Source organism: Triturus cristatus, chromosome 5_2 (assembly GCF_964204655.1).
Source record: "Triturus cristatus chromosome 5_2, aTriCri1.1, whole genome shotgun sequence".
In the NCBI taxonomy this organism is placed as follows: domain Eukaryota; kingdom Metazoa; phylum Chordata; class Amphibia; order Caudata; family Salamandridae; genus Triturus; species Triturus cristatus.
In genome coordinates this window covers 115,483,431-115,555,519 of record NC_140588.1, presented here as the reverse complement: position 1 = coordinate 115,555,519, position 72,089 = coordinate 115,483,431, and the positions used below count along the sequence as shown (strand labels likewise).

The following is a 72,089-nucleotide window of genomic DNA, read 5'->3' as shown; positions in this document are numbered from 1 at the left end:
CTGAGGACAATGATCAGAATCTGGTGAACACAGCTCTCCTGGATGAGGATGAGGATGATGGCAACAATGTTCCCTCCTTTATTCCTCCAGGAAGAGTTGAAAGTAGGGCTAGAAGGGATAGATCTCTGTCAAGGGGATCTGTCCATTCTAACTCCTCTATAGGGACGTCTGTCTCCTCTCACAGAGGGAGGGAAACCTCCCAGGAGAGGAGAGAGAGACTGCTGAAGTATGAGCAAGACAAGTTCAACCTCAGAAAGCAGCAGACGGCCTTAGATAGGGTAACCCTAGAGCTCTACAGAGCTAGTAAAAACGAGGGACTCGAGTCCCTTGGTGGCAGCAATTTCCCTAGCGATAGGGAGAGGTCTTATGACCATAGAAACCTAAGTAAGATTGTCCCTCCCTACCAGAGTGGGGATGACATCCACAAATGGATAACTGCCTTGGAGAGGGCCTGTAAAGTACAGAAGGTCCCTCAAGGTCAGTGGGCAGCAATCTTATGGCTCTCCTTTGCACACAAAGGTAGAGATAAGCTCCTCGTTGTAAGAGAAGAGGATGCTGATGATTACCAGGTCTTGACAAGTGCACTGATAGATGGGTTTGGCCTAACCACTGAACATTACAAGTTAAAGTTCAGAGACACCCAAAAAGCACAAAATCAAGACTGGGTTGACTTTGTTGACTGTGCTGCTAAGGCTCTGGAAGGTTGGTTATTGGGCAGTAAAGTGTATGACTTCATAGGATTGTACAATGAGGGAGCAGATTCTTAATAACTGTCAAAATCAGCTGTTGCACCAGTACCTGGTGGACTCTGATCTGACCTCTCCCCAAGAATTGGGAAAGAAGGCAGACAAATGGGTCAGAACCAGGGTGAGGCAGAAGGTACAGATCAAGGTGGTGACCCAAAGAAGCAGAATTCTAAGAACTCTGACAAGGGTCGGGACAGGGGTAAAACCAGAAGTCTTCTCAAGGGCCCCAAAAATCTTCTTCTAATGGGGAGTCCCAGTCAAGTAAGGGAAAAGGCCAAAAGAAACCTTGGAGCAAAATCTGTAAGCAGAAAACTCACTGGACCAGTGACTGCACCAAGGCCAAAGAGAATACTCCAGCCCCCACCAATGCCCCAAGGCACCTGCTCCCCCTAGTGCTGTTACAATTGGTGGTGAGAATACACTGAATAAGGGTGTAGTAGGGTTGACCCTGGGTTCTGAGATTAATTCTGGCCTAGTCAGAGTTCCCACTCGGCTGTGCTTGTCTGTGATGGGGCATGGATATGTCCCCCTGTGTGAGTCCCAGTAATCTGGGCAAATACAGATAACAGCCTTTGATAAATGGAGTAGAATCTTGGGCATTCAGGAACACAGGAGCAAGTGTAACAATGGTGACAAAAGATCTTGTGGATCCTGGGCAGAGTATACCTGGTGAAATGTACCAAGTGACCAATGCTAGCAATGTCAGAACAGACCATTCTCTGGCAGTTGTTAACTTCTCCTGGGGAGGGGTAACTGGCCTTAAGAAGGTTGTGGTAAGTGCAGACCTACCAGTACAGTGCTTGCTTGGCAATGATTTAGAGACTTCAGCTTGGGCTGAAGTGGAGCTCAGGCCACATGCAGAAATGTTAGGGACCCCTGCTCACGTCTTTGCTGTGACAAGGTCACAGGCCAAAATGTCTAAAGCTGGACAGACCCTGGATTCTGGAATAATGGACCAGGTGCCTCACAAGAGAAGGAGCAGTAGGGTTACGGCAGGGCCTTCCCCAATGACTCAGAATACTGATCAGTCTCCTGTGGGAGAGGACCTTGAGCCTGAAGAAGGAACTGTCCCCGAGGAGCTTGAACCTGACCAGGTTGAGTTCTTGGGGACATGGGGCCATTCCAGGTCTGATCTGAGCCAGGAGCAGAAAACCTGCCCCTCTCTTGAACCCCTCAGAAAGCAAGCTGCTGATGCCCAAACGTGTATTTGTGCTATTACTGTTGATTGTTAACTTGTAAATTACGTACTTCATAAAGAGACTAGAGGGGTGTGTTCGGATGTATGACGTTACAACGCACACTTTTACAACGCATGCACTTACAACGCATTTTTTACAACGCATAATCCATTACAACGCATGACATTACAACGCATGACACTACAACGCATTTTTAAAAAATACCTTTACAACGCACTACCATTACAACGCATACTACCTTTACAACGCATACCATTACAACGCATAATATTAAATTACATTTAAGGTAAGTATTAGATAGTATAGGGGTAAAAATTACTATTCTAACTCCAGGGGGTGCAACAGTAGGGTAAGTGTTGGATAGTGTAGGGGTAAAAATTACTATTCTAACTCCAGGGGGTGCAACAGTAGGGTAAGTGTTGGATAGTGTAGGGGTAAAAATTACTATTCTAACTCCAGGGGGTGCAACAGTAGGGTAAGTGTTGGATAGTGTAGGGGTAAAAATTACTATTCTAACTCCAGGGGGTGCAACAGTAGGGAAAGTGTTGGATAGTATAGGGGTAAAAATTACTATTCTAACTCCAGGGGGTGCAACAGTAGGGTAAGTGTTGGATAGTATAGGGGTAAAAATTACTATTCTAACTCCAGGGGGTGCATCAGTAGGGTAAGTGTTGGATAGTATAGGGGTAAAAATTACTATTCTAACTCCAGGGGGTGCATCAGTAGGGTAAGTGTTGGATAGTATAGGGGTAAAAATTACTATTCTAACTCCAGGGGGTGCAACAGTAGGGAAAGTGTTGGATAGTATAGGGGTAAAAATTACTATTCTAACTCCAGGGGGTGCATCAGTAGGGTAAGTGTTGGATAGTATAGGGGTAAAAATTACTATTCTAACTCCAGGGGGTGCATCAGTAGGGTAAGTGTTGAATAGTATAGGGGTAAAAATTACTATTCTAACTCCAGGGGGTGCATCAGTAGGGTAAGTGTTGGATAGTATAGGGGTAAAAATTACTATTCTAACTCCAGGGGGTGCATCAGTAGGGTAAGTGTTGGATAGTATAGGGGTAAAAATTACTATTCTAACTCCAGGGGGTGCATCAGTAGGGTAAGTGTTGGATAGTATAGGGGTAAAAATTACTATTCTAACTCCAGGGGGTGCAACAGTAGGGTAAGTGTTGGATAGTGTAGGAGTAAAAATTACTATTCTAACTCCAGGGGGTGCATCAGTAGGGTAAGTGTTGGATAGTATAGGGGTAAAAATTACTATTCTAACTCCAGGGGGTGCATCAGTAGGGTAAGTGTTGGATAGTATAGTGTAATATTATGCGTTGTAATGGTATGCGTTGTAATGGTAGTATGCGTTGTAATGGAATGCGTTGTAAAGGTAGTTTTTAAAAATGCGTTGTAGTGTCATGCGTTGTAATATCATGCGTTGTAATGGATTATGCGTTGTAAAAAATGCGTTGTAATGGTAGTGCGTTGTAAAAGTTGCGTTGTAAAGGTTGTTCCCCGTGTGTTCTATCTTAAAAACATATATTTTGAATATATACCTGGTGTGGTTGTCCTTTCATTTGATCATTTAAGAGATTATAGACTGGTAAAACAAGCTGCTTTACATTCCTTCAAGACGTAGCCTGAAGGCTGCTCTCCATAGCTACCACTGGGATAGCTTTCAATAAAGGTTGTCTTTAGCCAATTTACCATAAGGGGTTGTTTGGACTGATACAGGGCGCCCACTGGAACTAGTGGACAGCATATATCAGGCCAACTTCTCACACCTATTAGGAAATCAGATATGCCAATCATGGAAACACCAATCGATATCACAATTTACAAATGGAGCACTTGCACTTTAACAATGAACAGCAGTGAATAAGTGCACAGAGATTTTAAGCCAGCAAAAACTGAGTCAAAACTGGGAGGCCAGAAAGCAAAAAGATAGGGGAAACATGCCAAAAGATGACAGGACTAACACTCATGTACCCAGTCACAGACCCACTTAGAGACTCAGACACCCACTCACAGAACTTCTCAGAAAGTCATGCACCCGATCAAACACCTACTCAGACACTATTGCGCCCATTCACAGACCCATTCTTACTCTCATTGAGTCACTCAGAGACGAATATAGCATATTACAACGCATGTTTTTACTTCGCGTTCCTTTACAATGCGGTCGTTACAACGACTGCATTGTTAGAACGCGATACCTTTACATTGCAAGTCATTAGATCGACTTGCTGTAGGGGGCGTGCCGGACTTAGGAACATTATAATTTACTATTCCAACTCCAACGTTTGCAACAGTAGGGAAGGTGTTGGAATAGTAAATTATACTATTCCTTAGGTTAGAGTACCACCTACAACAAGTCGATCTAATGACTTGCGATGTAAAAGTATTGCATTCTAACAATGTGGTCGTTGTAACGACTGCTTTGTAAGTGTATCGCAATGTAATGACAGCTTTGTAAATGCTGTTTCCCCTCAGGAACAAATACAGACATGTATTCACTCAGTCACAGAATATTTGATATTGTCACATAGTGACTGACCACCCCACTGAGACTGACATGTGTACACTCACAGATCAACTCACAGACTGATATAGCCATTGACAGTCCCACTCAGAAACCTAGTCACAGACCCAGTCAGACACTGATGCATTCACTGATATACTCATTCAGAGACTCAGACACCCACCAGCAGACCCACTCAGAGATTGACACACACACTCACAGATCCATTCAGAGACTGAGACACCCACTCATAGATGCATGCAGAAAATGACGCACCCAGTCCCAGAACCACTGAGAAGCTCAGACACCCACTCAGAGACCCACTCAGATAGTGATGCATGCACTCACAGACCCTGTCAGAGACTCAGACACCCACTCACAGACCCACTCAGAGACCCAGACACCGACTCACAGAACTACTCAGAGAGTCATGCACTCAATCAAACACCTACTCAAATACTAATGCACCTAGTCAAAGACCTACTCATATTCTTATTGAGCCACTCAGAGACACAAACAGAAACACAGGTTGTTGTTGTAGAGAGAGCTGAATGAGACAGTTTTTCAAATGAAAGTTAGTTAATATAGAGGTGTGCACCTAGTTTTCAATAACACATATTTGATTGGATATTGTGAACATGTAGGCGAATAAAATTAGGTAATGTGTTAAGAAGATTAGTACCTAGATCTGTGATTGGCTCTGGCAAAAACAAAATGTAACAGCCATGGATATGATTTGTAATGTGTACAGTATACCTCACCTGCAGTAGTTCATTTTGTAAAAGTATGATCCATCTAGAATGTGGTGTGATCTTCGTGACCTAATGGTTATATTGGGTTCATATGGAGAATGTGCTAAAAGTGCATTGGCGTAAGGGTGTTAAAGATACAGGCCACTTTTATAAATTGAGGTATTTAGACTAATTTCACTATAAAAAGGAGATTGTTTCCTAGTGATGGCTTGCTAAAAAAGTGTAGTATAAACTTAAAGTCATAAAACTGTGAAGGATTTTTTGGACTCCCAGTTTTGTTCGCAAATTCATTGAGATGATTGCGATGAAGTTGCTATTATGCACAAATAGGCATCCTTTTAATTTTAGTGGTCTTTGTTAAAGTGAGTGAAAAGGTTAGCACATACTAACCATTGAGAAGTACTGTTGCAACATTAAAAATGAAAGGAATGTTTTCATTTGCTGCCTTCTGCAGTATCAGACATTGCAAAGTTGAAAAGGTTGACATTTATGTTTACTGTGTATGAGAGTAGTGAGCAATTATTATGCTTAATTTGTAAAAGTCCTGAGACTATTGCATCTATCTTATAAGAGCAAAAAAAGCTATTTGATCAACTAACTCAATCTCCTGGTATGTGATTTACATTTGTTTTTATGCACAATAATTGGTTACAAAGGTATATGTGTATGTGAGAATGTAAAACAAGATTCTGAAATTTCTAATTTGAAGTATATGAAAGGGTTTATGACTGGTAGTATGAATCCTTTAATATATGTGTTCAGAGGAAACTAAGACACAGTGTGTCTCGGGTGCAACGTAGGTGTCTGTGTCACAATGTGTTGCCAGGGAGCTCCATATTCCATTGTGCTGCATTACTCTATTTTGTAAATGGTAGAAAAAACACTGTACTCTGAACATTTATATGTGTATACATGATGTTCTGGTCATAAAGAATGTTTTTCTTTGCATTCTGAGATTTGTAGTCCTATTTATTCCATTGTAAAAGAGGACAAGAGCACTCAAAAATGAAAGTGGAAAAAAGGATTGCAGCTGCATATGAATCATGAACCTGCGAATCGTGCCAGCTATATATATCAGATATTGTTTAGTGAAGCTTTTTCTAAATAAATTGTAAGAAAGGTTTGTATATGCTTAGATGGTGAGATATGTTGTTTAAGCTTGTACTAAGTCATATGTATCTTATGAGACTCCTAGGCATGGTTAAACATGCACGGCTTAAACATGGGTCTGGTTTACTAGTGGAGACTATACTCGTGCAGACTCACTGCCAGCTTGACTTTGCTTGTAACTGCCCTTTGTGAAGTGCTGAATGCTTGTTTTTCAACAGATAAATGACCTGGCAGATATGCTGTAAATATGCAATAAAGCGTGGTCTTTTGTGCTTAAACAAAATAAAAGTTGTTGTTTTGAGTTTTAGTAGCTTAGTTATGCATGCACACACTCTTATTGCAAGCACAACATACGCTATAACACCCATAATGCAGGTGAAAAAGATGTTTCCAAAGCATATATGGTCTCTCTCACCCACTGACAGACAACAGATGAAGGTATACATTTGCCAACGTACTTACAGACTAGTTATTTATTCAGGTGTCTGCAAGGCAGTTGTACAGATGCCTATATACCTTTGAACTTCCTAATACACACAACGAGATATTCATTGAGAAATATATGTACAGATTGAAAGCACAATAGAGGTTTCAAAAGATAGAGTCACATACTGGCATGTTTACTCTTGAGAGTGCTATCAGGCCATAGGGAGGATGATATGGGTTTAAAAGGTAACAGATGTACTCTAAAGATTGAGTGAGCTATATGCACTCCTAGAGAAACCCGTGCTCAATTATACATTCACTCTGCTACCCAGACTTCAATCTGAACTACCTAAGTAGAAACGCATTCACACACTAAAACACCCAGTTAGGTAGTAAATGAAGCACCTAAACATTCAGTCACACAGTTAGACAGAACTGATATCTATCCAGCGCTAAAGGAGCTAGTTGCACACACACTAAGATACCCCAATACTCACTAATACACTCAGGAGGCAATCCATTCAGCCCCTTACAGACATATTTAGAGAAGCATACCTGTCACAAAGAGGTACAGTGATTTACTAACAAACTTACATACACATACAATCACAGCCCCAGATAGGGACTGAGACACTCATTCAGATATCTCCTACAGAACTAACACTTTTATGTCTACCATGCAGAGAAGTAGCACTTGTATTATGTATCAGGCCTGGTATACTTGAGCTTGTGCTTGCAGTTTTACTGCTAGGGCTATCTCATCACTTAAAGCTCCTGTACAAGGTGTAAACTGCTCCTGTACCACATGTAACTGACCACTGAGGTAGGCTAAAGCTACACTACAGGGCAGGTTGCTATGTAGTTAAAAGGTAACACATTTACTCTGAAGATACAGTGACCTATATGCACTGCTAGAGACCCATTTGCCCAATTACACATTCACCCTGCCACCTAGACTTCAATCTGACACATCTAAGTAGAAAAACAGACAGACAGTAAAAAGCCCAGTGAGATAGTAAGAGAAGCACCTAAACATCCATTCACACAAACATACAGAACTGATATGTATCTAGCACAAATTGAGCCAATTGCACATATACTTAAATATTCCAGTACTCACTAATACACCCAGGAGAAAATCCATCCAGCCCCTATCAGTCTCATTTTGAGAAGCATACATGTCACAAATAAAGACAGTGATTTGCTAACAAACTTACATACACATGCAATCATAGCCCCAGATAGGGGCCGAGACACTCATTCAGACATCACCTAAAGAACTGACACTTTCAATTCTATGAACCAGAGAAAAAGCCCTTGTCTTGGGCCTGCTATACTTGAGCTTTTGCAGCAGTTTTACTGCTAGGGCTGTCTTGTCATTAAAAGTTCCTACACAATGTGTAAACTCCTCTTGTACCACATATACATGACCACTATGGCAGGTTGTAGCTAGACGAAATGGCAGATTGCTATGGAGCACATATGCTCTTAAGATTGAGCAAGCTATAATCACCCCTAGATACCTATGTGCCAAATTGTACATGAACCCTGCCACCCAGATGTCTATCTGACATACCTAACTAGAAAATCAGAGAGACACTAAAACACCCACTGAGATAGTAAGAGAAGCACCTAAACATTCACTCACACAGACAGGCAGAACTGATATGTATCTAGCGCTAATGGAGCCAATTGCACAAACACACTTAAATAACCCAGTACTCACTAATACACCGAGGAGGCAATCCATGCAGCCTTTTACACACATACATAGAGAAGCATACATGTCACAAAGAAAGGCAGTCATTTACTAACAAACTTACATACACATGCAATCACATCCCCAGATAGGCACTGAGTTACTCATTCAGATATCTGCTAAAGAACCAACACTTTCAAGTCTATGATCCAGAGAAGTAGCCCTTGCATTATGTCCTGGGCCTGCTACACTTAAGACTGTGCATGCACTTTTACTGCTAGGCCAATCTTCACATATAAACAAGTAGACAAGGCATAAGCTGCTCTTTTACCACATATAACTCATCACTCAGGTAGCCTGTAGTTTGGCCATAGGGCAGGTTGGTATGTGCTTAAAGGGTCACACATATACTGTTAAGATACAGTGACTTATGTGCAGTGATAAAAACCCATGTGCCCAATTATACATCCACCCTACCACTCAGACTTCATTCTGACGTACCTAACTAGAAAAGCAGACCAACACTAAAACACCTAGTGAGATGGTAAGATAATCATCTAAAAAGGAAACAGAAAAGGAGAGACTTTAAGCAGGAGGCAGAGGCAGTTAAAGGAAATCAGAGTTAGAATGTTCTCTAGTAGATTAATACAAAATATATTAATAACAATGGAGCAGTATCAAAGAAGAATAAAAGCAGTCAGGCAAAAGGAACGTGTTGAGGGTGTGGTTGAGAAGTCCTTTGCTCTCAAGAGAAAGCTATTTGTTTTGATACTAAACAGAATGAAGACACTAGACAAAATAGTGTTGATGAGGACACAAAGCCAAAGAAAAGACTTGTCAATAGAACTAATTTTTCCAAAGTTTTTACTGGTGAATGGATAGATACTCATAGTACTGAGCCTTTCTTTAACAAACAAGGCTACTTCCAAGATAACACAGTAGTGCATGCAATTGATGAATAGGCACGATGTTATGAGATGAAGAATGGTACTCCTATTCCAAAACAAGTGATGGTAGCTAGATATGTAGAGGATGTGATTGCTTAAGAGGTACAGGGAAGGAGTAGACACCCCCTGTATACACATGGAACTGTAGTAGTGTTTGCAGAATTCAGCAGCACTCATTTAATATACTGAGCAATTCCCTACGGGTTTTTCCATGCCAAAGTCTTAAACAAACAAATGCCATTTTGCAAAGTTTCGAACCATGTAAAGTAAGGAAACATAAAAGTTCAAAGGTCCATTCACTAGCATGTTTATCAAAGAAAGGGGAATATTTACAAAAAAAGGCGCAGCGCTGCAAGACATCTTGCAGTACAGTGCTGCAACGTTAGGAAAGTGCAGGGATGCATTTTATTTATAGCAATACTACGCATCCCTGTACTTTCCCCTGTGCTGCTGCTAAAAAAGCAGCCTACACCAATGGAGGCACCCTTGCACCGTGGTTCAAAGATGTCTGAGTTGCGGGGATGATTTTTAATGTGTTAGAGAAAGAGCAAAAAATGAGGAGAAATAAAAGTATTTCTCCACGTTGCGCCACTCTAACACCTTCATTTGAATGCTGTTAGTTCTGGGCGCTGCATCAGACTTGCATATCCTTGTAAATCTGTGGCACTGTCAAAAAGTAATGGATGTTGCGTGGGATGGGTAAAACTCAGACTATTGATTTGTTTTTAAAAAATGAAAAAGAGAACAATGATAAATGGCGTGTATTTGCTGTTTACTTATTTGTGGAGGAACGGTTTGACTTGTCCAGACAAGTTATACGAAATACTGCTACAATAAGTTAGAGGAAAACAAAATGCCTGCTGGAGCAGTACATAACAAGTTAGAAGCCGTGCCTATACTACAAGTACTTCAAAATTTGAATGTTTATGAATCTATACTTCTCCAATGTATACATCCAACCCAATCTAAGGTTTGTATATGGAGCCAAAAACAGGGAAGTTACCTCCAACTGAGCTCCAGAAAGGTCTTAAATGTAGAGTTGTATACTTGCCAATACATTACAAGCAGAAAATTAAAAATGTAGGGGTGCAGAGAGATGTGGAAGAAGGACTTATAATTCTAGTGAATGGTGTTCCTATCAAGAGTAAAAACATACGGCAAGAGTTAGTACAAGCTAGTAAAGTAAAAAAAAAATTATATATTGTGTATTATAATATTTACAATACAAATGTAGATGTTTTCCAAGATATGACACATACAGAGGAAGACACATTACCATCGAGAGGTCAGATTGAAAAGGTGGATCGATCCAGATAAAAAAAAATGTGTGAGTACTACAGTATTCACCCTTGACATTTTAAAAAGATCATTGGTGATGCTATTGATATCGTTCAAACGAAAGAAGCAAAAGGAGCTCCCTTAAGCGTGTGGGAGAAAAGTTCAGAAGCTTGATGTTTTCCGCATCCGTGTCCTAGTAGAGTAGGAGGGAGATATGATGACTGGCCAGCAGCCGAGTACAGATCAACTAGACTATATTCAGACTATCCTAGATTTCTCCACTATATTCCCTATATGTTTGATCTTATATTTGAGAGCGACTTTTCAAGCCTATCATATGCATTAAACTGCATTCTAAAGACAGGAGTGAATCTGCAAAATGTGACAGCATGATAATTTGTGGCGAAAGTTCACAGAAAAGATGCAAACCTGGAATACAACTTGATTCATTTGATAGCAAGCCAGCATGGCACAAATGAATATTGATATTGTCATCATGGGGAGATGAATTGCATGGTGAGAAGCCTAGGATCGCCGACTTGGATTCTAACACTCAGTTCTGCTGAGTATGCATGGGATGACCTGCTTGAATTCCTGTGAGAAGCAAACCCAAACATACAAGACATCAATCTAAAGACACAGGAGAACTTTGTCTGCTGGATCCATCAAACGTTTGAAGATATTTTAACAGCAGGTTTCACACAATGGTGGGTTTCATCTGCATCAAAACGAATCCTCCTCTCTGTGAAGTAACTGATTTATTTTGGTGCAAAGAGTACCAGGCTCGAGGTGCTCCTCATATTCACATGCTGTTATGGGTAAAAGATGCTGCGAAGTTTGGTAGAGACACTGATAAGTCTGTCGCGTCTTTCATGTATGTAAATGTACCATGCCAAAAGATACTGATGACAATACTTTGAGACAAATTTTACAATTTCAAAATTGTGTGTGCGGAAAATACTGTAGACAAAAATACAAATCGATAGGAAAATTTTACAGAAGATATAATGTTGGATTCCCACGACCTGTGATCTCAGAAGAAAGAGTGAGAAGCTTTTTGTCTGTAGTCAGACAACCTCACACAGAAATCACTGAAAAATACATATAACCTGTGAACAGTAGAGGTTTCAGAATGTATAATAATGTCTACAATCCTATTATTCTAGGTGGAATATAAATATGGATCTACAATTTGTTGCAGACAACTCTATCGCTGTTGCTTGCTATGTGACTTCATAGGTACCAAAGTCAGAGAAGACAGAGAAGGAAGAGATGTAGAATAGGATTTCTGCAGAAAAGGGTCTTACTATGAAATGATACAGTATTATCTTGAAAATGCTTCCCGCAGAACAATAGGTTTGTATGGATGCTCAGACAGCTTAAGCCTGGCTAATTTATTTTCCAACTCAAGAGGAATTATGTTGGTAAGCCTAGGCCATGCAAGTAATCGTAATATTAGTATTAAAGTATTTTTCAGAAATAAAATACCATGTATAATTTGAATCCTAGAGAAGAGACATTCTGTTGACTAACATGCTGGACACAAACTACCCAAGAAGGAGCCCTCATCTTGAAAACATATGTACTGCAGAGCTTTACATATGTAAATAGTTAACCAAAAATAAAGAACAAGGAAGACATACAGTCCTTCAATATGATGGGTACGTAGTGGGACACAACAAAGGAAATCTATTTAACCACAGAAAACCTTGTAGCCAAACTCCAGAGAAATAACAGATGTTCTGCTTGTCACTTTTGCAGTTGCCAATAACTCAAAATTAAACAGCAGTAGCTATGAATGAGGTAGAGAATGCAATGCAGCAAGCAAGAAAGGAAAATACAGATTTTGAAAAAGTTAGTAAAACAGTTCACTAAGGAACAGAAAGGAATTTTGTAACGAAATTAAAGATAAAATAGAGCATGAATTCCTGCCTGAGAAGGTACAGTGTGAAGTTGTTTTCATTTAAACCAGTTCCACTACAGATAAGTGGGCAAGCCAGCACTGGAAAAAAATTCTTAATTAAAATACTCACCAGTGATGTACAAAAGACTGCAGATTCAAGTTTGTCATCCATAGTTACTGCACCATCAGGATTAGCTGCACATAACATTAAAATTATGTATCTTCAGCGACGATTAATGCTACCTTTGGAACATGACAACATGACATTTTTTGCTGATGCTTGTCATGAAGTAGAGGGAGTATTGAAAAAACTGACGCTTCCAATTATTGATGAAGTGAATATGGCTTCAAACAAAATGCTTGCTTTAATACATTTAAAAATGCAACAGATTTTGTAAACAAACTATGATTCACAGTTTAGTAGGAAACATGTAATTGTATTTGGTGACCTTCTACAACTAACACCTTGAAAGGGACAGCCTATTTTCAAAACACTTCTACAAAATGAAACACGAATTTCTCTAGGAAGTATTGAGAATGTGAATAGTAGGCAAAACTTTGAATACAAAGAACAAGTGTGAACTATTCGTCAATCATCGGATGTGGAATATGGATATATACTGAAGGACATTAGAGTAGTAATTCTCACAAAAGAAGGGAAACATGCTTTGGAAACTCACCTCATCAAGAAAATATTTCCATCTAATATAACAGCAGCAGAACAAATGTATAATTCCATTAATAAGACTAGTCTATGGTGTGTTTAATGTCAGCCCTTCAAGAGTGTTCTAAATTCAATGAAGAAATATTACAACTGGAGAAAGAAGATATTTTGGAAATTACAGCTAATGATAAAATGGAACATCAGCGAGTGACAACAATACTACTCACATACATAATGCAAGCAGCATTGGATTATTTGGAGAAGTCTGTATCAAAAACTGAAGGGTTAAAGAAGCAGTTATTTTCAGCAAAAACTGTTGTATAATTTTGTGTTGGAATTTACATGTTGAAGAAGGGTTAGTAAATGGTGCAATGGGTAAAGTTATAAATGTCATTAAATACCCTAACAGAGATGAGGTGCAATAAATGGTCATAAAATTTGATGAGGTTGATGGTGTCAAGCTGATTGGTCGTTACGTTGTACATTTTTTGCTACTGAAAGATGTATATGTCCAGCAAAAGCATTTCCCACTGTCTCTAGCGTGTGCTGTAACCATCCATAAATCTCAAGGTTTAAGTATAGATGCAGTTTTTGTCAATATTGGAGCTACAATATTCAAAGAAGGAATGTCATATGTAGCATTGTCGCAAATAAGAACATTGTCCGATTTGTTTCTGATTGACTTTGATGAGGAGACGGTTAGTGATGATGCAAGCTGTGTAAGGAAATATAATTGGGTAAGAGGTCTATATGCTCCTCAGTTAGGCCAGTACCCTGTAATGCTAGGAAAGTTAGAGCAATAAGAAGTTAATATTAATGAATTATGTGGATCATGTTAAAAATGGAACCAAGAGTGCGAAGATTGTGAGTTCACTTCCAGCACTGTAATTAATTCTGAACGATTCCTCTACTTGACATTACCAGATTCTAAATCTGTGACCTTTGATAAACTGCTAAAAAAGGCCAACTAAAATGTGATCTGCCCAAACTGCAGATCAGATGTCATGCCTACGTTGTTTTTAGAGCCAAGTGGAAAATACCTTAAAGTAATGCTACAATGATGCAGAGCAGATGGTTCAAAATTGGCAACTGAAATTATACATTTTGTATCTGGACAAATATCTATTTCAGGAAGGACTTTTACTCCTTTGACTATCATCTTTTAAGAAGGAGTCAATACAAGCTCCAGAGGCTACACTGTCTATTTAGATCCCAATCTGGATGGAAAGAATACAAGGATATCTAAACTCCAATCGAGACTACCAAGGAGATAACCAAACTCATATCTCCTCTTTCTTTAACAAAAGTTCTGAGCACAATTTCTAAGTATAAAAGTGGTAACCAGTGTTTTTTATTATGTGGTTTAGCTGTTTATTAGACATTATTCAGCGTATAGGGGTAATGCCTTCAAAAAGTTGTTCCAAATGCAAGATTCCTTTTACCTTCAACAAAGGAGTTTGTATAACATATAAACACTACATTCTCTAAATACAGTTAAAAACTGAATGGATATACTCCAAATACAGCAGTCGTAAGTTGGAACAAAAGCAGTTTTCAGAAAACTAAAAAATTACCCCTTTTTTTTTCCAACAACAACTTCTAGATACTACTGTGTGGGATTATTCATCCTACTGAGGGTAATATTTTCAAAAACATTTTCGAGAACCACAATTCCTTATATATTGTAGAAAGGAGTTAACGTATCAACTAAATACAGCGCTCTTGTAAAAGGCTGAAGGTGCATGAACATACTCCAATTACTGCAGCCTTAAGATGAAAACAAACATTGCCTTTAACAGTAAAAAATGGTCTAGTTTTGTTTCCCAACTAAACTTCTACATCCTATTTCTGAGAAAAAAGTACTGTATGGGATTTTGTTTACATGGATCATCACGACTTTATACATCATTTGGCCTACCTGGGGTGATGTTTTTAAAAGGGTCTCCAAAATTGAAGACTACTTTACATTTATTTCTGATATTATACCAAATATAATAATAATATAAAAAACATTTTTAACATACAGATTGCTGTAGTAACTGTAGAAAAAGGCACTACTCAATGACCTGTAGTGTGGGAAATGCATAGTGCCCCCTATTTGTAGTGATCTACGGTGCAGCTTTGTTTTTCTTTTTACCAACCATTGATTGTTTTTCCCCGCTGTTCGAGGATGATGCTTCATACAAAACATTAGTTACCGTGAAGAAATATGAAAGCTGAGGACAAAAAAATAGGAAAATGGTATTTGTCCATATTGTGATATAGTCTAACAATATGAATAATGTGTATTGTTATACTTGGGTCATTTTGAAGATTAAATGCTAACATATTTTAATATTTTTTTAAAAAGTGGCTGCAGTTGAACATTCTCAGATGTCTCAAAAAGGTTCTTCTACCACACAGACATAGCTTACTGATATCCAAGGAGAGTATTTCAAACATAAAGTGTACTTACCATAAATGCCCATTCGTTTTTTTCTCAATTTCCTAATGGAAAGTTTCAGTGCAATACAGCACATTACTCACGCAACAACATACTGAATTATTCAGGTACTTATTTATGCAGGTACTAACACATCCAATCAGTTACCTACACATTATATCATAGAAGCATTGGCCCAGAGATGGAGGGAAAGATATACCATCATTCAGTCACCCATAAATAAATTATGCACTTATTCAATTACCTATATACTACTCATGCAGTCATTCAATCATCTATGTACCACTCATGCACTCATTCTATCATTCATGCACCGGTCATGCACTCATTCAATCATCCATGCACTACTCATGTACTCATTCAATCATCCACACTCCACTCATGCACTCAGTCAATCATACATGTCCCACTCATGTTCTCATTCAATCATCCATACACCACTCATGTACTCATTCAATCATCTGTGCACCACTCATGCGCTCATTCAAGAATCCATACAATACTAATGTACTAATTCAATCATCCATGTACCACTCAAGCACTCATTCTTACATCCTGTACCACTGATGCACTCATTTAATTATCCACGTAGTACTCATACACTCATTCTATCATCTATGTGCCACTCATGCACACATTCAATAATCCATTCATCATTCATGTGCACATTTAATCACCCATGCCCTCTCATGTATGTATTCAATCATTCATGCACCACTCATGTACCCATTCAATCATCCATGCACCACTCATGTACTCCTTCTAACATATGTGCACCATTAATGCACTCATTTTAATATCAATGTGCCACTCATGCACTCATTCAATCATACATGCAGCAATCGTGTACTCATTCAATTACCCATGTACCTCTCATGCACTCATTCAATGATCCATTGATCACTCATGCATTAATTAAATCACCCATACACCACTCATGCACTCATCCATTCACCCATGAACCAATTATGAACTCATTCACTCTCCCATATACCACTCATGCACTGATTCAAAGATCCATGTCCCACTTAAGCACTCATTCAATCATCCATGTCCTACTCGTGCACTCATTCAATCATTTATGCATCACTCATGCACTCATTCAATCATCCATGTACCACTCATGTATTCAATCCATCATCAAAGCACCACTCAATATTCCATACAGAACTCATATACTCATTCAGTCATCCATTTACCACTCATGCACTCATTCAATAATGCATTCACCACTCATGCACTCATTCAATCATCCATGCATGCTCATTTTCTTATTTAGTCATCTATGCACCACTCATGCACTCATTCAATCATCCATGTACACGTGTGTACTCATTTTAACATATATGAACCACTCATGCACTCAGTTTAACATCCATGCACCACTGATGCACTCATTCAATCATCTAGGCAGCAATCATGCACTCATTCAATCAGCTGTGTATCTCTCATGCATTCATTCAATAATCCATTGATCACTCATACATTCATTCAATCACCCATATACTACTTATGCATTCATTCAATCACCCATGCATCACATGCTCTCATTCAATCATCAATTTCCCACTCATGCATTCATTCAATCGCCATGTCCCACTTGTGCACCCATTCAGTCATTTATGCACCAGTTATGCATTCACTCTATCAACCATGCACCACTCATGCACTAATTTAGTCACCCATGTGCCACTCATTTACTCATTCAATCAGCTATACTTTGCTCATGCACTCATGCAATCACCTATGTACCCGATCTTGATGTGGATATTGCATTCATGTCCTTTCTCCCATCATATTGTAAAGTGCTCTGCTATCCTTCGGGATCTTGTTCGCGCTAAATAAAACTTTTTAAATACATAAATTCCACCCAGGCACTCACTCAATCATCCATGCACCACTCATGTACTCATTTAATCATCCAAGCACCACTCATGCACCCATTCAATAATCCATACAGCACTCATGTACTCATTCAATAAACCATGTACCACTCATTCACTCAATCGATCATACATGCACCACTCATGCACTCATTCTTACACCCATGCACCACGGATACACCTATTCAGTTACCCATGCTCTACTCATGCCCCATTGAATCATCCATGTACCACTCATTCACTCATTCTAACATCTATGCACCATTCATGCACTCATAGCAACATCCATGTACCACTCTTGCACTCATTCAATCATACATGCAGCAATCATGCACTCATTCAATCACTCATGCACCTGTCATGCACTCATTCAGTGATCCATTGACCACTCATGCATTCATTAAATCACCTATACACCATTCAGTCACTCATTTGATCACCCATGCACCATTCATGCACTAATTCAATCACCCATGCATCACTCATGTACTCATTTAATCCTCCATGCATCACTCATGCACTCATTCAATCATCCATGCACCACTCATGTACTCAATCCATCATCAAAGCACCACTCAATATTCCATACAGAACTCATATACTCATTCAGTCATCCATTTACCACTCATGCACTCATTCAATAATGCATTCACCACTCATGCACTCATGCACTCATTCAATCATCCATGCATGCTCATTTTCTTATTTAGTCATCTATGCACCACTCATGCACTCATTCAATCATCCATGTACACGTGTGTACTCATTTTAACATATATGAACCACTCATGCACTCAGTTTAACATCCATGCACCACAGATGCACTCATTCAATCATCTAGGCAGCAATCATGCACTCATTCAATCAGCTGTGTATCTCTCATGCATTCATTCAATAATCCATTGATCACTCATACATTCATTCAATCACCCATATACTACTTATGCATTCATTCAATCACCCATGCATCACATGCTCTCATTCAATCATCCATTTCCCACTCATGCATTCATTCAATCGCCATGTCCCACTTGTGCACCCATTCAGTCATTTATGCACCAGTTATGCACTCACTCTATCAACCATGCACCACTCATGCACTAATTTAGTCACCCATGTGCCACTCATTTACTCATTCAATCAGCTATACTTTGCTCATGCACTCATGCAATCACCTATGTACCCGATCTTGATGTGGATATTGCATTCATGTCCTTTCTCCCATCATATTGTAAAGTGCTCTGCTATCCCTCGGGATCTTGTTCGCGCTAAATAAAACTTTTTAAATACATAAATTCCACCCAGGCACTCACTCAATCATCCATGCACCACTCATGTACTCATTTAATCATCCAAGCACCACTCATGCACCCATTCAATAATCCATACAGCACTCATGTACTCATTCAATAAACCATGTACCACTCATTCACTCAATCGATCATACATGCACCACTCATGCACTCATTCTTACACCCATGCACCACGGATACACCTATTCAGTTACCCATGCTCTACTCATGCCCCATTGAATCATCCATGTACCACTCATTCACTCATTCTAACATCTATGCACCATTCATGCACTCATAGCAACATCCATGTACCACTCTTGCACTCATTCAATCATACATGCAGCAATCATGCACTCATTCAATCACTCATGCACCTGTCATGCACTCATTCAGTGATCCATTGACCACTCATGCATTCATTAAATCACCCATACACCATTCAGTCACTCATTTGATCACCCATGCACCATTCATGCACTAATTCAATCACCCATGCATCACTCATGTACTCATTTAATCCTCCATGTCTCACTCATGTACTCATTCAATCATCCATGTCCCACTTTTGCACTTATTTAATCATCCATGCACCACCCATTCAATCATTTATACACCAGTCATGCACTCATTCAATCACCCAAGTATCACTTATTTGCTCATTCAATCCTCTATTCATCACTTATACACCCATTCAATCACCCATACATCCCTCATGCACTCATTTAACCTTGCATGTATCACTCATGCACTCATTCAATAATCCATACATCATTCCTGCACTCGTTCAATCATCCATGCAACACCTATCCACTCATTCAATCATCCATACCCCTTCATGCATTCATTAAATCAACCATGCACCACTCATCCAATAATACCGCTTATTTTTATTTTAACCATGAAAGGCGGTTCTGAAAAGGACCATTGTTTGATTTTCTGGAACCATTGTTTTTGTGATTTTTCCACATTTTTTTAATTTGTTTGTATTTTTATTGAAACAAAATTGCAACAAGGAGTACAAAATATTACAACAGCAGTATGCAGAACAGCAAATTCACCCCAGAAAGAGCAAAATTACAGGAACATTCAATTTCCATCCAAATATCAAGTACAGCATCAGTGCAACTTTTTCACACCCTTCAAGGAGACAATTTGCAGTAAACTTGTACTCTCTCACATAAGAGTTACTCAAATGTTGCTTTGAAGACCTCATTGTGATGCCTCATAACAGTACCAGGATTAACAGTCAGAATAACTTCTGTTGAATGCCCTTCTTCAGCATTCCCATCCACCACAAACCGCCGGATAAATAAATTGTTCATCTTTGTCTTGTTGCCTTGTTTGCTTTTCAGAATCATCTAGGGACTGTCCTTATGACAAACCCTAAAAGATATGCTGAAACACTGGAACATGTAAAGCGAGTATGAGATCAAGAGGTAAAGCAGAAAAGCTAGTCGTAAAATCTCCATTGCAGGTCCTGATTTGCGATATTTAACACAGAATATTTTAAATAAACCACAGTCACAAAGTTCTTCCTTGCTGCAGGATTTGTATTTTGAGTATTAAGTGACTGTTCCCCCACTCTTTCTATCCCTTCACATTTTTTATTATTCCCACACCCTAATTTGTTCCTAAATTGTGATTCTATGTTATCATTACTCTCAAACAGCCTTGAAAAAGCCCTTGGCCGATGGGCCATACGGGCGAAACAAGTGTTGGCTGTCTTTTCTTCTATGCATAAAAATAAGTATAAATACATCGTATTTGAAACCTGCCAATGAACTTTGGGAATTATTCCTCCAATAAAAAAGCAATCAAGAAGGCACAGTCCTCCACCTATTACCTAAACTTGTAGTCTACAATGGCTTTTGGGTGTAGCCATTTGTGAGGCACTTGCCAGCACTATGATTGGGCCCTGACAAGTGTAGCATTAAAGCCCAGTATCTGCCACCCATCTCAGTAACCTATTAAGTGATTACAGGCAAGAAAAAACTGCTTGATAAATCTTAAGGTACAGTTCTATTGGACCCCATCAGAACCTTTCATCTTCACAGGTGACAGTGTAACCTAGATATTTCAATGTTATCTTCTTGGTGGAGACAGAGTGGTTAGATTTCCCAAAGCCCATAGAGTAACCATAAACATGATCTTCTTTTCCTAGCTTTGGTGGCTTATGCGGCTACCCCCAAGGCATTCGCAGTCATAGCCCTGCTTTTCAATCTAGCTGCACACCTTGTCATAAATATCAGCATGGTACTCGGCCCAGCCATATCCTCGCACAATGTCCTTGACCTTGTCAGGACCTCCACCAGTCAGGCTCACGCGTATCAACACATATTTAAACACATCTGGATCTATATCCACATCAGGAATTTTAATTGCATAACAAGCAGTATAACAGCAGTGCAAAAACTAGGAAAAGTAAGAACAAAGAGCATTTGTGTTGCTTTGCAGCTTGAAGTATGGCATCAATGAACTGCTCTCCTGGTGGAAGGGTGGTATTTTACTGCAAACAGAACAGATTTTAACTCAGGCGCAATGTCAGGGCAACACATCTCCACTTCCACTTCCACAGGGACTTTCTGTCCTGAAACAGGTGTTACAGATGTAGATGTTGAAGGAGCTGTACCTTGTCCCTGCTTCTGCACACGCTTCAACTGCATTGAATAGTAAGTCTTCTAATGGTACAACATCGAGATAGTACCACAGGAGTCATTTCTGTTTGCTACACTAGAGAGGGTCTTCCTGCAGAGGTAACATTTGACTAGTTTTTCAACTGTCTGGACTCTCCCGGTGGCATGGAGAAGAAGTCCCATGCATCACTTGCATTCTTTGATGGAGGCTCTGTATTATTAGAGTCATCCTCCTCCTAGTTTGGCAGTTATTGTAGATCATGTTTGTTGGTACCTCCTGTTGCCATTTTGCTCTTTAAAAACACCAAATTGCAAAATATCAACAAAGTGCTGCACAGAAGTAACAGGCACCTCTTGAGAAAACTGGTTCAGTGAACAAAAAAGTCAAAAAGGGTAAATAGGCAGTCACTTCCTTTAAAGATAGCTGAACACTGTCTTAACAATGACATTGTTTTGTTTTCCGATCACGCGATATTCGTGATTATGAGGTGATCACGAATTCCGACGGTGACATGCAAAGAACAAATAAAACATGAAACTCTAAACTTTAAATTGTCCTATAACAAAGAGCTATTGCCAAACATTATTTAAAATACGCATTTATATGTATTTTGCTTTTTTTGATAAACATGCTGTCTGTGCAACGAAAAAGACATGTCACCACAATTCGCAATGAGGCAGTACTTTCTTGGCGGCGGCACTGCATCATCGAAACGGGAAAAAATTCTGATTAAGGATGGATGCTAGAGTGTAGCAGATGCACTACACATTGACCCAACAAGGTACCACTTAGCAGTTAAGCAGTAGAAAATGTTCCTGTTGGGCACAGCGCATGCTGGATCGATCCCATATTTTTCAAAAAATACTTATGAGAGAATTCATTCTTGCATTATGCTCATTTCACAGATATGCAACCTCAGTTGCAAGCACTTACAGAGATAGACAAAGCTGGTGCCAAAGTTGAAGCTCCACTTCTGTAAATTGCAAATCATCCTAAATTGGTGGGAATAACTCAAGCAAAGCAAATGTGTTTTCTCTGCATTTCCAATGTAAAAAGTTATCTGTAATCTTTGGTGAACGTATTGCCATCCTTGCTTATCTCAAGCACAAAATCTCATAAAGTGTGTGTGATGAGGAACTTGTTTTTGTCATCTGCTGCTGACACCAGAGATCATATTTTAAAGTTCTACAAAGTAAAAGTATGTCAACTTTCGTGCAAATGACACCTGTTTGGCTCCGACCCATATACATTAGTGGTATGCAAAGCCTGCCTGCACTATACCAAGGATGATGGACAGCTTACTAAAAGACCTCGCCAAGGCTTTTCCCACTGATTTTGGAAATGCTTTCCTCATGCCTGGGAGGGATCAGGGCACCCAGTATTGTGGCCAGGCTTTGGGGGAAGGGGTTACCGGGGCCAAAATCAGCCACGCGGCCTCCCTCCCTCATTTTATAAATTGAAAAACTAAAGGGCAGGTCCTGGGGGAATGGGATTCCCAGGGCCAAATAATGACCAGGGAAAGGGGACCCCATGGCCCCACTTTCCTTCATAAATAAAAAAATCAATCTATCACACCATGCCAGAAGCCCCGTCCCCTTTCTGCACCACTCTGCAACCACGCCTCCTGGCGTGCTGCTGGTTGAGAGGTGAAGACTCTCAACAAAACTTCCTGTTACCTCCAGTAAGTCTCACACAGAGGGATTGCTGGGAAGTGTTCAGAGAGTGCTTCTCCTTTCTCCACCACTCTGCAAAGTGTCTCCTGGTGCACTACTGGTTGGAAAATTAAGGGGCATAATAACAACGGCCAGCGATAATTATCGCTGACCGTGCTTAGCGATAATTATATTATCGCAGGCTATCTCTGGTATTTATCGCCCTGGTAGTGCGTTATTAACAATGTGTTACTCAAGGGCGATACAAATTCCAGAGATAGCGAGGTTATCGCCCTTTTGCAGGGAACATCGCTGGTTTTCCAGCGTTGTTCCCTGCAAAAGGGCAATAACCTTGTTGATACGACCCACAGGGTCGTATCATCATAATCCACCCCCTATGCTAAGGATGGCTAAGCCAGGATTTTAGCAGACGTTTTGGCGAAAATGGCCGTTTTTGCAAAAATCTAATGTGTGCTAAAATCATGTGAACTGCCTTGTAAATATTGCGATGTAAACATCAGCGATATTTGCAAGGTAGTCCATCTTGGGTATGCCCAGTAATGCCCACTTTGCATCTCATTGGAGATGCAAAGTGAGACATTGGCAAAAAGGGAGCTAACATGCGATTATGCATGTTAGCACCCTCTTGTAAATAGGGCGCTGGCTTAATCTCCGCTTTTTTGGCTTTGTAAGCCAAAAAAGCAGAGATAAACCCCTTGTAAATATGCCCCTTAGTCCTCTTGGATGCTGAGGGACCTTGAGGGCCAAGAAGCCATCCTGGAAATTTCTGTAAGTCCTACACAGCGGGATTCCTGAGAGCTGGTCAGAGGCCCCATCCCCTTTCTCCACCACTCTGCAAACACCATTACTACTTAAAAAACCATAGAAATTCACTGAAAAAAACAAAGGTTACACAGACGTTATAGTTAGGCTCAGTTTTCACTCTTACAAAACTAGTGAAATTCAGCAGTTGTTGTTAGCTGAGCTAACTATAACTCACGCCCCTGCAATGCACTGCTTATGACCTCACATATTACAGCACCCATGGCATGTTCAGTGACATCACTCATGACATAATTGATGGTATCTCAAATGACATCACTGATGACATCATCCAGTGACTGTGAGTGTTTTTAACAAATGTATGAGTGTTAAATATACATACCAAAGTGTATTGGTGAATCATTGGGTGTATGAGGGCCTGTAACTTCAGCACAGATTTAACAAACATATCCACAACGCTCAGCAGCACCCACAAATGCTGTGCTGCAATGCAGGATAGTAAGAAAGTGCCATATCTACAGAGATATGGCAACCCCCTCCCCTCTACCTAGCGCCAGGGCATAATCAGACTGTTGAGTGCCAGGCACACAGCTTTGCTCCCTAATGCAAGGGTTGTGTGTGAGTCTAGCATAGGTTTTGCACTGGAATGGTATCTTTCAAGTACAAAATGCTATTCATAGACTCATTTTAAAACATGTCCCATATTGGTTGGGTGCTATATAGGACAGCAGACATGCACAGTGGGAAGCGTTCGGAGAAATAAAAGCATTTCTCCTATTTAACACCTAATTCAAAGTTGCATTTTTTTTTGGTACAAAACCCTATCTACTTATAGAGACTAGATAGGGCTTTGCATGGAAAAAGTTGATGGTTGCAAGGGAACACCCATGTACCACACATGTAACGCCCCCTTGACATTAAGTAATGTAAAGCAGGGCTTTGCGCCAGTTTACGTTACTTTAAGGTAACGCTCGCTGGTTTGCACCACTTTTATGATGCAAACATAGTGCACAATGTATGTAAATCTGGGCCTTTCTTCTTTAGGGCCATTTCTTAATTTTTTAGATGGTTCAAAACTTAGCACCAGCAAAAGCGCTTGGCATTGGACTCCTGTGTCACTGTCAGCTATTTTTCAGGCTTCTTTCCATCTCAGTATTGTGCGTGATGTGACGTCTCATGCACCTGCAGCTATAAAAATGAAGCGGAAAGTCATGAGACTTGGGAAATCTAGCTAGTGTAATACAAGTCATCATCATAATTGTAAGAAATGGGGTTATCTAGTTGGCAGAGATAGGTACATTTGTCCGAATAGGGACCCTACTTCCTAGTCACGATAAGGGAGTTACACTCCTAAAATAACCCCTGCTCACCCCCTTGGTAGCTTGGCACGAGCAGTCAGGCTTATCTTAGAGGCAGTGTGTAATGCATGTGCACAGAACCAACAGTAATACCGTGTAAGCTGGGGGTCTCTGGTTGGCAGAGGTAGGTACCATTGTCCAAATAGGGACCCTTCTTCCTAATCAGGATAAGGGAGTTACACTCCTAAAATAACTCCTGCTCACCACCTTGGTAGCTTGGCACGGGCAGTCAGGTTTATCTTAGAGCAGTGTGTAAAGCATTTGCACATAACCAACAGTAATACATTGTAAGCACTACAAAATGACACCACGCCAGTTTAGAAAAATATCCAATACTTTTATATACTACAGAAACTATAAAAATCCACAATGCCGTATTCAGAAATCTTCAGTTATCAAAATAACCTTGAAAAACAGTTCCTTGTTGTCAATAGCTCTGTTCGGGGCTCTCACGGCATCATGAACAAACAAATGCAAACAGTTCTTGCCGATCGCGGCGTGTGGTGCCCTCAGGTTGCGGTGCGAGCTGTGGCTCGGTGGCGGCATCAGATGGCGGCATCAGATGGCTTCGTTGGTGAGACCAGGGTCCTGGTGCGGCATTGCTGCAGTGCCATCTGCGGAGCCTTTAGGACACGGAGTCAGCAGCGGCGTTGTAGTTGGCGCCAGGTTGCTTTTTCTTCTGTTGCAGCACAAAACACACAGTTCCCAGTGCTGAGGGCATAAGAGCGTGAAGTCTTTGCTTTTCCTGGGACTTCTTAAACAGGGGGCAAGCTCTATCTCAAGCCCTTGGAGAAACTCACAAAAGTAGATTGTATAAAGTTCAGTCCAGTCCTTTCACTGCCCAAGACAGAAGCAGCCACTGCAGGCCAACACAGCAAAACACACAGCAAAGTGGTCGTTCCTCCTCACAGCTTCTCCAGCTCTTTTTCTTGGCAGTCTTCTTGGTCCAAAAGAGTTCCAAAGTTCAGGGGTTTGGGGTCCACTTTTTATAGCCCAAAATCCTTTGTCCTCTCAAGCAGAGAGTGTCTGTGGCCAGCCAGAACCAGTTCTGTCCTCTTTGGTGTAGCTTCCCAGCAGGAGGCGGAGACAGCATTGTCAAAGGCAGACAGGGCCTATTCAGGTGCAATGGAAATCTCCCACCACCACTCTAAATGCAGGCCGGGCCTATTCAGGTGCTATTGACAACCCCTCCCACTACTCTGAATGCAGTTCAGGTCTATTCATCCCATCCCTGACCCATCTAGACTCTGGAGCCATGGCTTCTCTCCAGCCCCTGTCATCCTCAAGCCAGACAGTCAATACACATCCTAGCAGAGGCACACTGGATGACTGAGCAAGAAAATACCTACTTTCTAAAAGTGGTATTTTCAAACACAGAATGCAAAAATCACCCCCACTAAAAGATGCATCTTTAGATTCTGAGTCCAGGCATGCTAAACTTTATTTCTCTACCTTGTTCCAAGGGCCAGTTATGTTTATAAGCGGTTATAAACAAACTTATGATTATGTCCTATGTGAACAGGTAGCCTTGCAATAGTGAAAAACGAAATTGGCAGTAATTCACTATCAGGACATGCAACACACACCTGGGCATGTCCTACCTTTCACATATACTGCACCCTGCCCACAGCAGTACCTTGGGCCTACCATAGGGGTGACTGACATGTAGCAAAAGGTAAGGTTAGAGCTGGCAAGAAGGTGCACTTGCCAGGTCAACATGGCAGTTACAAACTGCACGCAGACTCTGCAGTGGCAGGTCTGAGTTACCTTTTTAGGGCTACTCTTGTGGGTGGCACAATCAGTGCTGCAAGCCCACTAGCAGCATTTGATGTACAGGCCCTGGCACACTAAGTGCACTTTACTATGGACTAACAAGTACATCAAATATGCCAATCATGGAAACACCAATCCATAACATAAATTACACGGAGATCATATGGATTTTAGCACGGATCAGCAGTGGTAAAGTGCCAGAGTCCTAAAACCAACAACAGCAGGTCAGGAACAAATAGGAGGAAGAAGCAAAAAGTTTAGGGATAACCCTGCAAAAAGGGTCATCTCCAACACAACCCTCTTCCAGCCTAAAGCCAGAGTAGGCCATTCCATACCTCAATGGGGTTCCCTGCTTGGGGCAATAGAACATGGAACCTGGCCCCCAACAGCAGGGTTTTATTCCTGTTCTACGCCTTTCTGAACCTAGTTGGATCCCTCTATCCAAACTCTCCGGGCCCACTACGCTGACCCATGGAGAACCCTTATCCTTACCTGTGGACCCCATCTGTGCAGTGCCTAAACTTACTTTGCTCACAGATGTGTCCCAACAGGTGGGCCACACGCCATTTTATGTGACTTCTCAAGGTTGGTTTTCATATCTAGAGTTCTCATAAAAAGTACAATGGATTGCACCAGATTACAAAGAGCTTTGGTAGTTCTAGCTAGCAACACAGCTTTGTTGGCATATAATAAAGCCGGGACAGCTGAGTGAGTGATTATTTGTACATCCTAAGTTGAATCCAATAAACAGACATCCAAATCATTAATATATAAAATTAAAAGTGACTTGCCAACACTCACTCCTGGCACACACCACTGGCTAGGGGAAAGATATCAGAAAGTTCGCCTGACTGGTCCTCCTGGACCTTCACACTCAAATATTCATGGTTGCCATTTAAAAAATTCACCAGTGCAATATCTACCACATTTAATAAACTTCAGCGATAATTTAGTTCTATTTATGCCTTTAAAAGTGGTGGAAAGATCCATAAAGGCTAGGTACAGCGGACAGCCCCTGGCAACAGTATACTTACTTACTATCAGATGTAAATGCATGTACTGATTCACTGTACCTAACCCAGGACAAAAACCATATTGACATGCAGATCAAATTTTATTATCTAAAACCCATGTCTATAAGTGATTGAAAATAACCATCTGCAATATCTTAACAGAACTATCCATCTGAGAAATAGGTCTAGAACATTTAGGTGACTCCCTATCACCTTTTTAAAAAATAGGCAAAATTGCGGACAGGGACCAGGACTCAGGTATCATACAACATAGAGAGTTCAGGTTTACATTCATAGAGATCCATACGCATCACATTGGGGCCCGGTGCCTTACTACTGGCGCTTGCTCATATGCAAAATAAACAATTGATGGACGGAATGCTGGACAATGCAAACATTCACCCCCAGTCACAAGGATCTGGGTGTAATCCATCATTCTTTTGCTCACCACACCACCCCAGTTTGGACCCAGCCACATGCAATTAAGTCTTGACACTGTTCCTTGTGGGAACAGTCCAGCCCGAACTGCCAAGCCAGGTCCTCCCTGAACCGGAAACAAGCATCCTCGGACCGGTTTCAGGGCATCACCCTTCATCAGCCAGGCTAGCTTGAATCCAGTGGTGTAGTGAGCATGAGACCCACGTCTGGGCATACCCTTCCCACTTAAGGTGACATATGCAAAAAAAACAATTGATGGACGGAATGCTTGGCAATGCAAACATTCACCCCCAGTCACAAGGATCTGGGTTTAATCCATCATTCTTTTGCTCACCACAGCACCCCAGTTTGGACCCAACCATATGCAAATCTGTCTTGACCCTGTTCCTTGTGGGAACAGTCCAGCCCGACTTGCCAAGCCAGGTCCTCTCTGGACCAGAAACAAGCATCCTGGGACCGGTTTCAGGTCATCACCCTTCATCAGCCAGGCTAGCTTGAATCCAGTGGTGCAGTGAGCATGGGACCCACGTCTGGTTATACCCTTCCCACTTAGGGCGACATATGCAAACAAAACAATTGATGGACAGAATGCAGGACAATGCAAACATTCACTCCCAGTCACAAGGATCTGGGATGCTCATATGACATCTTCAAATTCCCACTCAGTAAACTGTAACGGAATAGGAGAATTGAAAAACAGTTTCCATACATACTCACACTCGCTATCCCTCTCAGATTGATATGTACTAGTAAAGTGCTCAACCCAGTCTTGTCCTGAGATATTACAAATTAAAAGAGGGTTCAAGGTCGCATAAGCAAAGTAAGCCTGTTTACTGTTTCCCAAAAAGTCTTGCTGCACTTTTGGGCCACAGCGAGTTTCAACAGCTCCCAATCTTTGAGAAACGGTATAAGTTTCCTTTCTTTAATAGTCAATCTAGAGAACTGCCTGGACTCCTGGTTCTGTGGAAATGTGGATTTTCCTGATCAGTTATGTCCCCTATCTTGGACCCCAACGGTTCTATATACATGTTACAAGTACATGTATGTTCCCTCCAGTTCCAGTTTCTAAGACGCAAACATATGTGTGTCTACCGTCAACATGTTCTCTGTCAGATCCGCCATGAATGGGCTGGATATTCGATTCCTAAGTATGAAAGGCCACCGACTTTATATGGCTAAGTTACTCCATTTTTACAGTTCAGGCGAGTAGGCCCGATTCTGTCCTCAAAGCCTTTCCCTGCTCTCTGTCTCTGACAGCTTCAGCTTGAGCTCGCATCTGTATCCATGAACTTTGTCCTACTCCCTGTGCAGCTAACAGTGCCTGCCTCGGCCAGTTTTCGCCTGTCTGCCAAGAAGCTGTATTTCACCTTCGAATTATCTATTTTGCTCTCCAGCCGATGCATTCCTGTCCAGTGATTTAGGTAAACATTTCCTTTAGCTCACAAGCAAGGGACTCAGCCTTTCCGTCCTCCTGCAAGTGATTCATAGCCCTGTTGCCATGGAAAGTTTTCTATCCCTCGCATCTCATATAGACACTTAGACGCTTGTACACGTACACAGTCAGTATAGAATAGATTCTGTCCGAGAGTCTCTTCCTTGTGGATAACATAGTTCTTTAAACATAGGATGTTAGATATGATTTGGGATTAGGTTGACTTGACCCCCAGACTTCTCGTCTCCACATGTAGAGTTAAATGTCAAGTCCCCTTCACCCCCTAGTTGCACGTCAATCACACGTCATACTGCTGCGCGCGCATCTATGCCAAGTATTATCTTATAGATCCACCTATGTCTGATAATGCAAACCAATCATGTTTCTTTTATTCCTTATTACGCCTAGTTTCGATTATGTCACTGTTTTGTCACTTTTCTTATCAAATGTTACGCCTTCTACATTCGTTTCATTGTAATGAACTTATTATAAAAATACATGTCTGTTAATAAATTATTGTACTTCACTTCCTGAACCCTCGTGGTGACGGAACCTGAAGGCCGCCACTCGAGTCGGCCATTTTGAATGGAATAAAGCCCATTAGAAAACCTCTTATACCACGGATTCTGCCTCTTGTTATTTTGAGCTATTTTTCTTTATTTTAAGATTCCGCATGAAATTCAGTCCGGTAATATTTATTTTATTTACCACATAATGGCGCCCGAACAGGGACACTTTCTCATCTCACGCGCCGGCGGTGCGTTGCAGGCCCGGTCTCCTGCCACAGCTGGACGGACCATAAACGCGTACCAGCAGGATTTCCTGTAAGCTCCCTCCGGTCAAGCGGGGGCGACTGAGGCTGCGATCAACCCAGACGAGGCGGTGAGAAGTGCGAAGTATCCCGACCAGAGCCTAGCTGAGAGAGCAAGATCCGAGGTATACAGAGGCCCACCAGGTTTTCCGAAATCCCGACGTCCAGAGGGTCCGATGTCCGCAGTTATCGAGTCCTGTCCATTCTCTGAGGCCTTCCGTTTCAAGGAGCTACTCGGTGAGTACCATCGCCGGGGAGGCGTGTTGACGCGCACATAGGTTGTGCCGGTCAAGACGGATTTGGGTACACAAATCCGGTCTGCACTGTTTAGCAGTGTATATGTACTGTTTAGCAGTATATCAAGTATTCCGAAGTATTCAGTTATTGTCAAGAATTCAGCGTGGTGATTAGTTAAGCAGACTGTCATCATTGTCGACCATTATTAAATGTTAAATGTTTAATGTTTAAAGTATTCAGAAAATGTCTTGCATATTGTGGTATGAATGACTGTTCATTGTTCACTGTTCATTATTGTGTTTCTCGTATTAAGTAAGTTCAAGAGTAAGTATCAGGTCAGTTGTCAATATGCCGCTCTTCTCGAAGTTAAGACAGATTACTACCAGAAAAGGGGTGCTTGAAGAAGCAGTTCCTATTCCTCCTAGAGACACTCCAGGACATTTCATGTACCATAAGCATGGCTTAGATGCCATATTGTTTCTTGATCTATGGGTAGATTATACCAAGGGATTACCAGAAAGTCAAAGGTGGCCCGCAGCGGGAACCTGGGATGCAGAGTGCATCATGAAAGTGGAGGAAGAGTTATGGAAAAGAAAGGTCAGACAGTCACAGAAAGACGCTGTCGAGTTATGGCGTAAAGAATCTCATAGACGAACAGAAAAAGCACGTAGACAAGAAGAGAGGAGTAAAGAAAGTTCAAATAAAGTTCAAGAAAATCTATTAATTGAGGAAGGTATCCGAGTGAAATCAGAACAAGTAAATAGACAAAGAAATGCTCTTATGAATGGTATGTATCCCCTACTAGCCGAAGGATTACCTAAGGCTGCTCCAGAGATACCAAAAGACTTGCCACCCCCGTTATTTCCAATTAAGGTACATCCAAAGGGGCTTCCCAGAACCGCAGAAGATGTTTTTCTTTCCTCATATCTAGATGACGCAGCTCCCGAGTATGCTAACGCTGCACCACATAGACCATCTGGCAGAGGGGTTCAACGTCAGGATCAGGTATCTGTCCCCGTGCAACAGCAAGTTCCGACACAAGCGTCGGCAAGCACATCCGTTTCCGCATCTGTCTCCGCAGTCGACTCTACAGAGGTATCGACACCCATAGTTGCGGTGTCACGTTCGACGAACCCTTTCACACCCGACGCCCCAGATGGGGCCACGGGAGGTGCTAGCAGTACTTTTACACCACCTAGAATAAATAAACTTGTCTTTCAAGAGTCAACACATTCACGTACACCAAAATTCGTAAATGAACGTACGCTTAAGGAACTCCTTGTAAATTGTAGATATGATCCAGTGGTTGGTAAAGAGGACGAAATGGTCCTGGCATCATTACGTATCAGGCGAGCCGCAGAGTATTTAGCAAGGTTACCAGGAATGACTACGCATCTAGATAACATATATCATTTTGTTCAAACAGGACGAGATCCAGGATGTATTAACAGAGCTATGGAATTCCAGAAAGTAGAGATACAGGGGGAACTGTTACGTTTCCTCATAAACTGTGTGATCAGAAATCAAGATCGTCCGGGGGTAGACCCGAATGTAATGCTTACTCTTACAAGATGGAGTCAGAATATATCAGAAGGGAGACACGATAAACAAAATTGTATAATAGCCATGTGCCGAAAAATCCGTAAAGAAATAGAGCGTATTCATGAAGAAAGATTGGGAACAGACGAGTTTGAGCAAGATGAAGTGTCCGAATCAGGGAACTCTGCAAGACAGTCAGAGACCGTAGCCTATGTAGGCAGAGGAAGATCTTGTGAAAATACTAGATGTTTTTCTGATCCAATACACTCTGTATGTCCAAATAATAGCAGAACGTATCCGACGCCTGTAATAAAACTGAAATCTCCTGAACATTTGTTTCAAGCCGCAGATAAAATACTACGAGAACGAAGGGGTTATCACCTCCTCGATTCCATAGATGAGCAAGAATTAGCCAGATCAGCCGTTCACTGGATTGACAGTCCTGAAAAATACGGTGATGAGACCGTAGCACACACGTTTCTCAACCTCAGTACAGATGAACAACGTTTAGCTGGAATCTATATGATTCAGCAACTCCTCATATTATATAAGAGCCAACATGCTGACCCTGGTCCTTTACCTGATATATTAACGGAACTACTCACGAACAGATGGAGAGGTTCTAGTAACAAGTTAATTAAAGAGATATTAGTGTCACGTAAACAGTATGTCCTTTTTGTAAGTCCGGATTCTCTCTCGCTGCCCCACAGAGAAAGAACGCCGTACTATATGGATAGACAAAATCCTTTACGGGAAGTGCACCCAATAAAAGGCGAAGACAATGAGTTTCACCGAGTATTTGTTTACACACCCATATCAAAAATGGAATTATTAGAAATGAAGAAAGTAGTACCTAGCCATGATAAAGACCCAGCGGGTTTCCACCGAGAAATTAAAGACATGTTACTGATGGGAGAGTACACCTTTCCTGATATTATGACGATATTAAAGGTGCTTTTGCCTGCTGGCATTTATGAAAAACTGAAAGAAAAAGAGTGGGAAGTGGGAGACCAAAAGATAGACTGGACAGCATTAGCAGAGGAAGAAAGGGGCCGAACTGCAGGTTCAGGGCTCGGGGATAAAGTTAAACTGTTACCAGGTTTACTAGTACAGGTACTGCCACGTTTATTAACTACAAAAAAGGAAGATTGGGGTGCAATCACAGCCTGTAAACAAAAGCAAGATGAAGACACAAGCGATTATTATGCTCGATTTGAAAAATGTTTTGGTATAAATAGTGGTATAAAAGCAAGTAGTGACTCATATCCACATTTATTTGTGACAAAATTAGTGGAAAATGCATTGCCCCCAGTGAAGAATAGAATATTGAAATTCGAGAGTACCTGGCAAAGTAACACTCCGTCGCAAATGCTACAAATGTTACAGTATCATCACAATAGAATTAGGGATGAACAAGAACACGAGCATAGACGCATGAAGGATACAAAAATGAAAATGCTAGTTTCTCAGACAGTACCAGCAGATGGTCACAAAAAGGGTGTGACACATTCTGGTGATTCTGCAGTTCCTGTAAAAGGAACCTGCAATTACTGTAAACAACTAGGCCATTATGTACATGATTGTCAAGTCCTGAAACGTAATATAGCTACAGGTATTACAAAAGAGAGACCACGATTAGTTAGGCAAGATCAGAATGAACAAGGAGCTATGCAGCATGGACAGTCCGTGCCAGTTCAGCAACAGTCTATGCCAGCCTCACAGCAACCCATACAGTTTGTGCCAGCTGCACCACCGTTGCCTGCTACTGCCACACAAACCACAACACAACAAATGTATCAGACTGCACAGTATGAATACCCTGAGTATCAGCGTTACGCATGAACAGCCTAGAGAGGGAAGTTGACTTACCGCTTATCGAGATTCCGGTAGATCAAGAAGGACCTTATGTACATAGTGAATTATTAGGTCAAGATAGAAAATTCTTACTCGATACAGGGGCAAGTCGAACAACCATAAAACGTAGTGAAGTTCCAGGGGCACCCCTCTCAGGCTCTCAAAATGTTTCCCTTGGTTTTTCGGGAAAACCTATTGTTAATGAAGTATCACAGCCTCTACCACTTACGATAGGACCTTTGACACGAACTACAGATTTATTGCTTACTAAATCATGCCCAGAAAATTTGTTAGGAATTAAAACTCTGAAAGCACTAGGAGCCATAATATGTTGTTCTCCGGAAGGAGTAAGGTTGTTTTTGCGTGATTTTAAAGGTCACTATGTGTCTAGAGACATGGATCCCCGACTACAGACTTTACCAGTACATCTATGGGCACAAGGCCCTACGGATGTTGGCTGCATGAACATTACACCCTATCGAGTCACACTGAAAGCAGGAGTGGTACTACCACGAATGCGACAATACAAGTTACCGCATGATGCTGTAGTGGCTTTGCTGAAAATCATTGATGAGCTAATTGCCCAAGGAGTAGTTGTAGAAACAGACTCCAATGTATGTAATTCACCGATAATTCCGATTCTTAAACGAACTGATCCTACTGCCCCACCAGTGTACCGATTGGTTATTGATTTGCGTGAACTAAACAAGTGTATTGTACCACAATTCCCTGTGGTCCCTGATATATCATCATTGTTGACAGCAATTGATTCCGAAGCAACATTTTTTACTGTAATTGATCTCAAGAATGCCTTTTTCAGCGTCCCAATAGATCCGGAAAGCCAATACTTGTTCGGATTCAGTTTAAATGGGCGCAGCTTTAAATTCTCACGCGCTCCTCAAGGATTTACAGAAAGCCCCAGCATCTACAGCCAAGCACTGAAACGAGAACTTGACAGTATCCACATGCCAGTCAATACTGCACTGCTTCAATATGTCGATGATCTGCTGATCACCGCGAGAAGCGAGCCAGAATGTGAAAAAGCTTCTCTGACAGTTTTACATTTCCTAGCCGACAAGGGGCACAAGGTGTCCCCTTCTAAGCTGCAATTCTGTGTTCAGCGAGTTATTTATCTTGGTCACTCGCTGTCCAAGGAGGGAAGGCAGCTTACACCAGATCGCATCCAGTTAATTGCTAACATGTCAATACCCCAGACACAGAAGGAGGTGCGGGCTTTCATAGGCCTCACTTCATATTGTAGGCAGTGGATCCCTCAGTACGCATTTCTAGCAAAACCACTCATTTAGTTAACCACACAGGAGGCAGCCACATCGACTGTTCTCCCTTGGACTCAGGAACATACACAAGCTTTTGAAAGCCTAAAGGAAGCTTTATGTCAAGCACCTGTTTTAGCAACACCATGCTATAGCAAACATTTTACACTCTTTGTTACAGAACGCGAAGGTACTGCCTTGTCAGTACTCACTCAGGATCAAGCAGGATCACGCAAGCCATGTGCCTATTTTTCCAGTACATTAGATCCCGTAGCTCAGGCTTTGCCTGCATGCCTGAAGTCAGTGGCAGCGACAGCTTTAGCAATCAGACAAAGCGATGCCATAGTGTTAGGACACCCATTGACAGTACAAGTACCACATGCAGTAGAGATTCTTGTGAACCGAACACAAACACAACACTTGACCATAGCAAGGCTTACCGGTTATGAACTGACATTGTTTCAACCACACATAGAGATCCGACGGTGTAATACATTGAATCCTGCTACACTGTTACCTGTAATTGGAACAGACCCACTAGCTCATGATTGTGTTGAAATCATTGAAATAAAGACGAAACCTAGACAAGACTTGACAGACGTTCCATTGTTAGATCCAGACCTGACGTTGTATGTAGACGGATCATGCATGAGAACAAGTACAGGAGATTTAGTGGCCGCGTATGCAGTCACAACAGACACTGAAATTATTGAGACACATTGTATAAATATTCTGTCAGCCCAAGCAGCAGAACTTATTGCTCTAACGCAAGCCTGTATTCAAGCCACAAATAAGAAAGTTAATGTATACACTGACTCACGTTATGCATTCGGAGTTGTACACGACTTCGGCGTACTGTGGCGAGAGAGAGGTTATTTAACTTCCCATGGTGCCCACATTCAGCACGGACCCCTCATTCATGCCTTGTTAGACGCAATACATTTACCCACTGCTATATCGATTATGAAATGTAAAGCACACACGAAGGTTACTGATACCATTTCTCAAGGAAATGATTTAGCTGACAGAACAGCTAAACAGACTGCTCAGAATCGCACATTAGACATGACAAAGCCAATAGTTCAGACACCAACACAGTGTATGACAATTAAGGATCCCGCACTTGACGTAATTGACATACAGACACATGCCACAGCAGAAGAAATAAAGAAGTGGACGGAACTAGGAGGGATCCAGACAGATCAAGGATGGATGACGAAGGAGAAATCTGTATGGTTTCTCCCTGATTCCATGGTTCAAGCCATTATAGCTACAGTTCACAGTCCAGCACATTTAGGAGAGAAGGCTATGCTAGACAGCATTCAGCACATTTGGTTCAACAAACATTTACGAGCAGCAGCTAAACAAAAAGTTCGTACCTGTATGATATGTTGTCAGTTTAATCCAGGAAAGAGTGTTCCCGTAGAGCAGGGTGGATTTCAGCCTCCTGACCATCCTTTTGAAGTCCTCCAGATGGATTATATTCAGATGGAACGTTGTCGAGGATTCAAATATGTTCTCGTAGTTGTCTGCGCTCTCTCCCGTTGGACAGAGGCGTATCCCGTATCAGATTACACTGCCCCGACTACTGCCAAACAGTTAGTTCGTGAATTCTTCCCACGGTACGGTTTACCACGTGTTGTATATTCAGATAACGGCCAGCCTTTCTCATCCGAATTAATGAAACATGTCTCACTCTTGTTGGGATATCAGTGGAAATTCCACTGTGTCCGACACCCCGAGGCAGCAGGTCTCGTAGAAAGACATAACCAGACACTGAAAATCAGACTGTCCAAAATATGTAGAGAGAAAGGTGTCGACTGGATAGTAGCATTACCAGTTGCACTCTTTTACATGAGAATGGTAGCACACTCTAGAACAGGGCTATCCCCGTATGAGGTGATCTTCGGTAGACCACCGAATATGTGGGGGACGCCTATACCACGCAAAATAACTGACATTGACTGTAACATGCTGACAGATTACTTGGCTTCCTTGATGTCTGCACTACAATCTTCTCGTTCACAGGTAGCTGCAGCCTTTCCCGACAACACTGAGGCGAAACCCCATGACGTTGTTCCGGGTAATCTTGTCTTTGTGAGAAATTTCGACAGGAAAGGTCAATTGGAGCCCAGGTGGAAAGCACCCAAGTTGGTCCTGTTGACCACAAGAACAGCCGTGAAGATCGAGGGACGCAAAGGGTGGATTCATTCAAGTCATGTCAAAAAATTTCATGGACTACCTTCAGATATAGACACTGTGCCCTGCACTCCCTCACAGACTGATTCAAAACTTCCTTTTGTTGAACAGAATGACTCTCAGTGCTATAAACAGAAACTCAGGTCCAGATCTAAACTGTCGGACGATTTGATTGTTTAAGTCCTCTCCAAGGTGAAGCGGTTGAATCTGTCCCGACATGTACCCCTTAGGTCTGAATCATGTAGAGTCCAGAATCATAATGAAACGACATGCTTATTGTAAATTACTGCGTAACCACTGTATTGTGACTTTATTAATTTTGTCTTCCTTGAGTTTTTTAATAGTTACTGCAAGTATATTGTTGCATATGTATTATCCTGTTTCTAAACGTGTTTTCAATATAACTGATGAACATTCTTTTAGTGACCTACCGCCACATGAATTATCTTATAGACTTGCGCTGCGCAATAACACATTCATTAGTATGTTACATCATTCCCATCAGACTAGTAATGCGACCAATTGTTGGGTGTGTGGCCGACTTCCTCCCTATCAGAATAACAAAGGAGTTCTGCCATTCTTTCCACATCCGTTCACACACAATGGCTCCTGTGGAGCATGGTTTAGTTTATTAAATTCCATAGACCCAGACACAGCAGTTTATCAACAACATTGGATATGGGGAAATCTGAATCTAGTTTTATTCAAAGTCTGTCACCCTAATAAGGAGGGTCACCCCAGTAGAACAGGAACTGATTTAGAAAATGAAGTGTATAAATTAGGTAATTTTACGCCTAATCTTATGATTCTGAATGTCAAATCCGAAGTTGAACTAATTCTGCCCACTATGTCAGTATTTCCAGTAAAGGGTGAATTATGTGTAAGAAAAGTTGGTTCCATACATATGGGCCATAGCCAATGCGTTACTACAGTAGAATATAGTGATCAAGGCAAATCTTCATTTAGAGCTTCTCGCCATTCTTACTTCATATGTGGTCAGACGGCATATATGCGTCTGCCTCTAGATTGGGATGGTACCTGTTACATAGCATTCCTTTTGCCACCTGTTTTTCTAGCTCCCCCTGATTATTATCGAAATGTTCATTTAGTACACAATAGAGAGCGGAGAGATCTCCCAGTTGTCGATTATACTGAGACGGCATGGGACAAGTATGTAGATTTCAATAAAGGTATCTTTCCCTATATAGGTACAATATCAAATAGTAAGCTGATACGTAGACTAACCAAGACTCTTGAAGCTGTAGTAAACGAGACTATAGCCGCCCTAGGCAATCTGACAGAGGAACAATCAGTGATGAGAATTGTTGTTCTCCAGAATCGTCTTGTCCTTGACGTCATCCTGGCCGATAGGGGCGGAGCTTGCAGGGTCATCGGATCCAGCTGCTGTATATTCATACCAGAAAATTCGCCATCTGTATATAAAGCCATAACACGCCTTCATAAGATTGTAAGCCAGATACACGAGGATCCAGGCACTTGGACGTGGTCCGGGTGGTTTTGGAGTGTGATATCAGCCTGGGGATGGAGAGTTCTATCCTTCCTAGGTATTGGCCTTCTTATGCTCTTCAGTTGTTGTTTATGCCTACAATGTGGACCAGCGATTTGTGGTCTGTGTGCCACATCGTGTATTCCACATCAAGGTTTTCGTTCAAAATGCCGGAAGAAGAAGGAAGAAGAAATGATGCTCCATGAGCAAATCGATGGAATAATGAAGATTGATGTCTCGTGAAGGGCAAGAAGGGGACAAGGAGGGAATGTGGAAATGTGGATTTTCCTGATCAGTTATGTCCCCTATCTTGGACCCCAACGGTTCTATATACATGTTACAAGTACATGTATGTTCCCTCCAGTTCCAGTTTCTAAGACGCAAACATATGTGTGTCTACCGTCAACATGTTCTCTGTCAGATCCGCCATGAATGGGCTGGATATTCGATTCCTAAGTATGAAAGGCCACCGACTTTATATGGCTAAGTTACTCCATTTTTACAGTTCAGGCGAGTAGGCCCGATTCTGTCCTCAAAGCCTTTCCCTGCTCTCTGTCTCTGACAGCTTCAGCTTGAGCTCGCATCTGTATCCATGAACTTTGTCCTACTCCCTGTGCAGCTAACAGTGCCTGCCTCGGCCAGTTTTCGCCTGTCTGCCAAGAAGCTGTATTTCACCTTCGAATTATCTATTTTGCTCTCCAGCCGATGCATTCCTGTCCAGTGATTTAGGTAAACATTTCCTTTAGCTCACAAGCAAGGGACTCAGCCTTTCCGTCCTCCTGCAAGTGATTCATAGCCCTGTTGCCATGGAAAGTTTTCTATCCCTCGCATCTCATATAGACACTTAGACGCTTGTACACGTACACAGTCAGTATAGAATAGATTCTGTCCGAGAGTCTCTTCCTTGTGGATAACATAGTTCTTTAAACATAGGATGTTAGATATGATTTGGGATTAGGTTGACTTGACCCCCAGACTTCTCGTCTCCACATGTAGAGTTAAATGTCAAGTCCCCTTCACCCCCTAGTTGCACGTCAATCACACGTCATACTGCTGCGCGCGCATCTATGCCAAGTATTATCTTATAGATCCACCTATGTCTGATAATGCAAACCAATCATGTTTCTTTTATTCCTTATTACGCCTAGTTTCGATTATGTCACTGTTTTGTCACTTTTCTTATCAAATGTTACGCCTTCTACATTCGTTTCATTGTAATGAACTTATTATAAAAATACATGTCTGTTAATAAATTATTGTACTTCACTTCCTGAACCCTCGTGGTGACGGAACCTGAAGGCCGCCACTCGAGTCGGCCATTTTGAATGGAATAAAGCCCATTAGAAAACCTCTTATACCACGGATTCTGCCTCTTGTTATTTTGAGCTATTTTTCTTTATTTTAAGATTCCGCATGAAATTCAGTCCGGTAATATTTATTTTATTTACCACAGTTCGCAATAGCATTCCTAGGAGATCTGGCTAATATCTTTCACAAATGGTGATTGGCGGTAGAACAATTCCTGTCAACCCATTATGGGTGTTCAGACACAGATATAGGGGGTTCTAACAGAGAATTCTTAATGATAATAGTTGCTGATAACAATAAGATAGTTTATCCCTAGATCCATCAGCCAGGCATCCCAAAAAGAGTGGGAAATTCTTCTTTAATAGATCCCTTAAAATAGCCCCGGGAAGTTTCAGGCGCCAAACTAACTTGAAGCCATCTTTAGAATGTTTGCTAATACCATCACACCATAACGGGCTTTTATCTCTATCTCATGGTAGGACTCCTTCAACAAAAAGGGCATTGTGATTGCTCCACTGGATTTCTATTATAGTGATCCGCTGACACCACTGCAGAAAGAATTTTGATGTGAATACATAACCAATGGTAGACACTTGCCCCTTCTCTCTGGATGTCAGTTTGACTTGATTGCGCCCCTTAAATTTGCTAATCACATCTTCAAGGTCAAAACAAGCAAATAAATCCCTCAATTTCAACCCCCTAACATCCCACATCGCAGTATCTGCACCCTTTCTGTGTGTGCCCATATCATCAGATTCACTCCCTATTTTTGCGTTAAAATCCACACAAATTACAATCCTTGGCAGAGAAACATTTTCGGTTCCCTGACATTTTAAGGCTGCAATAAAATCAAATAGCTCATGAAATAGGCTAACATAAGACATTTTAAAATCATTATTATCAAAATTAAACAAATAGAAACAAAAAAACTCCTGATATCTTTCATGAACAAAAGCTGGAATGCAGGACTATCCCTGTTCATTAGAGACACTTTAGGTCGGAAATTAAGCTTAACCCAGATGGCGAGGCCTCTTTTAGCTCTTCCATAAGGGGAGGCAACGACTGGGCAAGAACAACATGTGAAAAAATTGCATTTTATAGGTTTTAAAGCCCAAGTCTCCTGAAAAATGATAAAATCATAACAATTTATGAAGGCAAGCAAATCGGGGTTAATATTCTTATTTTTAAGATCAGCCACATTCCAGCTAATTAGAGCAAAACAGTTGCACACGCCTAGTTTTTCTCCCTGTCAATCCCCTACTAAAATCAATGAATTATTTGTTGGGCTAATATTGATTAAAGTGGCCATAATATCTGCCATTCCATAATAGACAGTTTACAGGGGTCCTAAACTGAGTATTGGCTACATTGGCCATGATATCTGGCACAGGAACGATTTCATCATTGTTATTTTGCAGAGAAACTATTCCATTCAATCCAAAGGACTGTTTAAGGGTGTTGACACATGGGGTCCTTATCTGAGTATTGGTTACATTAACCGAAGTATCTGGGACAGGAAATATTTCATAATTTCTCTTTTGTAGAGCAGATAAACTATTCCATTAAAACCCAGAGACAATTTACTAGCATTAACCGAAGAGGTCCTAATCTGGGGGCCCACAAACATCAATCCTGGTCATCCAAATTCACTAATGGTGCAAATCGATTAGTGCACCCAATATTAAATCTGTCAGTAATTATGTATGATGATGATGAGCCCTGACACAGCTCTGAGTGTAACTCAAAATGGGGCGGCCTATAAACAAAACCTAAGAGGGAGAATGCGAATGTCACTGTTTACACCCAAGGGCTGAAATGCCAAGACAGAATTCTCCCCGCAATCATTGAGTGTCTAAAGTTCACAATGGCACATTCCCCTTGAATACTCTTATCAGAAGGACCAACCCAAGTCATTTGGCATATCATTAAAATATTTTTGTAGTCCTTTACAATTAAATTTGATCTTTTAACCAACCAATGACACACCTTATTATGGGGCTCAGTGCGGGACTCTTGAAAAGGATTTGACACATGGGGTACACATACTAAAACAACAACATATGGATAGCCTGCAGGTGGCAGATTAATCACTGGCAACTGAGAATGCCTTAACGCGTATTGTGGAACCCCAGGTGTATTAGCCAATACTCGAATGGGGGCAGCAGAACTTGGGGCACTAGATACTTGAGCTAAAATGACTAAGGATTTATTAGAAAGCAAGTGCAATACGGACCTCTGATAAACATTAGCCTTTGTTGGTGCTTGAATTAGGCCACTCTCTAAAGGGGAGGTTCAACTTTGAGCTGGCATATCAACTGTGTTATCATTCTTAAACACAGCCAAATAGCTCATTTGGAGGGCTTTTTGCTGCTCCAGACACACTGATAATAGTTTCCCAACTACTGAATCCAGATTATCTAGTCTTCCTCTTAAAGGCTTGAATCAATCTTTTAAAATTTAGATGAATTTGCGCGACATTTCGTCCCACAGAGAGTCTTGTACATCTCCGATATAGTGTGTGACACCTAAGCCTGACTTTGGGGTGAAGGATGGAGATACTGGGCCTGTTAGTCACCTGGATTTCTGATTACACTTGGTAGCTGATGGGTTTACTGGTGAAATGAAAAATCTCACTAGGCTTAGGGGCACCTATTCCAACTTGGGGGTTTCTCTGAACTGGGGTCTCGAAGCTTAGCCCATCCTTCTCTTGTGGTTCATTCCTTCTATCTTCCCTGTCTCATCTACCATGGTCGGACAGGGAGGTCGCTCCCACTCCCCCAGTGACAGACCTCTTTCAGCTAAATCAATTTCCTTGTAGTCGACACTCACTGCTCTTACCAAAAATAAGTAATCATAGTGGGATTACCCCCTGTATGAACCTTTGTGTTAATAGCTTTCTTTTAACCCCTTTGAATTAACTTTATCAAGTTTTAAGTATCCTGTCGGTGCTGGACTTACCCCGAGAGCTGCCAATGTTTCTTTTTCCGTATGGACACCTTAGGCATAATATATTGCAACCAGTGGTTCAAAGGGGGTCCCTATCCTCAATCCAAAAAGAAAAAAACCTCTGCTGGTGCCTCCTGGTGTAAAGAAGCCTTGGACTCTGAGTCGCGACTGGAGTCAGTGGTGCTCAGTAGTGAAACTCCCTGCACTGTGGGAACCTGCAGTGCACTATCAAGCGTGACCGGGGTCCTGACCTCCTCCTCTGCTGGTTTTTACAGTAGCCTTCCAGTCTCTATGGCACTTTCTTTTTGTTAAAAAATTAAAGAAAAGAGGCAAGATTTATATTGTGAGACCATCATTTTAGGTGATTTTAATACGCATCTCCGTCATTTGTGCTGTATTTCGGGGAGGAGCAACATGAGCGTTTTACCTCCAGGGGCCTTCTTCGAACATACAGAATCAGGCAATTTAAAGGAGGAATTCCTGGCTGCAAATAGCCTGGGCACGGATGTACCAGTTCTCACTTTTACAGGGAGGGGTTACCCTAATACTGTTGACTTTCTAATGGCCTCTGCTCCCCTAGCCCTCGCAGTTCACAAGCTGATGGTTTCTTGGAATGCTCATACTGTATCGAAGCCCATAGAGGTGAGAGAAGGAGCATTCCAAACTCTGACCTTAGCACTAAAGGTCAAGCCCACAGGTTAATGGGACAAATGTGGTTCAAGATACTATATGAAGAGTGTGCCAATGAGATTCCTCTTTGCATGGACATGAGATCACAGGACAGAGTGGTTTTAGATGCGTTTAATAAAATACCAAAGTGTATATCCAATGGCTTTATGATTAAAACCAAGCCCAAAGGCCATAAGGAGTTAAGGTGGTTTGATGGCATCTGCTCTAGGGCCCGTAGTAATATAATCTGTGCCCTTAAGCAATGCCCGAGGCATTGGTTAGATCGGCTAGGAAAGCCTACAAGTCCGCAATCCAAAATAGGAAAAACATCATTAGGGCTCATGCTTGGGAGGCACTTGAAGAAACAAGTGTGCTGGCAGATAGTGCAAGTTCTGGGACGTGGTTCATAGTCCCTTCTTTTCAGGCACAGCAAACGCTAAAAGAGATTGTGCGGTAGCTGCCGAAAGATGGGTTCTTCACTTTGAAGAGATGTACAGTGGAGATGATGTAGAGGGGTCTGACTTACAGTGGAACTCTGGTATAGGTAGTGCCCCATTGCATTTTAATACTGAAGAGGTACAAAAAGCTATCTTGACTACAGCTGGAGGGAAACCGCTGGGCCAGGATGGGGTTCCGGTGGAAATGTATAAAGCAGATCCCCTAACCTGAACCAGGATTCTGACACAAGTGTTTAATGCAGCCTGTTCCTGTGATCTTCCATCTTGCTGGTCAATGGTCACTATTATGCTCATTTTTAAATAGGGCTCGAGAGATGATCCAGCATGTTATTGACCAATTTCCCTTTTAGACTCAGCTGTTAAAATTGTGGGGAAAGTGGTTCTGGATATAATAACCACTTGGTTAGACACATTTAATATTGTCTTAGACTTACAGTATGGCTTTAGAAAGGGCAAAGGGACATTAGATCACTGTATTAACCTACATTTTTTGGTGGGGAAGTATACAATAGCAAAAAAGAGATCTTTGCACATGGCCTTTATGGATCTAACGTTGGCTTTCGACTGCGTCAACAGATCCAAGCTATGGTCAGTTTTCTCGGAGATGGGTCTTGAGGCGGTCCTGTGGCCTTTCAACTCTCTGCACTAAATAACACCAGGGCAGCAGTGAGATATAATGAGGATGATTGTGTGACAGCCTCATAGGCTGTCATGAGAGGGGTCAGGCAGGCTTTTATCCTGGCTCCCCTGCTGTTTACACTCTACATTAACAAGTTAGGGGACATTCTCTTGGCTACCAGTAGAGACATCCCGAGAGCTGGTGCCAAACTCATAAAAACACTTCTGTATGCAGATGATGCGCTGTTGTTTGCCAGGACAGGTGTTGCACTACAAAAACCTTTAGACCCTTTTATAGAGTTTATGACTATGCATGATTTAGCAACTACTTTTTCTAAATCACATACCTTTTTTTTTTTAATTTTGTTTATTCAGGTCAGCAAATCCATGACATTACAGTTAAAGATTTATAGAGCCATAGCAAAAGCAGGCAATTTCTGAACCAATCGACCACTGTAAAGTAGCATGTACACAATAATCAGTTTACATTTACACCCGAATACACCTTGACATAAACCATAACCAAAACAACCACTGGTACAGATGGAAAGCAATAGTAACCAAATACTGCGCACTAGCGATGGAGGAGTGACCCCCGCAAAGGGAGCAGCACATATGGAGAAGCACATAACAGCAGCAAACATGTTTGGATATCACACCCCAACATAGCGGGACATAAACCGGCTTCCGCCCTGTTGCTTACGGACCCAGGGACTCGCCTATCACGGCATGTCAACCCACCCACGGCAAGGCACAGCTTCCATTTCAACCCACCCAGCCGGCTGTCACCAAATGCAATATAATCTAGAGCCCAGCCGCATAGGCGCCCTCCTCCACATCCCCGACATCCTCAACCCATATCATCAGAAACCACTCCAGACAGTGAATCCGCGGATCGCGGGGAGCCCGCCCTCTCACGGGCCCACTGCAAAAAGGGCTCCCAGATGTTCCTGGGGCGGGAAGTGACCAGCATCGTTTCCCAATAGCATTCAAGTTGTGTGTTGCCATATGTCACATCTTTCACCCAGTCTGCAAATTTAGGCAAGGTCCTGCGTCCCCAGCGCACTGCCACCTGCCGCTTAGCATAAAGTAACAATAACGCGTGCAGTTTCCTAGACTTTGGAGGGGTATTTTTAACATAACCAAGTAGCCCCAGGTGTGGAGTCGGCTCATCGGTGCTACAGAGGATTTGATTAATAGCAGTAAAGATGTTCGACCAGTATTCCTCCAGGCGTGGACAGCTCCACGCCACATGTAGAAAAGTAGCATTTTCGGCCCCACATTTCCAACAAGTGTCATCTTCCCTGAGGCCCATGCGGTGCAGCAACCTAGGTGTACGGTAATACCTGTGTAGGAACTTAAAATGCACGAGGCGCAGCCTATAATTAGGCGATAATTCCTTCAGTTGCCCACAACAGAAGGTCCACTACTCTTCCGACAGAGGGGGCTCCAGCTCCGCATTCCACGCCTGCATCGAGGACGGCACAATGACGGGGGATTGCTCCTGCATACAGTTGTATAACCGGGACACAAGTTTTTTGGGAGATGCCTTCGATAGTAAGTTTTGTAGAGCCTGGAGTTGCGGGGGCTCCTCCGGGAACTGAGGCCATAACGCCTTACAGGACTCTTTAAGCTTATGGAGAGTAAACATATCAGCGAATGTCTCCGGCAAGTCAGTCTCACCCTCCACAGGAACCCCGAAGGTGCCACCAGGGTAAATGTCTGCAAAAGTGCGCAGGACCTTCCCTCTAAGCACAACGCCCCCCCCCCTGTCCTGCAGGCAGGGAAGCAATGGATTGCCCCTCAGGGGCACAGCCGGCGCATACAGGAGTGGGAGACGTGCCCTCCTCTGCAGCTCACACCACGTCCAACGGAGCAGGGCCACCGTGTCCACATCCCCAGACGGGCGGGGCGATCTCTCGTATAGTGCCACACTTAGGGGCAAGGGAGCCGCAACCGCCATCTCCACCGCAACATGCGGTTGGTAGGGAGTGGGGAAAACCCAGAAGTGCAGGAATTGTGCTTGCGCACACAGCGAGTACAGTGCCATATCTGGGGCCCCCAGACCACCCTGCCTCAACGGGAGGGTAAGCAGCGCCCAGGATGATCTCGCCTGACCTCCAGCCCAGACCAGCGCAAATAGCAGTGAGCGCACCCGAGCGTGGAAATGCGCAGTCAAGGGCAACGGTAGATTGACAAAGAGATATAGAAACTTCGGAAGGACCACCATCTTCGCCAGGGCTATCCTCGCAACCAAAGACAGGGGGAGCCTATTCCAGATTTCGATTTTCCCCTCCAGCCAGTCCACCGCCCTCCCATAGTTCAGCGACCACAGGTCGTTGAGGTTACGACTGATCCAGACCCCCAAGTATTTGACCGAGTCCGTTTCCCAGCGCAAGGGATACTCCGAAGTCACCTCCGAGGTGGCCTCCGTCAAAGGGAACGCAACAGACTTGGACCAGTTAATAGCTATTCCTGCCAGTCCCTCGAACCTGACGAACTCCCTCAGCAGTGGGTCTAGGTTCTCGGCGGGGTTAGCAACATATAGCGTTACATCATCCGCGTACAAGGAAATTAGCAGGCTGCGGGAGCTGAAGCCAATACCCCGGGCAGTGTGGTGCTGGCGGACCCGAGCCGCCAGTGGCTCCATGGCGATGGCGAATAGCAGCGGGGACAGGGGGCACCCCTGCCTGGTCCCGCGAGAGATGCCAAACGGCTTGGAGATCAGCCCATTCACCCGCACCCGCGCCCTGGGAGCGGCGTACAGGGGCCGTATTAAGTTTATGAAGAGGGGACTAAATCCCATTCTGACAAGAATCCGAAACAGGTAGGGCCATTCCAGCGAATCAAACGCTTTCGTGGCGTCAAGGAAAATGACCGCCGCCCGGAGGGAGGGGTGCAAATAGTGCAATACTGAGAATATCGTTCGTAGATTATGCGACGTGGCGCGGCCGGGGATAAACCCCGATTGATCGGGCAGTGCTACCATCGGCAATAGGGGCTGCAGTCTATCTGCTATCAGTTTAGCGTAGATTTTAACGTCTACGTTGATGAGGGAGAGTGGACGATACGAGTCCAACAGCTGGCAATCTTTGTCCGGCTTTAGTAATGGATTATTAGTGCCTCCCGCATCGAGTCCGGCAGGGAACCCGTCTCTTGGGCCTCCGCGAAGACCGAGAGGAGCCTAGGGGCCAGTTCGTCGACGTAAGTTTTATAAAAGGTAGTGGTCAGCCCATCTGGGCCAGGGGCCTTGTGCGCAGGCATGCTTTTTATCACCTGCGCGACATCCCGAGCCGTGAATGGGACATCCATATATCGACGGTGGTGGTCATTAAACCAGACAATAGCGATTGAGTCTAGGAAGGCGTCTAGGGATTCTGCCTGGAAGTATAGAGGGACGAGTAAAACTGAACGAAGGCAGTCAGGACTGCATCATGCCCTAACCGGAGTTCTCCCGACCCGTCCTTTATGGACGTTATGAAATTGGACTGCGCACGTGGGGAAATTAGCCGCGCCAGGGTTCTGCTAGGTCTATCCCCTTCACCATAACGACGGGCCTCCGCCTGCCTACCTAGGAACTTCACCTCACGCTGCGCTTCCTCGCCGAACTCCAGCAGCTTGGCCTTCATCTGAACCGCCAGTGCAGGTGACGGGTCATTACAGAATCGTACGTCCAAGTCTCGCAGCTCTCCCTCTAACCGGCCCAGAGTGCCGCGTATTGCCTTAAGGACCCCCGCCCTCCTAGAGATGCACTGGCCCCGGATCACCACCTTGAATGCGTCCCAGAGGGCCGCCTCAGTGGTCACTGACCCCGAATTGAGTTCGAAATACTTCTCGATGTCCCCTCTGATTTCTTCCGTGAAGGCAGAGTCTGTAAACACATACGGGGGCAGCCGCCAGGAGAACGGCACCCTCGCCACCATCAAGCAAGGAGCGTGATCAGAGAGTGACCGGGCCTGAATATCCACTTCGACCACCCAGGACGCCACATCCGGCGAGACCAACCAGTAGTCCAGCCGGGACCACGCCGCGTGTTGGCTTGTTATGCACGTCCCCACAGTATCAGTAGGATGCCTGGCTCTCCATATATCTGACAGCAACCCCTCCTCCATGATATCAAAGATCGCCTGTCGCGCCCTGACGTGTGTAAGCCCCCCCGCACCCCGACGGTCAAGCGCATCCACCAGTGCTACATTAAAATCTCCACCCAGAATAATCGAGGGGCAATCTATAAGCATAATCCGTGCCCATAACTCCCTGAAGAAGTCAGGGTCATCCACATTAGGTCCGTACACCGCCGCCAACACTACCTCCCTCCCCTGTAACACGCCATGGGTAATAACGTAGCGCCCCTCTGCGTCCAAGTGAGTGTGATGTTCCTTCCAGTCCAGCCCGGCTCTTATGAGTATCGCCACCCCTCTAGCATAATTAGAATAAACAGCGGAATGTACCCTCGCCCAACGTGAGTGCTTCAGTCTAGGTGATGAGGTGGAGTACACGTGCGTCTCCTGCAGAAAGCAGATGTCTACCTTGTGCCGAGCGAGGTACCCCTGCATGAGCCGAGCCTTTTTATAGTCCGCGAGTCCCCTAATGTTCCACGTTAATATCCTAACGCCTGCCATCCCTGTAGCTATCGTGCGACACCTCTCCTCCGCCCCCATAAATATGCTGCATCTCTCTCCCAGTGCGCCGCCTGTGCCATGTACATGGTATCAACGAGGCAATCTGTAAACATACATATCCACCGTACCAAACCACAAATAACTGTAACCAGCCCAACTTCCCCTGCCGCCCCCCACCCTCACCAACCCCCCAAACAGGTTGTGACAAATCCCCCCCTTGTACACGCGAAGCGTGTTTGCAACTTAAACCCACAAACAATGGGATGCACCCCATGGGGCGTGGTGCACCGAGCGTACTCCCCTGTTTGCACAGGGTGGCTGCACTATTGTGGTCCCTGCTTCACACCAGCGTAACTCGCCCCACCCAGTCCGCAGCTCATATCTCAGTTTGAGGCCTTGACTTGGAGGAACAATTTGTCAGTTACAGCACATGTGCAATGCACAGGCCCCGCACGTCCCCTCTTAAACTTGAAACTGCACCCCAGGAGCGACCCTGAGCGTGAAGGGACCGGCGCCACACACGCCAAGTACAACACCCCACACGGATCTTACATATCCCCTACTCCCTTCTGGGTCAGTCATTGTCGCTCAAGTGCCCTTCGTCCATCTCCGCACGGGGCGACTTACGTCTCGCCACAGCCCCTCCGAGCTGTTTTGCAAACTTCAGCGCCGCCTTTGACTCAGTGAAGTAATGTGTGGTACCCTCGTGCGTCACCCTCAGTTTCGCTGGGTATAATAGTGCGTAGGGGACGGAGGCCTGGAGTAGCAGCTTTTTAGCCGGTAGAAATTCCTTCCTGGCAGCCTGTACCAAGGGAGTGAAGTCCGGATAAAAGGAGATGTTGTTCCCTTTGTGCACAATTTTCCCCTTTTCACAAGCAAGGCGTAAGATGAGGTCCCTGTCTTGGAAATTCAGTATCTTGGCCAGGATAGGGCGCGGCGCCGCCCCCACCGGCGGCCTCTTCCCGAGCGATCTGTGCGCCCTTTCCACAGTGAACACCGGGGAAAGCGCCGGATCAAAAAGCTCGTGAAGTAGTTCTGACACATATATCTCCATTTTTCCAATGTTCGTCGTCTCTGGTATGCCCGTGATACGGATGTTGGATCTGCGGGACCTCGCCTCTTAATCATCCGTTTTGGCCCGGAGGAATTCCAGTTCTTTTTCCACGGCCGTTAGTTGTTTTTTGGTTTCGTGTCTGAACTCGCAGCATTCGGTGTGCCCGTTCTCAAGGCTATCCAACCTGGTTTCGTGGGAGTCCACCTGTTGCTTGACGGATTCCAACTGGGAGGTCATGGCGTCCAGCTTGGCATCAATGCTTTTGAGGCTAGATCGAACCTCCAGCATCAGCGCCCGGTATTCGCCCTCTGGCCCCGACCCCTGCGAGGAGGACTCCGCCGCTTCCAGCTCCCCCGCCTGCTGCTTGGCCTGGCGCTTATGATCAAAAGTGAGCCTGGACTGCTTCGCCTCGTTTTCCCCCCCATGGCTGTGGGTCAGGCCCGGACACCACAAAGGAGGTCTACACAATTACAGCCAGCGAGATCTGTGCCCAGTCGGCGATGTCACAAGGTTCCGGCCGTGACCCCGGGGGTCCAGCCACCACCGCTCAAGTTCCTCGCTCCCCCGTCCCCAGGCCAGCCGGGGCACAGGCAAAGCCACAGTTGCTGTCGGAGCAGGCCAAGAAGGCAAATCCCCAAGATCTCGCCACAGCCAGCCGGTCACGATCACCAGTCGGGCCTCCCTAGACTCCCCGCCACAGGGAGCCGTGGGCTCAGCTCTCCGCGCAATCGTCAGCCCACAGATGTCGTCTCTAAGGCCGCTAGTGGAGCCTCACTGTCGTCGCCGCTCCGCTCACCAGCTTTTGCAGGGGTCTCGTAGCCGCGGTCCAGATGCACTGCGGTCCAGTATCCCAACGCCGCGCCACACTCACCCCAATTGGCCGCTTATATACGGGATGGGCGCGTACCCCATGTACACCTCCTGGACTCCGCTTCAGGCCCCCCGCTAGCCATTCGTTGTTATCCCCACTCACTGTGTCGGGCTAGGATCAGTGCCACATCTTCACCAGCCAGGTCGGGTTCCGGAGGGGGCCGTCTCTCCGCCAAGCACCGGCGCCCCTAGGCTCGCCGGCGTCTCCCCCGCCATGGGTCGCAGTCAATTCCTACCAGCAAAGTCTCTAGCGGCCTGGGCGTAGCGGCCACCGGGCACCGCGCAGGCCAAGCCAGGCCACTCCGCAGGCCAGGGACAGTCCTGGGCACTAGGTGGCGGACCAGCACCGCACCGTCTTCCCTGCACCCTCGATCCCGGGCTGCAGCGCGCTCCGCGACCTCCGCGGCACCAGCCGCCCCCGCAGGCTCACCTCCAGTGATCACGGACTCCTTCCACGGCGGGTGCGCAGCAGCATGGGCTCATCAATAGTCTGGCCCGGCAGATCTCAGCTTCAGTCAGCCTCACGCCCGCCTCCTGCAGTTAACACAAAATGGCGCCCTCGCCGTCCGGGACTTCGCTCTCGCAGCCAGCAGCAGGCGGGATCAGCAGCGTCACACACAGCTCGGCAGCCGGAGCCCAACGGCCAGGACCCCGGACTGGTCCGTGCCCGCCGACACGGTGTCTTCTTGTCCACACCCCGCAGCTCGGTGTCCGCAGCTCCCCTCTCTGCCTTAGGCCCATGCAGCCTCGACCTCCAGTAGCCGCTCCCAGCCGACCCCGACAGCCACGGCAGCGGGTGCACACCACAGGATCTTCGCGGGCGGGACGTCCAGGGGCACAGCACAGCCCCACAGCCCCCGACAACTCACCAAACTGCGATCGGTAAGACACCGAGCTACGCGGCGCTCCCCGGTTGGCAAATCGGGACGCCTTGTGTGAGCAGTGAAGGATTTAGAAAGGATTAATTAGTGCAGCCGGCGGAGCTCGCTCACAGAGCGGCCATTTCGCTGCCCGGTTGGCCACGCCCCCCCTAAATCACATACCTTGACACTTGAGTCTAAGAAGGCTGCAAGGTGCAAGTTCTTCTGCAGGGGGGCTGAACTCACCAAAGTCCAAACATTCCCCTATTTGGGTGTGCTGTTTGATGATAACGGGTCGTGGGTTGTGCAGAGAACACACAAAAAGAACTTTCTAGCATGGGCGGTAGGGGCTACTATGGACTTTGCAAAAAGGCAGGAAACAAATCCCGTCCCTGCATTGTTGAAAGTGTATAGGGAAAAATGCATTCCGATGGCCTCCAATGGTTGTGACGTATGAGTATATAAGGGCGTGAAATATCTACAGGTGATGGAAAATAGATTTTTGCGTCAGCTCTTCGCTTTCCACCATTGCATCCCCATTTTCACATTACACAAGGAGCTTGGTATGGGATACATTTCTGGTCATACTGCAGTTGCACCTTTGGTATGTTGGATGAGAATTTGGTCCTCCCCAGTCCCAACATTGAATCAACTTGTTATAGTGGACGGCATAGCTTTGGAGGTGGCTCTGCGTATTCCTTGGTTAGGGTATATAGCTGAGCAGGTGAGATGTTTAGGCTGTCCTGATCTATACACAAAGCCCAAACTGTTACGATCTATAAATACATGGAGGATCAATTCTCAGTTTCTGGCCAGGCAACAGGAGGATAGGGAGGGTGTGAAAATTGTTAAGCCTACAGTGAGAACTTACATCACACTTAGGCCTTGCCCACAGGTGCACCCCTACCTGTCTCTTGTCAACAATATCCATTATCGTTTCCAGTTAACCAGATTTAGACTGAATCTTATCCATTCGCTACTAGCCTTTCCAAAAGGCTATTTGAAGCCTGGGGATTCATCGGCGTGTCCATGGGACACTTTTTCCAAGCGGGACACTTTCCAGTGTACTCTTTTTTGTGAATTTTATGTTCCGCTGCATAATAAATACATTCTTCTACTTTTGAGGCCATGCTATTTTGTCCAAGCAAGGCCAGCATTGCTATACTTGCTTATGCTCTCCTGGCCCATGGTTTGTTCCAGAATTGTTAGCTACTTCTCTGGCGCTATAAGAATTAGGAAAAAAGAGGCCCCCTGTCTATATGAATTTGTACCTTCCTTGATGAAATGCGCAACAAGTTTTTATTATTGCCAAATTTTTATAGTTTCTTTTTTTAATAATGAGCCATATCTTTATTTTATTCTTTTTTTAAAATATTGTTTCAGGGAAATTTATATGTGTAAACTGTATTTGTTGTGTATTTATGGTGCTCCATTGTCTTGTTGTAATAATTGTTCCTGGTGTAATTATCTTGTGCTTGTATGGCTTATATTAGCCGAATAAAGAATTTTTAACTGACTTAGTGAAAGAAAAGTATCGGACCTGTCAGTTCATGTAAAAATTCAACTTGAAAATTTAATTTACAGTTGATTTTCCAGTTGCTCACAGTGAAAGAACTGCAGGTTGCATTTGGAGTTGTAGTTTCATGCTAAAAATGTACCCAAACCTAAAAAATAAAAAAATAAACCTGAAATATTTGTTGACCTCCTGTATTAAAGGACTGCTGTGTTGGGAACATACAGCTCACATTTGTGCCATTTGCATTATATGCATGCATCTTGCATTTTGATTTGTCTCCAGACAGGAATTTGATTGAGCGACATTGCACAATAGCGTGTATCTCAATAATAAGGTGTAATTTTTTATTTAGCAATATTGCCAAAATTATGCTACCTAAAATTTTACACGGGTCTAGAGTTTTCCAAGAGTTTGGAGGAGGGGCACCAGTCTTATTCTGTGTACTAACAAGTATTTGGATAATTTTTTCCACCCTATCTTCTCTACTGCCTCAACATATGCACACCTTTTCTGCTGCATTTCCTCTTTGTGGTCCTGTAAACATTCCCAAAAGCTCTACTTCGGAAATGTTTACCCCTTTCTTATGTATAATGTGGCTTTAGCTCCTCCGTGGTTACTCCCCTATTTAGACGTGGTTCCTCTCCTGTGTCGGGGTCAATCACTGTTGCATTTTCCTGCTGCGGTTTGAGCCTGAAAGTCAACAAGGGTCTTGGTAATAACTGGGAGCAGATCCTGACAGCCTCATTTGCCATTTCCAAATCATAAGTCTGAAGTCTGCCTTTTGTTCTGCTAACTGTTCCTATCTCCCTCCCAATTGGCTATACTCTATTAAGTGGCCAGTTACTGACACCACCACTTTCTTCCTGGGCCCAGATGTCAATCAATTGTCCTAGGGGGTCAGGATGGTGTACCGAAGGTTAGGAGAGGAGTTTCATTGACAAACTGGTTCCAAACATTTTTTGATATAGGCAGTATAAAGTACTTTATAAACTGACATTTCCACTAAACAATAAAAAACATCTAAAATTAGATTAAATTAGATTTTTGAAAATAAGTGGAAAATAGTTTTGAAACAATGTGGTAGCCTTTCCCTAGCGTAGCTGTGAAATACAGATCTTATTCACAGTTATATCTTGAAAAACCAACAAGGAACACTGTTGCTTGGGTACTTATGCACTTTGAGGGTGCACTATTGCTAATATGTAATTTTCATTTTTTTGTACATTAATCACCAAGCTCTGTGAGCCTGCAAGACATGCTCTAGGGAGGACTTATTAATATAGAAAAGTAGGCTTTCCCAAAGGGGGAGTCACTTTCCCCTGCTGTGTCACTGCAGAGATTATAAATTGCAGCCCATCCAGAACGCAGTGGAGTTCCTCCTAGGATAAATATATTTGCATAATATGGGTAGGTGGTGTAAAAAGATACTGACATATGGCATTTAAATTTCACAATTTAAACCAATTTAACAGTACTGTTCTACGGGCAGGGAACACACGTTGTGGTACTACATAGCAGTGGTACAGAGCACAGACTACTAGTACAATAATAAAAAAAGGGTCTAGAAAATGGTTAAAAAAATCCTAGGTGGCCATGCAGAAGACACAGATTGCCTAAACTCCTCACACATTTATTCTCTAGGGAAATGAAGGACACATCTCTTGTCCAATTTAGGCCATTGAGCAAACTCCTAAAACCTAGTCAAGATTATCTTTCTCAACATTTCTCCTTGCACCCCCTACCCGGGCAAAGGTATGAAAGGAGGCAATCAGATCAAGGCAGTGCATGAACTCCCCTCCACCGCTGACTTAACAGCAGGGTACATGACTATATACAAGCATAAAAGAATAGCTGAACAACTGCTTCTATTTCTAGAAAGCAGGTCTTGGACCACCTTCAGCCATATATGGGTCACCCCATTTATGACTTAATAAGATCATCTCTGGCAAGACCCATAAAGTCTAGGCTCCATGTAATTTTCCCTAAGATGGAGACACTGTTATTAGCCCACCATATGAACTCATCATGCACAGGAATATTAGGAGGCACAGGGCAGCCAAGCTGCTAGTACCTGATCTAAAAAGTGGATCATGGAGGTCAATAAAGCACCCTCTACACTCACCTGACAGAAATATCTTCTGAAGATTAGAATAAAGCAAAGGAGGTAGAAGAATATTGATTGGCAATATCTTTGGAGTTATGAGAAACTAATGAATGGCTTAATAAATGGCTAGATGTGAACATTATGAACAAAATCAGAAAGTAAATAAGGCTGTTTGCCTGAGGCTGACAAATACATTCGAAGATTTAGCACTCAGGATAAAAAAAACAAGGGTGAAGCCCGAAAAGTAAAAAAGGATTCCTAAGCTCTAACTAAATTACTAGCAAATGAGATGCACATTTTAGAAAGGGCGGATGTACAAGCCACAGGAACCTTGGCATTAAATAAGTGCCAGAAAAGACAGAGGGGCAGACATTAATGGAACCATAATACTACTGCTAACTACAACAGTTTTTATAAACATCAGGGTTGAGGACCTTTCTAGGGAAACTCAGAGAGCTGAGCTAAGCCTATGGTAGATTGTGGTTTACTTTCAGAGATACCAAGTCAAAGAGAAAACTATGCCCGCAACACTGGCTATCAAGCATCTACAAGCCGAAGGGTATTGTTTACTGCATAAAATGATATCCCCAGAAGGGCAGAGGATAGATGCTGGGAACATGTTAAAATGATGGTGAATTATAGAACTGTTGGAGCTACAGTAAATATTTGAAAGTCATCTGAAATAACAGATACTAGATAGGTGAATGAGGCAGAAGCTGTATTACATTCAATCACGTATAGAATGAAGACATGATTCTAATGTAGATTTGGTCCATGGGAGAGCAATTTAAGCTGTCTTTAAAAGGGAAAGGCTACTTAGTTTCTTGAGAAGCATTTATGGTTGGTCTTGGATAGGAATGATATTTTGAGGTGCATAAGCTTGACAAGAGAGGATCCCTCGGGAAAGAAAATGTTTTAATAGGGTGGGAATTAAAGGGCACTGAAAGGGTGCAATTAAAGGTAAAACCTAAAACAATGTTCATCAGTAAAGGCAATAGAGTAAACATAGGAAGGCTTTTGTGTATTTAAGGTTAGGGACAGTGATAGCTTTAAAAATCAATATGTCCTGAAAAAAACAGTATATTTGCAAAATATCCTATATGACCATGTTGATCAATATACTGCCTATCTCAGACTGTCTCTGAAATAGTCTCTGAACATGTTCAGTCCTCAAATATTAACCTGAACGAACAAATCCTTGAAAAATGAATAAGCTAATTTAGAGCCCAAACTGGGTCACTGACCTTAAATAAAAGTCATCAGCTGTCGTTTGACATCATTGATATCTCCCTTTTTGAGTCAATTATATGAAACAAAAAGTTTGTCTTTCTCCTACCTTCAGCGACCACTGTCTCTGATACAGACTAAGTCTAGGAAAGTCCACATTAGTAACTAATAAACTTATGGAAAATTTTGAAAATAATGATATTTTCAATATGTAAGTGGACAATGATGCCTCTGAGGAGCACAGAGTCTTGAAACACAATGTTTCTTTTACTGCATATAGATTATATAGTGGGAGCAACTATGTGGGATATAACCTGGCATTTCTTCTAGTTATTAAAAGAGACTATGGGGCATATCATCAACGAGGCGATAAAATATTATCGCCGCTTTTGCGTCTGTTTTCGGGCGAAAAGTGGCGATAATTTTATCGCCTAATCTGCAAGGTCACGCTATCGTGTGAAACCTTGCATTAGTGCCTGAAATCTGAACGCCCAGCTTTGCATCTCTAATGAGATGCAAAGGAGGCGTTCCTGCCCTGACATGACTGGAGAAATGTCGCTAAGCTACATTTCTCCTATCATCAAACCCCAAGCTATGAAGCATAACGGCAAGAAAAGTAGCGATAACCCCTGTTATCGCTACTTTCCTTACGCCTGCTTCAAGACTGACTTAGCCATGATATTTTATGGAAGGTGGATATCATGGCTAAGTTTGCCTAGCCCTATCATCAAGCTAACGCCAAACTTTGTGAGATTATCGCTGGATTTCCAGCGATAATCTCACGTTTGGCAGTTAGCACTAGGATTTTTATCGCTTTTGAGATAAGCGTTGCTAATAGCACGCTATCTCAGAGATAAAAATCCACGTTAGCTGGCGATAATTATCCTAGCACTAAGTGCGCTTAGCGAAACCATGAGCTAGATTGTAAATGACAGACTCAACTTTCATAGTTAGAAGCAAATAAAATGCTATTACCAGGGTGAATTGAGCAAGCAGTGTCAACAAATGTATTCTGATTAGAATATGGTGCTAGAATGATAGACCGATTATAACTAAACCTGGTGTAGGTTTAAAGCCCTAACTCAAATGTTTCCAAGTTTGTCTGCATGACTGAGGCAACCCAGTCTTTAATGGCCTTTAAAGGCCAAGGTTAACCATCTGCCTTTGGTGCTGCACACCGTGCAGACAGCTAAGGTTTTTAATTTAGTTAATTGGTAATATTTATGGATTGCAGTGCAGAAGTTGGTTGAGTGAGAACATAACTGAGGCAATTCAAAATTGTCATTCTAATCACACAGCAAACATTTTAGTAAATTAGGAGCACAGGAACATTGCAATGAACTTCCCAGTAGCCAAAGATGTTCCTAAAGCTCCTGACAGGCAGGTTTGAGCTAGAACAGATGTGCAGATTGTCTGGTCAGGCATGGAGTCCTTTAAAAAAAATGGGTCAGTCTTCCTCTAATTTTTATAAAAAAAGTATAGTCTGAATGAAAACATTATTTTTCCTGAAATAAGTTTTCTGCCAAATAATATGCTTTTGACATTTGAGAAAAATGAAACATTGAAGTTGTAATTCTTGATTAACAGTATTACATTCACAAAAAGCAGTACAGGTAATTAGACAGGGGGCAATGGGTCTTACTTTGTCTTGAGGATACAACCTGCCCTCCATATCCTACAGGCCATATCACTGTTGCCATTTAGAGTTTAGGTTGAGCCGACAGACCACCTGGGAGCCATGATAAGTCACGCCCTTTAGAGGGGTTACATGTAGAAAATTTCTAACTAAAATTTTCAACCAAATGTTAGACACAAACTCCTGCCAGCATAATTCAGAATGCACCATAACTCTGGGGTAATAATAGGTAGCCCTTACTTTGGAGTGTATCAAGCAGTATGCGACTCATGAGCTAATCCTGAGTGCTTACTAGACTCTCTCAGCTGATCTCTCAGGTCCATTTGGCACTGGATGTTCTTTCCATCCAAACTTCAAAGGAACCCGATGTGGTGACTAGAGTCAGAGGTCCATCTGCTCTCCCTTTGTCCTATACTGGAACCGCCTGTCAGTGCTTGTCAAGAAGATGCATATAACTAATGGAGCTGTCATAACCCCTTCTCTGCCAGGAGAAGACATCTCTCAGACAGGATCTATTATTTCTAGGGGAGATCTGACTTGTCTGAAGGACAACAGAATATTTAACTGGCCCAGCTAGATAGCCGAAAACAATAATTCCATAAGGATGGCTCAGGAACAATGCCCTGTTGGATAAATGACTATATTCCCAAAAGCCTAACGGATGCAAATAGAGTAGAAAGGACTCTAGATATGTATTTGTGATCCAGAAATTTATGGTAGCAACACTTCAGTAGCGTACCTGTATTGGGCCAATCAAAAGCTACATTTTAGGCACACTTTACCAAAAGAGTTAAAACAGTTTAAACACTACCGATTTTACACTTCAGGCTAGTATTAAATGGACTTTTTTGTTAAATTCCCAACTGATTGATAAATACCATAAACATAACTGTTGGACCCGGCCTCGTGGCATGGTCCTTACCCCCGTGGATGGTGCCCGTTCCCCGCCCCGGCCTTCACGGGCCACCCTTCTGAACTGCACCGAGGCCCTTCCTCCTGAGCGGCACGAGGTCGCATACCCCTCGTGGCTCCGCCATCTTGTTGGCACCCACGTGACTCTGTGCACCAGCCAGCGCGACCCCGCTCAACCCGGCCTCGACCCCAGCGAAGCCCCGACATCGAGGCACCACAAACTGGCCAGGGGGTGCCGCAGGAACCATTCATCGCCCCCGGCGGAGGACAGTATCGATGGGACCCCCAACTGTCCTCCCCTCTCGAGGTGTGATCGCCCTGCAACTCCCTTGGGCCTGGCGCCTCTCCTGCTGGGCGTCTGGCCACCTCCACCCGGCCTCTCCGCCCCCACCGGGCGCCTGGGTCCGGACATCAAAGGGCTCCAGACCTATATCTGGGGCGACCCCGCCACAGATCGGCAGTTGTATCCCGGAGTCGAGAGCCCTGCTGATTGAATCGCGGCTGACCCTACGGAGAAGAACTCTTGTCGGAACCATCACGAGCCCTGCTGACTGCGTCGCGGCTCCTTCTTGTGAACACTTTGAAGCCACCTGGAACATCGGAGCCCTGCTGACGCTGTTGCGGCCCAACCTCGCTGAACCCTCCCTCGGAGCCCTGCTGACGACGTCGCGGCTCGAGCTGAGCAGAAACCATCTTGAGAGCCCTGCTGATTGGATCGCGGCTCTCCACGAACTGTCCGCCAGAGCCCTGCTGACGCCGTCGCGGCTCGACCCCTCCGAGATCCGGAGGTCCTCCAGCTTGAGGATAAGAACTGGGCCCCAGGTACCCTCGTACCGCACTCCTGCCGAGGACTGTCCCGCTACCCCTACCCTTCCAAAGAGACACTGAGACTTTTGGTGGATCCCTCGATCCCTTCGTGTAAATATTGACCTCGTAACCTTTTTATTGCTGATAAAGAATTGCTTGTCTTGAGACAACCTCCTTGAGTCCTGTGTGGTGGTGTTACTGTGCTAGTACGTGATAGGAGAAGGATCTCTCAGGAGACTTCTCGGCAGCGCTCGGCTACTTCGTACAGGGTGAGGGCCCCCCTTGGTGGTCTCGCTGACTCCTCGGGGTCCGCCTTCCAACATTTGGTGGCCAGCGACGGGATCCGAGCCGAACGCAGTACGTACCAGCCAGTACCCACTAGCTACCCATCCAAACGTACAGTAATCATGAGCAGCCAGGAAAACAACGCGACAATGGAGTTCCAGCCCGAACGGCTGGAAGAATATACGCACAAAGAGTTAAAACAGTTCTGCAAAGACAAAGGCATTGCAACCACCGGCCTAAGTACCAAAGAGGACATGCAGAAAGCTCTGAGGACATGGCTGGAGGCCGGGGCAGGCCCCCCCCCCAGGAAGAAGGTCCCTTACCCCTGACTGAGACCCCGTCAACCGCACGGACTCCGGCAACAGGAGGAAGAAAGAGCCTAGAAACCGGCCTCTCCGAAGAAGAAATACGAGAGCGGGAGAAGGTCCGGAACCACGAGCTAGAGCTCGCACGACTGCGGCTGGACGGCAAACTCCAGCTGGCGGAAAAGAAACTGGCCCTAGAACAGCTACGGCTTCAAGAGGAGATAGAGGAGAAGAGGCGACACCGGGAGTTGGAGGAAAAGAAACTGACCCTTGAGCACGAGCGCAGTCTCAAGGAGCTCGAAATCAAGGCCAAGAACGGAGGGACCAACGCCCCCAGCACTAGAGACACTCTACCGCCTGCCGAGACCAAGGTACATATCCCGAAAGAGGTCGTCAAGGAGTACTACAAGAATGACGACATCCAACAATGGTTCAAGGCCTACGAGGTGGCCATGACCTCTCATCGGGTGCCCCGAAAAGACTGGGGCGCGGGCCTGTGGGGGCGGTTCCTGAGTGAGGGTCGAGACACACTGCTCCAGCTGCCGGAGGAGGTGATGACCTCCTACGATCACATGAAGGAGGCTCTGCTCACCCGCTACGGGCTAACCGCAGAAATGTACCGCCAGCGGTTCAGAGACTGCAAGAAAATCCCGGGCACCACCTGGGTAGAATATGTGGACTTTTTCAGTCGGGCCCTAGAAGGGTGGATCAGAGGTAGCAAAGTAACCACCTACGGGCAGCTGGTCGACCTCATCGTGTGGGAACATCTCTCCAACAATTGCTTCGTGGAACTGAGACAGCACCTCCTCGACAGCAAAATGACCGACCCGCGAAAACTCGCCGTCGAGGCCGATCGATGGGTCAACTCCCGGGTCCCCCGGAACTCAATGGGGGAGTACCAGAGGAACCCCACCGGACCCCCCCGCCAACGCGGTGGAGGGGGAGGGCCGAACAGGAACCGAGACCCTCCCGCCGGGGCCCCCAGGAGTCCCCCTCGAGGGCCACCGCAGCAACAACTCTCCCCGAGCCTAGCCCGAAGGGGGGCGCCCCCGGTCAGATCCGGACCACGGCCACCAGTAACGTGCTACGGCTGCCAACAAACCGGACACTATGCCAGCGATCCGGTCTGCCCCCTGAACCGAAGAAACGGGGCCGGCGGGCCCCCGCCTCGACAGCTGGCAGCTGCCGCCCTGGGAGAAGAGGAAGAGGAGACCCTCGACCGAGGGACCACTGAATGGGAGCCGGCAGCCATGTCCCTGGTCTGCCTGGGTAGCCGAGAAATGGTACCCTGCACCCCCATCCCAAGCAACACCCAGAAGTACCGGCAGCAGGTCACGGTCAATGGACAACGGGCCGAAGCCCTTCGTGACACCGGCGCCAGTGTCACCGCTGTCCGCTGCCACCTGGTGACCCCCGAACAGATCCTACCGAATGTGCTGTGTCCCGTCCGGACGGCCGACAACAGCGAAAGCCTGTGCCAGATGGCCCTGGTCCCCTTCGAGTGGGGAGGGGTGACGGGCCTGCTGAAGGTGACGGTACGCGACGACGCCCCCGTCGACTGCCTCCTGGGGAACGACTTGGAGAGTTCCCCCTGGGCTCAAGTAGAGCGACGAGAGCACCTCCGAATGCTGGGACTATCTGACTGGGCCTGTGCCATCACCCGGTCCATGACCGCCCGGGCCCCCCGCTCATCCTCGGCCTCCGGGGCCGCCCAGCCCGAGGGGCTCGCACCACCTCCAGCCAGCAGCGAGGGGGAGGCGGACACCGACCCTGGACCTAGTGAATCCTCCCCCGAAGAGATGGCTTCCCCGTGCGCCCTACCAGAGCTGACACAATGGCGACACGAAGGGGGCCCCACCCGGGAGCAGTTCCAACAAGAGCAGCAGTCCTGCCCCACTCTCGAAGGGGTCCGCCAACAAGCATCCGCCCAAACCAACGGGGACCAGATCGGCACCCACTGGGTCTACTGGGCCGAGGGCCTGCTATACAGTGAGCAGAAAGTGGCAGAACTCGGGGCCAGCCGAGTGTTGGTGGTCCCCCTCCGCTTCCGGGAGTTCCTGCTCAACCTGGCACATGATGTGCCCCTCGCCGGACACTTGGGGCAAGACAAAACGTACAGCCGTTTGGTGACCCACTTCTACTGGCCTCGGATGCGGAGAGACGTGGACAACCACTGCCGGTCCTGCCAGACCTGCCAAGCCAGCGGGAAGACGGGGGGTCGGGTCAAGGCCCCCCTCCAACCCTTTCCAGCCGTCAGCACCCCGTTCGAACGGGTCGGAATCGATATCGTGGGGCCCCTGGACCCCCAGACCGCCCTGGGCCACCGCTTCATCCTGGTCCTCGTGGACCACGCCACCAGGTACCCGGAGGCGGTCCTGCTAAGAACTGTAACGGCCCCCGTGGTAGGCCGGGCCCTAATGGGGATCTTCTCCCGAGTGGGATTTCCCCGCGAAGTGGTGAGCGACAGAGGCACGAACTTTATTTCCAGATACATGCGGTCCCTGTGGCAGCAGTGCGGGGTCACATACAAGTTCACGACCCCCTATCAACCTCAGGGGAACGGACTGGTTGAGCGGTTCAACAGAACATTAAAGGGATTGATCCAGGGCCTAGAAGAGCCCCTCAGGCGGAGATGGGATGTCCTGCTGCCGTGCCTCCTGTTTGCCTATCGGGAGGTCCCACAGAAGTCCCTGGGGTTCAGCCCGTTTGAACTATTGTACGGACACCCGGTCCACGGACCGCTCAGCCTGGTCAAAGAGAGCTGGGAGACGAAGCCCCAAGGCACCCCTCCTGACGTCTACCGATACCTCCTGACCCTCCGAAACCAGACCCGCAAGTTCCGAGCCCTGGCCGAAGCCAACCTCGAGGCCAGCCAGGAGGACATGAAGCGGTGGTACGATCGGAACTCCTCTACCATAGAGTTCGAGCCAGGCCAGAAGGTATGGGTCATGGCCCCAGTTGAACCTGCGCCCTCCAGGACAAGTGGACCGGGCCCTTCAAGGTAGTGGAGAAGAAAAGTCCCGTCACCTACCTGGTCGACCTGGAGTCCCCCCGGAACCCCCTCCGGGTCCTACATGCTAACAGGCTAAAACCCCACTTTGCCCGGACCGAACTGAGCCTACTACTGGCGACCGACGAGGGGGGCGAGGACGACTCCGAGCCCCTGCCCGACCTCTTGCAGTCCAACGTCCATGATGGAACAATCGAGGGTGTCCAACTCGCCTCTTCCCTGACTCCGGAACTGCGCAACGACTGCCAGCAACTGCTGCAGGACTACACAGCCCTCTTCTCCCTCACCCCGGGGGTGACCCACTGGTGCGTCCACGACGTCGACACCGGGGAGAGCCCCCCCGTGTGACAGAGAGCCTACCGGGTACCCGACCGGGTGCGGGCATGCATCCAGGCCGAAGTAACGAAGATGCTGGCCCTGGGGGTCATCGAACCCTCCGACAGCCCGTGGGCCAGTCCTGTCGTCCTGGTGCCAAAGGCCGCAGCTCCCGGCCACCCCCCGGAGTTGCGATTCTGCGTGGACTACCGAGCCTTGAATGCAGTGACCAAGACGGACGCCCACCCTATACCCAGGGCCGACGAACTCATTGACCGCTTAGGGGCCGCTCGCTACTTGAGCACGCTGGACCTCACCGCCGGGTACTGGCAGATCCAGCTCACCCCCGGCGCCCAAGAAAGATCTGCCTTTTCGACCCCGGATGGGCATTACCACTTTCGGGTGATGCCCTTCGGAATGAAGAACGCCCCGGCCACTTTTCAAAGACTAGTGAACAAGGTTTTGGCCGGGCTTGAGGCCTTCAGCGCGGCCTACCTAGATGACATTGCCGTGTACAGCAACCACTGGGCAGAGCACCTCCTTCACATTAAAGCCGTCCTGGCCGCCCTCCAGCGGGCCGGGCTCACAATCAAGGCCAGCAAATGCCAGATCGGCCACGGGTCTGTGACCTATCTGGGCCATCAAGTGGGGAGCGGGCAGGTGGCCCCTCTCCAACCGAAAATAGATGCCATCCAGGCCTGGGAACCCCCCACTACCCAGACCGCTGTCCGGGCCTTCCTGGGTCTCACCGGATACTACCGGCGGTTTATCCGGGACTATGGGAGCATTGTTGGCCCCCTCACAGAGCTAACGTCCAAAAAGCAGCCCAAGAAGGTGCACTGGACACCCCGCTGCCAAGCAGCCTTCGACACCCTAAAGACCGCAATGTGTACTGCCCCGGTGCTACAGGCCCCTGACTACAATAAGGAGTTCGTGGTGCAGACGGACGCCTCCGAGTATGGGATCGGGGCCGTCCTGTCCCAGGCCGATGAAAAGGGGCTCGACCGACCAGTGGCCTTCATCAGCCGACGGCTACTGCCCCGGGAGCAACGATGGAGCACCATCGAGCGCGAGGCCTTCGCTGTGGTGTGGGCCCTTAAGAAACTCCGGCCCTACCTCTTCGGTACCCACTTCCGGGTCCAGACCGACCACCGGCCCCTGCGGTGGTTAATGCAAATGCGGGGCGAGAACCCCAAGCTGCTGCGGTGGTCCATCTCGCTACAAGGGATGGACTTTGACGTTGAACACCGGCCCGGCAATGACCACGCCAACGCCGACGGCCTGTCCCGCTTCTTCCGCCTTGACGAGGAGAAACCCCAAGGAGATGGGTGACTCTCCCTGCCTTCGGCTGGGGGTGATGAATACAAGCCCCAGCTAGGCCCGCAGGACACAAGGGTTCGCTCTCCTGTAATGGAATCTATAAGGAAGTTGGCACGGAAACTGCAAAGTACAAAGACAGCATTTATTAACCCTTAAGGGTGGTCCTACAATCCACACAACACTCTTCAGTATTGCATAGAGTAGCACAAAGAACTTGCGTACATGGTCCCCTTTTATACACAATAGAGGGGCTCATAAGTGGGTGGATACAACATGAGGCCAAAGAACATTACCATTTATGGTCATTTTCGATACTGAATCAATATGTGGGCGGAGCTAACACACTCCTTGAGCCCGCGAAAACATGGTCAAGCAAGGCTAACTGATAACAGATGTGGTCAAGTCTGGGCATGCGCCAGATGGACAAAGGAGCTATTTATAGACTGTTACTAGGCAGATTAAAAGAGCAACTAACACAGAGGTTGGACTCTTCTCGTGGGGAACACGTGGAAGCATGACAATACAAAATGGAGTCTGAACTTCGGTCAACATAACAGAGAAAACATGATCTAAAGTAAGGGAATTAATGTCTTCAGTAAATGCTTAATCACATCGTTGTTTCAATTTACAACAGACGACCCTTTCAGCATTTACTGAAGACATCCGGTTTGTTAGGATAATCATCATATATGTCAATTGTCATCATTTCTTCGACTTCTTTAGCTAAACGTTTCTGGTGAGCAACATCGGCAATAGCTTTCTTATCAGGGATACAGAATGATACGCATAAGGAGCAGAGCAAAGGACCACATTGAACACAGATACAACAAGAAAACAGAACTGTTACAATAATACAAAGACCAGTTAAAACCTTCCATCCCCAGGCAGTAATCAATGCCCAAAACCATCCAGAAAAGGACCAAGTGCCGTTTTCTGTATGGATTTCAGCTGCAATTTTATGTAGTTTGTTGATGGCATTATAAACTGATGGCGTATGATCAGGGATAAACACACAACAGCTACTCCCAATGATTTTACATGCTCCTCCTCTGTCAGCTAGCATAACGTCTAATACCATACGATTCTGCAATGCAACAATTCTAGTAATTTGCAATTCCTCCGTAAGATTCCCAAGAGCAGCAGCAGTCTGGTTTGTCACAGCCTCTACCACTCTTGTTAATCTTCGGATCTTCCTACTGTTCAGAGCAGCTCCAACAAAGAAAAACAGTCCTAAGTTAAAATCAATATACTGTTGCAGACTGGTATCAGTCTGATCTACATCACCAATTGATAAAGTACGTTTATACCTATTTACAGTCACATTATTCAATAATTTCAGATCCTTATGATAAGATGCGGGTGCTAGGAATACAGGAGGTAATAGAAATGATACATAGCATACCCCAGACCACCCAGCCGGCAGACGGTAATAACCTTTATTTCCCCACACAAAGTATGTATTATGGGACGCTAGAAAGGTACTATTATTCAATCCATCAATGTTCAGGACAGTGATGCAATCACTGACACCAACAGGAATAAAACCCACACTCTGGACACACAGGTCCGCTTGAGCTTGTGCTACTTGAATCACAAATTTGTCCTTCCCCACAGTGTCTCTTGTGTTCGTGAAGATGTAGGGAATGGATTCATTGTCTGGTCGGTACTCTTCCCACTCCCAAATTGTCCCATTCGCTTGCGGATACCCATTTTTATCCTGATGACATTCTTTATTGAGTCTGAAGAGCAATCGTCCCACTGTCGGTTTCCGAGTGGCAAAAAGCAAAGTGTACCATGCTCTACAAGAGCCATTGTGAGAGAAAGGAAGTGGTATGAATGGCGTACCTCCTTTCTTCTGATGGGCTGGCATCATCCCACATATCCAACAGTTCGTAGCGTTCGTAGCAACGTGGGTATGATGCAGCATCTGGATGAAAGTGTTATTCAAGTAAGACTGTCGATGCTTCAACTCTTGATACGGTAATGTATAAAAGTAGTGCTCCTCAGGCACCGGAGTTGTCAACACAAGTATTTTCCGAGCGGGAGTTACATCCTCCACAAACCATGTGGTTATCCCAACAATAGCTACTGTCAACATGAACCCTGATGCACAAAGGATTTTCTTTTTCTCCATGTCAAAAATGAAAACCCAATATCTTCCTGAAACTAAAAGTCTGTCAGAACTCTTCCCCTTGGGCAGCGGTCGATTTCTTCACCAGCGGGCCAAGACGGGTGTCGCTACACTAATGCAGGGCTGATCCCCCCCCCTTGACTCATCGGCTCTCCGTTTCACTAACCCAAGGGCCGTTCTGACAGTATGTCCCGGTACTGGAGAACTCACTTCCTTGGTCGAAGATGATATCGCCTTCCTCCAGGAGTCGCGTGGTCCGGAAAGAGCTCCTCAGTGACGTTTGGCTCCGCAGCACGGCCTGTCTCTGCAGCCAGGATTTCTCGTTGATCGGTCAGCACGGCAGGTTCCACCAATCCGGGCGGCACCTTCCTACAGTGCAGGGAATGGATCCAATTCTTTCTGTTGGAGACTCGCACAGCCGTCCTCGTTGCGAGGAGGACCTGCTCAGGACCCACCCATCTCGGTTCCAAGCTGTTTGTTCAGTCAAAGATTTTCACCATCACGTGGTCACCAGGTCGGAGACCATGTCCTTCACCGGTAGACCGATCAGGGAGCGCCTCTCGGACCTGTTGATGAATAGAAACCAAGTTATCCGTTAACTGCGCCAGATAATCATTCATCATCACACAAGGTACATCATACACAGCCTTGGGTTTTGGTGGACCCCAAATATTCATTGGGCGCCCAAATACAATCTCGTACGGTGTAAGGCCAGTTCGAGAGTGTGGTACCGATCTAATTGACAATAACGCCAGCGGTAGAGCATCTGGCCAAGTCAAAGACGTCGAAGCTTGAATTTTAGCGATCTTGAGCTTCAGTGTACCATTATACTTCTCGACTAGTCCTGCAGACTGAGGGTGGAATACCGCGTGAAACTTCTGGGTGATGCCCAGGCCCTTCAAGACGTACTTTATAACATCCGCTACAAAGTGAGGCCCATTATCACTCCACAGAAGTCTACAAACGCCATATCGGGGGAAGAACTCTTTCAGCAGCAACTTCGCAGTAGTCATTGCAGTATTGTCTTTCGTAGGGTACGCTTCAACCCATTTGCTGAAAGCGCAGACCACTACTAGAACATACTTCAGATTGTTACAGCGCTCAAGCTGGATGTAATTCATCTTCAAAACCTCGAAGGGTGCAGTAGGTGTCACAAATCCTCCTTCTGGAGTTCGAGTACCCTTTCCTGGGTTATACCTCAGGCAGATCATACAGGTCTGCACCACCCTCTTTGCTGTGCTAGCAATCTCTGGATGCTCCCAGACTTGGGTAAGCAATTTCACAATTGCGGAAGCTCCAACATGTGCTAGCCCATGTGCCATCTGAACCATAGATTGTACAAAGGCCGTGGGTAATTTCCATCTATCCATCTGCTTATTTCTCCAGCAGCCCTCGTCATCCAGTTCTCCCTCGCTGGCCCATTGTTCCCGCTCTTTGTCAGAAGCGGTCCTCTGCATTTCTCGCACTTCCTCCTTCGCATCATGCCATCTTTCCACCTGTGACTTTACTACATACATGGCAGTAGTACCGGGCTGCATCGCAGTCTCCCGTGCTACTCGATCTGCTAACGCATTCCCTTCTCCAACTTTATCAACTACTTTCCTATGGGCGCTACACTTAACGATGGCAATTTTCTTTGGGTATGTCAATGCAGTTAAAAGATTGTGAACTAACTCTCCATGCATTATCTGTACTCCATGTGACGTTAAAAACCCTCTCTCCTTCCAGAGTAGGCCGAAGTCATGCGCTACTCCGAAGGCATAGCGGCTATCTGTATAAACATTCACACATAATCCTGTACTGAGCTCACATGCTCGTGTTAATGCTATCAGTTCCGCTGCTTGAGCTGATTTCTGTGGTATGCGTGCTGTCTCCACTATCGTTTGTAATGTGGTAATTGCATACGCTGCTGAAGTCGTACATCTGGTAGCTTCAGGCATGATCCGTCCACCCACAGTTCTCCATCTACATCTGGAAAGGGCGTATCCTGGAGATCAATACGACCCTTTGTTTGTTCCTCAGTCACGAGAATACAATCATGTGCTTTCCGCGCCTCAGGCTGGGTTTTGGGGTATGGCAACAATGTTGCCGGGTTTAACGTTACGCACCTTTTCAACGTAATATGAGGAGCCAAAAGCGTCAACTCATATCCCGTTAAGCGGGCACTGGTCAGATGCTGCGTCTTCGTCTGATTAAGCAGGGCATCGACAGCATGGGGGACTAATACCAACAGCTTATGAGATAACACAATTCCCTCACTTTGGCGTATTGACACAGCTGTCGCCGCAACCGAGCGAAAACACCCTGGTAATGCTCGGGCGACAGGATCAAGTACAGCCGAAAAATATGCACAAGGGCGCTGCTTATCGCCGTGCATCTGCACTAAAACTGATAATGCACATCCATCTTTCTCATGCACATATAACGAAAAGGGTTTTGCATAATCAGGGGTCCCTAACGCTGGTGCTGAACAAAGGGCCTGTCGTAGTTGCTGAAAAGCAGTATCACACTCATCTGACCAAGGGATTGGGATAGGCGTGTCCTTTGTCAAGAGGGCTAACAATGGCTTAGCTATATGTGAAAACCCCAATATCCACTGTCTACAAAAAGAAACAAGACCCAAAAATGCACGCACATCCTTCTGCGTGGACGGTCTCGGTGTGTCCAAAATTACTTGGATACGATCCGGTGTGAGTGCACGCCCCTCCTTAGACAAAAGGTGACCCAAATAAGTCACCTTTGGTCTACAGAATTGCAATTTCTTCCTAGATACCTTATGATTGTGGGATACTAAAAAGGAAAGTAAGGATAACGTACTTCGTTCACACAACTCCAGGGTGTCAGCCGCCAGCAAGATGTCATCGACATATTGAATGAGGGCGACCCCCTCGAGCAGAACAAAGGAATCCAATTGTCTTTTCAAAGCCTGACTGTAAATGCTAGGGCTTTCTGTGTAGCCCTGGGGGATCCTACAAAAACGATAAGATCTATTATTTAATGTAAACCCAAAAAGATATCGGCTATCAGGGTGAATGGGAATGGAAAAGAAGGCATTCTTCAAATCGATCACTGAGAACATAGTCGCCGTAGGCGGGACCAAAGTAAGCAACGTCGTGATATCGGAAACCACTGGGTACTGAGGTATCACGATCTTGTTTACTTCTCTCAAATCAATTATAAACCGATAAACCCTGGCATCCGTATCCTTTTTCAGTATGGGAAGAATCGGACTGTTACAGATGTTGTAGGGAACTTCCTCCACTACCCCTACCGCAATCAAATCCTGCACTATCTGTATGAGAGCCTCCTCGCCCTCCTGGGAAATACGGTACTGTGGGAGGCGTGGTAACACCGCCCCCTCCTGGACACTAATGTGGACCGGTGGAATCACCATTTGTCCCACATCAGTATCCGACGTTGCCCACAAAGCACGAGGGAGGGTAGCTAACAGCGCATCCTCTGACATCGCACACATCCGTTCAGACCGGGGGTAATTGTCATTCAATATTACCCGCACACCAGCAGGGGAGCAGCGGATCGTAGCCCTAAAATGTTTTAACATATCAAGGCCCATAATGTTGTCCGGTGTGTACGGGGCAAGCAGAAACGGACAGGGTGCAGAAAAAGAATCAACCTTAAACATGAGGGGCTGCGAAAGAGGGCTTCGGGAGAGTGTACCGTCAAACCCTACCGATGTGACCATTAAGCCGGATGGGAGAGCCCCCGGAACCAATTGCTTAGACAGCGCACTA

At 45.0% G+C, this 72,089-nt stretch overlaps 1 pseudogene; it reads right to left on the bottom strand.

Moving 5' to 3' along the window:
* Positions 1–20,892: 20,892 nt before the first annotated feature.
* LOC146822707 (14 kDa phosphohistidine phosphatase pseudogene) lies at positions 20,893–45,039 on the bottom strand (annotated as a pseudogene).
* Positions 45,040–72,089: the final 27,050 nt, after the last annotated feature.